The 60,948-nt window shown below is 39.9% G+C and overlaps 1 protein-coding gene across 2 annotated transcripts; it reads left to right on the top strand.

Moving 5' to 3' along the window:
* The first annotated feature begins 17,621 nt into the window (after positions 1–17,621).
* TIPRL (TOR signaling pathway regulator) lies at positions 17,622–43,574 on the top strand. 2 transcript variants are annotated; one of them, XM_060091299.1, is made up of 7 exons: positions 17,622–17,845; positions 23,648–23,827; positions 24,512–24,611; positions 32,006–32,137; positions 37,859–37,954; positions 40,328–40,390; positions 41,276–43,574. In XM_060091299.1, the coding sequence occupies exons 1-7, from the start codon at positions 17,742–17,744 to the stop codon at positions 41,417–41,419; spliced, it is 819 nt and encodes a 272-aa protein (XP_059947282.1). In that variant the 5' UTR covers positions 17,622–17,741; the 3' UTR covers positions 41,420–43,574. The 2 variants fall into 2 exon arrangements, with proteins under 2 accessions (XP_059947282.1, XP_059947283.1); XM_060091300.1 differs by lacking the exon at positions 32,006–32,137.
* The last annotated feature ends 17,374 nt before the right edge of the window (positions 43,575–60,948 follow it).

Here is a 60,948-nt window from a genome sequence, read left to right as displayed (position 1 = left end):
TATGTAGGAGAGAGAGGGGAGAATTGCTGGAGAAATGCCCTTGAGTGGCAGGAGGGATGGGATCCAGTGCGTAGGTGGAGGGGTTGGCTTAAGCAGCGGCAGGGGTGGGTCATCTGTGGAAGTGGTGGGAAGTCCCCAGACCTGGCTGTAGTGCGTGTGGTGGTGAGAGTCTGTGGACATTTTCTTCTGAATGATTCAATTTTCTTAAAGAAGAAGGAAGCAAGGTAAAAAGCCAAGATTGAGAATGAGAGTTGGGGCGGGCTAAGAAAAGAAGTCATGAAAATATCATCCAGGAGAGTATGTGAACAAATGGTCTGGTGTATGATTGTGGGTCAGCCTCAAGGGCCCATTAGTTTCATGATATGAGTTTAAAGTGGAACCTATCAGGGTAGCTATTTTTATTCAGGTGTGAATATAAAGTATTTCATCAAATCCAAGATACCACTGATGGTAAAATATGTTATGGTTTCAGAGGTGTTAAAAGGTGGAAAATATTTAAAAACTGATGAAATATATCCATATATCCTAATATATGTGGATACGTTTGTACGTCTATATGTATATACATATGCCAATATACATATACATAGATACATAGCAATACACACACACACACACACACACAATATACATATACATACACATACACCCAATATACATATATCCCAGCTCTATTCCAAGCCAGTTTTCTAGACCCTTTTACTAAGGATACCCTGTGTCCCCCTTGAATGCCCTGATTTAAGGCTTACTGAAGTCTCTCAGTTCATTCAAATGAATTTTCTCCATGTTGCTAAGTGAAAGTGGGTTTTTTTGTTTGTTTTTTTGGTTTTTTTTTTGCCACACAGTTTATTAGCTTTCCCAAGGAACTTCATATTACAATGTTATCGATCATCACTCTGGTTACAAGTAGAGTGGAAACCTGGGTTCCCAGGGCAGTGAGGGGCCTTCAGGTTCCGGCCAGGGAGACTTTGGCAACTGCTCAAGACAGCCAGGATTAACTGCTTCCACCCTCTTCAGCTTGTCCCCCCTTAAATCTGCAGGGTTCTGCTGGACCTGACTCTGATGGTCTACACAGGTATGGGAGGCAGAGGTGGGAGTCAAAAACCCAGGTCTGGGCCTCCCTGGTGGCGCAAGTGGTTGAGAGTCCGCCTGCCGATGCAGGGGATACGGGTTCGTGCCCCGGTCTGGGAGGATCCCATATGCCGCGGAGCGGCTGGGCCCGTGAGCCATGGCCGCTGAGCCTGCGCGTCCGGAGCCTGTGCTCCGCAACGGGGGAGGCCACAACAGTGAGAGGCCCGCATACCGCAAAAAAAAAAAAAAAAACCCAGGTCTCCCAGTCCCCAGATCTGGGTTCCAGCCAGACCCAGATCTCCCATTTACAAAATGCAAACTTTGGCTAATTCGGGTAATGCTTCTTCACTTCAGTTTCTCCAATACACTATGGGGATAGTAATAAAGTACCTCACGGATTCTTTCTGAGAGTTAAACGTGGTCATACACGCAGTGGTTTAAAACCTGAAAACTCTGGAGTTAGACTGCCTACCTTGAAACTCCATCACCAGCACTTGGTGATGGAGTATCTTTGGGCAATTACTCCCTTTTACTCTCCCTCAGCCTTATTTTCCTCCCTTGAAAAATGGGTATGATAATATTAATGGGACCTATTTCATAGAGCTGTGATGAGGATTAAATGCTATAGTGCTTGTAAAATGCCTGGAACGTAGCAAACTCTAGTTATTTAAAGCTCTAGTTAAGTTCAGCTATTGTCATCTATTTTATTATCAAGATTATTACTATATTAGAATCTGTCTTAAACTGTAATGTACTGAAGAGGAATGTAAAATAGTATAATAATTTTCACCGTTATTACGAGTCTCCCCAGAAGGTAGCATATACCAAACCAATAACGTTTTTGCACAGGTGGTGGCTCAAGAGTTTGTGTAAAGTGTAAACCCCAAAAGGATCAGAGCTCTAAATGTCAAAACTGAGACCCAAATAAATTCTGGAAGAAAATAAGGATTAATTCCTTTATAAGTGGGAAAACCTTTCCTATGACATCATATCCAGAAGTAATAATAATAATAAAGATAAATTTGACTACACAGTTGAAAAAACTTTTTTGTGTGAAAAATCACCATAGCAAAGTCAAAGAAAAAATGATAAAATGGGGGGAGAATATTTGCAACTTGTGTCACAAACAAAGCAATAGGTGACAATTAGGATCCTGGCAGGAATGAGAATTCACTCCCAAATGGCTCAAATAAAGATATTTAAATGAAGGGATTACAGGCAGAGCTATAAGCAGGGAACAAACCAGGGGTGTGACCTTCGCAGAGACAAGTAGCATCAGGATGTCCTCAGCTCCCCTAGGGCTGAAGAGACGAGGAGGAAATACTGTTATCAGAGTCTGCTGGGAGCTGCACTATTGAGAAGGAAGTGCTAATGAGAACTTTATCAAGGGGCATGCAGTCATTGCTGAACCAGGAAGACAAAGGGGAAAATAACTCAGCCTCTCTCTCATCCCACCCTCCCTTCCTCTGCCAGTGTCCCCCACTGCCTACACCCAACCAGAAGCCAACGATCAGGGGAGTCAGGGTGATGGAATATGTCAGGGTCAGCCTCCCAGGCATACATCCAGACAGTTGGTTGGGAGGTGGCACACAGATAATAACCAGCACAGGCTAGTATCTCTAATATGTGAAGAGCTGTTAAAAATTCAGAAGCAAAATACCAAACAATTAAAAACGGGCAAATCGTGAAGACAGTTCACAGAAAAAAAAACGTGAAATGCCCCATAAACACAGGGAAAGATGCTCAATTTCACTCCTAATAGCTGAAAAGCAAATTAAAACTGCTCTAGGACCAAGTGTTGACCAGGATGTGGAGCAACCACTACTCAAACACACTGCCGTTGGGAGTGTAAATTGGTACAGCCACGTTGCAAAAATGTGAACCATTATCTACTAAACCTAAACTTACATACCTTATGCTTTGGCAGTTCCACTTCTAGCAGAAATGTGTACATATGTTCACAAAAGCCATGTATCAGAATGTTCATAACAGCACTGTTTACAATAGCCCCAAAGTAGAAACTACCTAGAGGCCCATCAGTAACAGAATGTATAACTAAATAGTAAAATATTTCCACAATGGAATACTATGCAGTGATGAGAATGAATGACTTACAACCTCATACAACTAAAAGATGCACAACATGAGAGCTGTGAGTTTCAGTCGTATTTGGAAACCTTACTGAGGACTATAGCCCAGAAAAGAGCCTCTCAGAGAGCTCTGAGGAACTGGGAAGGAGCCAGGATTTATGAATTTTTTGGCTGGGAAATACATGTAGTCAAGCATACATCTTGGTAAAAGATGACTGCTCATCACAAGAAACAGACATCTCAAGTTAATGATTTTAGTGCTCATCTATGTATGGGAAGATGCAAGAATCTGGGGTCATTGAAATTCTTCCTTAGATGTGCATGTTAACTATCTAGGGGCCCACATATCTACAACACAGATGCTTCATCCTGTTTTTCATCCTGAACTCCTTCCAGGGTGGATAGCAGGTCAATGACTGACTGCAGCGGTTAATGACCTGATCCTTGTGGGCAACATTCTTTGTTTTACACAACTATATGGGTGAATCTCACAAGCAGAATGATACGTGGTTTTTTTTTTTTTTTTTTTTTTTTTTTTTGCGGTACGCGTGCCTCCCACTGTTGTGGCCTCTCCCGTTGCGGAGCACAGGCTCCGGTCGCGCAGGCTCAGCGGCCATGGCTCATGGGCCCAGCCGCTCCGCGGCATGTGGGATCTTCCCGGACCAGGGCACGAACCCGTGTCCCCTGCCTCGGCAGGCGGACTCTCAACCACTGCGCCACCAGGGAAGCCCAGAATGATATGTTTTTTAAAGAAGACCCTAAGGAGCTATATTATACGATTCCGTTTATAAAAAGTACAAAAAGAGGTAAAACTAATCTCTGCGTTTAGAATCTGGGCTCCTGGGTGCAGCGAGGCGGGCAGTGACTGGAAGGGAATGTGTGGGTAGTAGTGGTGGGTAGTGCGGGTCACTTGCTGTTTTGTAAGCTGGATGTTGGTTGTACAATGGTGTTCACGGTGAAAATTTAGTGAGCTGTATACTTCTGGTATGTGCACTTTTTTTACGTGTATTACACTTCAGTAAATAGTTTTTAAAAACGACACTAACATACTGTATTTCTCCTATCAGATTGACAAGAATTCAAAAGTTTGACACCATACTTCATGGGAAGGCTTTAGGGGGCCAGGCACTCTCACACACAGCTGGAGGGGGCACTGAAGCTCTCCGCCACCCACCTCCATATTTTGCCCTATCCTTCTCTTCCATCTGGCTGTTCCTGAGTGTATCCTTTGTAATAATAAGAAAGCAGTATCCAGTAATAGTAAGAAAGTACTTTCCTGAGCTCTGTGAGTCATTATAACAAATTATTAAAGTTGTCGGGGAGCCATGGGAACCCCTGAATTTGTAGTCCCCGGAGAGAACTGTGAGTAGCCTGGGCACCTCACTTATGGCTGGTATCTGAAGTGCAGGGAGTCTTGTGGGACTGAGCCCTTGACTGCCAGGATCTGAACTAAATCCAGGAGCCTGTGTCAGCCTTGAACTGAATTGTCAGACACCCAGATTGGAGTCAGAGATTCAGAGAATTGTTGGTGTGCTGGAAAAGACACCACGCATTTGGAATTGGGGAGAGAGAGACCCTCAGTTACATACACGTTTACCCTTTGATCTATAACAGTAACACTTCAAGGAATCTATCCAAAATATAAAATGTTGCCTTTAAAAGGCGGAATTATTTGTAATTAAGCAAGACTGAAAACATCAAAATGTTCCAGATGTCTGTCCATAGGGGATTGATTGAATAAGTTGTGATTCAGTAGTACAAAAGAATGAAGAAAATCTCTGTAAACCATTATGGAGTGGCCACCAAGATATATTGTTAAATGAAACGTGTAGGAATGTTTATGATATGTTATCTTTAGTGTGAGAAAGGGAAAGAATATGAATATATGGGTATTTGCTTATATTTTTTAAATTATTAAAAAATGGAAGAACAAACCAAAAGCTAATAAAAGGGTGGTTTCCAATAAAGAAAAGAGAGAAATAGGTAAAGGCAACAGAGAAGAAAGCAAGATTTCTGGAAATATTACGGTTGTGCAATTTTGACTTAGAAACTAACTATATCTTACAAAATTGAAAAAAGTTAGCTCAAAAAGAAATTAACCCATAAAAACTAAAGAAAAACTTAAAAAAACTTCAAGTTGGTGGTAGAAGACCTTTATTTGTTTTCTAGCACTGCATAACAGGTTACCACACGTTTAGCAAATTAAAACAACTATTTATTATCTCACAGTTTAGGGAGACGTCCAGGTGGGCTCAGCTGGATTCTCTGCTCATAGGCTCACAATGTCAAATCAAGGTGTTGGTTAGGGGACTTCCCCGGTGGTCCAGTGGCAAAGAATCTGCCTTCCAATGCAGGGGCCGGGGGTTCAATCCCTGGTCGGGGAACTAAGATAAGCCCACGCGCCACAACCCCTGAGCTTGCGTGCCTCAATGAGAGAGCCTGAGTGCTGCAAACTACAGAGTCCACGCACCCTGGAGCCTGCACGCCACAACTGGAGAGAAGCCCGCGCGCTGCAACAAAAGAACCTATACGCCTCAAAGAAGACCCTGCGTGCTGCAACTAAGACCTGACACAGCCAAAAAAATAGTAAAATAAAATAAGTAAATAAAATATTTTTTTAAAAAGTGTTGGCTAGGTTGGTCTCTTATTAGAGGCTCTAGGAGAGAATCTGCTTCCAAGCTCATTCAAGTTGTGAGCAGAATTCAGTTCTTTATGGTTTGGGTATTGGGGTCCCCACTTCCTCGCCAGCTGTCAACCAAGGGCGACTCTCTGTTCCTAGAGGCTGCCTGCATCCTTGTCATAACGTTTCCTCCATCTTCAGAGTCAGCCAAGGAATGTCAAGTCCTCCTCACACTCTGAATCTCTCTGGCTTCCCCTTAAGTCCCCGATCAGCTACACAGACCTCATTGTTTTCAGGGCACATGTGATTAGGTCAGACTACCTGGATAATATCCCTATTTTGAAGTCAATTGTGCCATATAACATAATCACAGGCGTGATATCATATTCACAGGTTCAGGGATTATGGCGGGACACCTTTGTGAAGCCATCTTCCTTCAAATTCTGCCACAACAAAGTAGAGAAAGAATTTAAAATGAGTTTGGAATATAGTATTTTGACTGTACTTCCCTAGTGAGATATGTTCTAAGGATAAAAAGAACCTTATAAAATTTTTAATCTAATTTAGTCATTTTATGTCAGTGGTAATTTGGTATTGTTTGAAATAATTATACCTGTAATGTAGGAAAAAGCAAATAAGTAATTATGCTTATGCTGTGGGACCTGAGATTTTTAATGATGAAAAAGAAAAGAGATCAAGTAAAAAACTGAGAAGGTTAAGCAAAAGCCTTAAAAGAGTAAGTTGAATTGGAACTGTTAGCATGAATTCATGATTGTTTCCTCTTAAAAAGTCTATTTTCTAACTCTATCCACTCAAAAGGCAAAAAGAAAAAACAATCCGGAAGTAATGAGCACTTTTGCAGCAACGAATACCCGTAGCAACCAGATGTGGTCTCAAAATACCATTTCTCATTAAGAAGTACTAAGGCTCTTTGCAGAAATGGCATATTACTGTTCTGGACTAGAAAATGTACAAAATGGGTCCGGAACATCTTCTTGAACAGAAAAAGAAAAGAGATTTCAAAGATTGATAAAGTAGTTTCACAAAGATACAAGAGTCAATCTAAAGGGACAATTTGAGCATCAGGAAGAATAATAATCGCAACGGAGTGGAACATATCCAATATATAACAGTCTTTGTGTTTGTAGTTGTTTTTTTTTAATCTGTTGGTCACCATTGGTGATTGCTAGGTAACCAACTCATTCCTCTGAAAAATTAATAAATAAAAGGAAGAAATCAAACATTCATTCTACCTTTTCTGTAAGAATTGCATTTCAATGTAACCTAAGGGTAGGTAAGGGAAAGTTCTTCTTGATAGTAAAATTCCAGCAAATAAATGCACAAGAAAGAATAGAATTTTATTTTTAATTTATATTTATTTATATGTTTTGCATAGTCTGCATGTTTAATCACTTTAAAACCTCTAACATTATCTCGTGTCCATCAAATAAAACCAATAATGCTGGGCCTGTTTAAATTACAAGAAACAAAAATCACTGTATACCAACCCAGTATGTTACAAAACCAGCTGGGCTGGCCACAAGGGTGGGGAGGATGGGAGAGGAGGGGCACCCCTGGGGAGGTGGCTGGGTGCCAGGAGACAGAAAGAAAAGGGGGCTCCCAAATGGGAGGGGACTGATTATCCTAATGGGAGGGGTGCAAAAGACATGTCAGAAGAGGGGGACTGGGGGGCAGGATAGGTCAGTGCTTTCTCCACCAGGGCACAGTGTTGGAGGGGGTTCGGTGCCACCACCTGCCCATCCCTGGCACTTGGAGAACCAGTGACCCCTGAGCCCTTGGCATGACGAGCCCCATCTGAAATGGATGACAACTTGTCCCTTCCACTGTAATCCTCCAGAAAGAATAGAATTTTAAAATCACCATTCTTCATCCTTTCATGAAATAATAGTTGTAGGCAACAATCATCAATGGATACTAAAATCATTAGGGGAATGGTTGATGGACAAGTGATTAATCTTCGTATCACGCAAAAAAAATGGCATGCAATATGCAATAAAAAGTGCAGGGCACCATCTAGAAAGTATTCTTGCATAAATGTTACAATGGGGGATGGATGCTGAGCAAGGGGGAAGTAAAAGACAAAAAATTGGCTATGCTAAACTTGAAGCAATAATTACTGATTTAACTGACTGTCAGTTGAGGAAAAAGACCCAGAGGAATAGGAGGCAAAGTCAAGAACATTACCAACACTTTTCCACCTGCCTTATGATTTTTACCCTGAGTAGGTTTTCTCTCCACTGTTTATTGTCAGTTTGCTGCAGCGCTAATTTCGAGTTGCCTCTTAGCAATTGGCTTTGGCCAGCAATGGAATGTAAATCCAGAGTACATTGAAAGTATCCTGTCAGATTAAAATGTGAGTCTTTGAAAACCAGTACACTGCAGGGTGGAGAAAATCATTTTTTTTTTCCAATGAAAATCTGAACCAGCTGAAAAGGCATAGATGTATTTTATTTTGCACACTTAATTTGTTCAGTTTTAGAGCTCAACACCCATTAGTGTTGCTAGTATGTTAAATGCATACCTTTCTGTTCTTATTGTCACTGTCATATATATATGCGTATTTATATATATCACCTCTACATATGGCCCTTTGAAGGAGAGATTATAGTGTACATGGCAGTCCACAGGTTGGGAGTCAAAAGACCTGAATTCTGCTCCTGACTCTGCCCCCAGCTTGCTGATAGTGGTGACTCCACAGTGAGATGGGGATTAAAAGGGTCAAGTCAGAAACTAGCAAGGGAAGAAGTTGAAGGGACCAAGACTGCCAATGCTGACAGTCATAAAGACCTCTGAGAGGGCTAAAGAAACACCTGTGAGGCTGGTGCTGGAGGACCAGAGATCTTCCCTCTGGGCCAGTGGAGGGATCGTCAGAGACCAGGATGGCTCCAGAGGAAAATCTCCCCCAAGAGGAGAGGCAGGAGCTGGGAGAATCCTCCCAAGGTCATATCAAGAGAGATGACTTAGAGAGAAGAGCTGGGAGGCAGTAAGCTTCCTGCTAACCTTCATATCATGGCCAATTTAATTATCTTTTGTCTGTTTCCGCAGATAGGGAAGGAGAGGAACAAAGGCTGTGCCCAGTCAGGTGTCTCAATCAAGACAGCTAAGAGTAGGTTTTAGTCAGCTTAAACGCGGAAACCACATTTACTGTTTGGAGCATCTTTTCTTTATTTCTTTTTATTTTCCCTTGGTTTGTTTGGGGATAGTCTTTTGAAAATACCCGTGAGACTATTTCTATTAAGAAAGTTGGAAAAGAGAAAAGGCATGTTTCTCTTCCTTCAGGCCAGGAGAGCAGAGGACCCCTAGTGGCCAATGTTGGAGCTGCAGTAACCCCAGCCTAAGACCTGGTGGGCCTGGGAGGTGGATCTGGTGCGCGTAAATGAGAGAGGGGCGTTGGGAGAGGCAGGGGAAGAGGGAAGGGGCAGAAAGCAGAGGGAGAGAGGGAAGGAGGGAAGGAGGAAAGCAGGGAGAGAGGAAAAAGCTGCGAGGGAAAGACTGGGAGGGAGGGAGAGTGTAAAGAATAGAAAAAGAGAAGAAAAGAAAAGAATGAAGAAATGCCAGTACAAGCTTATAAAACATATGGTATATTCAGTAGTTATTTTTAGTAAATAAATAGTTTTAATAATCTTCTCCAAAATGATGCAATAATTTGTTTCTCTACCCAGAAAAATTAGAACCCTTCTGTCAATAACTCTGAAATTCCTGGGTGCTGTGATCCATATCACTGGTCCCTATTCCCAATCCAGCACAAACCAAGCCGGTACATGTTGGAATACACAGAAATACAATCTTTGCAAGACAGCTGACTGAGGATTGTGGTGTAATAGGTGACACTGTTGGGCTGCACCCCACAGGCCTGCAAGACCTGTACTTGCCCATACTCAAGACTGAAGAAAGAGCCCTGAGTCAGTGACACAGACATCAAGGGTTTAATGGATGGGGGATCATACATGTCTGAAGCAAGGTCCTGGAATAATGCCCCACTGACTGTGGCAGATGGAGGGCAGGACATAGAGGCAGTCTTCACTCCCAGGGGGAGGGGGAAGTTACCATTTATAGGGGGAATTGGTGTCAGGTTGGCTCATTGATTCCCAGGGAAACTACCAGAGGGGCATGCCTCTCACCACCCCTTTGATAAGCTATCATGGTGGACGTGTTCTGATCTAAAGGTTAGAACAATCACTAGCTGGGGCCAAGGGCAAGTATGTAGGAAGGTCAGTCAGGTGAGTAGGGTGTAGGTGGAGCAGGCACTGGCTGAGCAGCAGGAGAACAGCCATCTTGGGTGGCCTGATCATATAGGCATGGACCTGAACAAAGTGGACATCGAGAATTCTGGGAAGAAGCTCCTACCAGGGACCCATTCTTTACCTGCTTTGTCACCTGAGCTGGCTTCAGACTCTTAGACTTCTAGGAGAACAAAGAACTAAAATCATTGGAGATTTCTAGACCTCTGTGTTAGGGGTCAAGTAATAGTCCCCTGTAGCTTTCCACATTTGTCTCACCATCAAGAAAACAGAGCTGTATGCTTGAACAATTTAACCGTTATAATAATTGATGTTTGCACAGCAATGAATGGTTTGTGAAGAGCCATGACATTTGTGAGTAAGCTAAGGGAAGTGACATACTATCATTCTTATTGTTATTACTCTTATTACTATTATATTACAGAAACAAAGACTCAAAAACATTATCTAAAGCTGTTGTCAAACAGCAAGGACATAGCAGATCCAGGAAACTAACAGTTCTACTGATTCTAAATCCTGTGTTCTTTACATTACACCACACAGATTTTTTACATAACTTTTGCAGAACTCCACCTCATCTACCTCTCAAGCATTTTATTATTGTTAAGGAGCAAAAAGGCTTATACACTCAGCCATTCCTTTTTTCTTTTCTTTTTTTTTTAACATCTTTATTGGAGTATAATTGCTTTACAATGGTGTATTAGTTTCTGCTTTATATCAGCCATTTCTTGACAAACCTAGTTTATGACCAAGCTTAAGTAAACAGCCTTGGTTTCAAACACCCTGCCATTTACTTAGGGAACAACCACTGGAACTCCCAGAAGGTTTCACACCAGATGTGCTTTTCAGGAGAAAAAAAGAAAGACATTTCTAAGGGGGGTAATTAATAGGAAAGAGATCGGGAGACTTAATGTGACATTGTAATTGAGTTGATTTGTTCATTGTGCCTTGATTAGAAAATATTTATTAAACTGAGTTATGGTTATGCAGAAATCAATTAGCTCCAGCTCTGTTAGTAAAAGATAATCATTTCCCTCTTGATGTAATAAGAAAGCCCAATATAATGTGGGTGTCTTTATCTGCTCTGCAACTTAAGTCAGCTAATATATTTCTCTGAAACCCTCTGAGTATTTGCAATGGCTGGCTTTTATTTCTCCTTTACTAATGAGTTGGTCTTATTTCTAAGTCATGCCACAGTGAAAGTAGGCAAAGTTTCTTTTTTAAAAATACATTTGGAGGGACTTCCCTGGTGGCACAGTGGGTAAGACTCCACACTCACAATGCAGGGGGCCCGGGTTTGATCCCTGGTCAGGGAACTAGATCCCACATGCATGCTGCAACTAAGAGTTCACATGCTACAACTGAGGCCATAACTAAGGAGCCCGCCTGCCACAACCAGGACCCAGTGCAACCAAATAAATAATTAAGGGTTTAAAAAAATACATTTGGATGCAATCACCTCTGCTCTTCTCTCATCTCCTCAGATCCCATGGGTTTTCTACATCCTCTCTTGCTACCCCCTTACCCTGGTGAAATATTTATATTCTCATCCCTAGCATGCCCCCTTCCCTCCTTTTTGAGCTCCCCAAGGTCTGGATGCTCTCATTCTACTCCTTTTTCTCTGCAGAAGCTGGCCTCCCTTATATATTGAATGTGAATATTTTGGGATGAAGAGCTGTGGAGAGGGGAACTCAAGGGGATGTGAAAAGTAACTTCTTATTTCCATTGAGCTCTTTAGTTGTAAGGAACAGAGACTCCCCCGACTTTTTTCAATCTCCAAGGAACTTGATGTAATGGTACACATGAGACTAAAGAAAGAGCACTCTCAGCTTGGGGGCTAAGTGCTTCCCTTGTTTCTCCATGACTGAGCCTCTGCCTTAAGTGGTGGAGCCCTCTTTTCTTCCTCTATGCCTGATGCTTTGATGCAATTCCCTGTTTGGCAGAATACCTTTGTGTGCATGGGGTTCTGCCTTCCTCTCTTATTGCTGGGGAACTAGAGTCCTGCTCTTAGTCCTTAGATCTGTGGCTGAATCTTCAGCCTGAATTGTCTCTTCCTTCTCTTCAAGGCATATGGCCCCTCTGAACAGGAGTATCTCTGCTTGCCTATGGTTGGACTTCTCCTGAGGGGGCCTACCTGTCTTCCTGGGCTTCTTCCCACCAACTCGCTCTGGAATCCATCCCAATTCCTGTCTTGACTCTGTTGGTCCATCCAACTCCCTGTCTGGCCCTTCTTACCATTGACCAAGCCCTGGATCATCTGTCTATTTCCTGGAGTGGTTTGTTGAATGACAGTCCTAGTCAGGCTCTGAGGACATAAACATGAGTAAGACAGAGGTCCCTGCCCTTGAAGAGCTCAAAATTGAGGAATTTTAACAATAACTTCAACTTAATGGATAAATAAATGGGGAATTGGGAGTTATTTGGAACTAGGAAAAAGAGGACTAGGAGGGCAACAAATGGACTTAAGGAAGTAGAGAGTTTGTGACATCAAGTTGACAAAAGTTGTATAAAGACAGCCCTGTACAGCTATGGTTTGTTTCAGTGTGGTTCATTTGGAAGGTAGAATTATACCACTAAGATACAAAAGCAATTATTTTATTTCTCATCCTTCTGATTGTGAGGAAATTGGACAGAATAGAGTATTTTCAGCTCTGGGTTATATTATCTGTATTTATGTAGCCCCAGCCCAGTTCTCCCATACGTGAGTTACAGGTTCTCTTTATCTGCACATAGGTGATTTACCATGGAGATTCTGGAAGAAAGGTTGAGTTCTAAGTTGGCTTTTCCTGACACTTTGAAGTTTCCTGGGTCCCATTCCTCTTATCAGAGTTTGCTCAGGGAAAATAAAACCAATTTTAAAAGGCCTTGCAAATTATTTTATTTTACTAGAAATATGGTTTCACTGTTGAGATCTTAGAATAATTGGGTTGTCAGAAATCTCTCTTTTAAAATATGTTATAAAATTATTTATCCTAACAAGATTAAACTTTCATTAACTGCTTATCTATAGCATGGCCAAAACAAACAAAAAAAACCCTAATGGTTTTTGAATAAGAATAAGGTATGTTGATCACTAATTATTAGAGAAATGCAAATCAAAACTACAATGAGGTATCACCTCACACCAGTCAGAATGGCCATCATTTAAAAGTCTACAAATAATAGATGCTGGAGATGGTGTGGAGGAAAGGGAACCCTCCTACACTGATGGTGGGAATGTAAATTGGTGAATGTAAAATGGAGAACAACATGGAGGTTCCTTGAAAAACTAAAAATAGAGTTGTCACCAATAAAGATGTTAAAAAAAAAATAGAGTTGCCATATGATCCAGCAATTCCACTTCCAGGCATATATCTGGAGAAAACTCTAATTCAAAAAGATATATGTTCCCCAGTGTTCATTGAAGCACTGTTTACAATAGCCAGGACATGGAAGCAACCTAAATGTCCATTGACAGATGAATGGTAAAGATGTGGTACTTATACACAATGGAATATTACTCAGCCATAAAAAGAATGAAATAATGCCATTTGCAGCAACACGGATGGACCTAGAGATTACCATGCTAAGTGAAGTAAATCGAAAAGAGACAAATACCATATAATATCACTTCTATGTGAAATCTAAAATATGACACAGATGAACTTATTTATGAAACAGAAACAGACTCACAGACATAGAAAACAAACTTATGGTTACCAAGGTAGAAAGAGGGGTGGGGGGAGGGATAAATTAGCTTCAGTGACGGTCTTGCAGGTGGTGGCTGACTATAAACACAGATTCAATTTGCCCGTGTGCAGGTTGCCTATGTGACTTTAGGACATTTATTAGACCAGAAGTGGGAAATTTAGAGTTGGACTATTCAGATTATGGAAAACTACAAGTACTCTGATCCTGCAATCCCCAGCCCCTCTTCCTCTCTCAGATGAGATAGTGCTGCCTTGCTTGAAAACTCTAGGATGACCTCATCCGAGGCAGGTAATTTGCAAAAGGGTTCCAGTTCTTTCTGTGCCCCACACCTACCACTTCTCATTCCCTGTAGATCCTTAACTATACTCATTCTCAGCATATCCAGAGAACAAGTTGCAAAGTCAAATCCAGAATTCATAAACAGCAAGAAAATTGCAATATTTTGCTAATTTATAGTGGCAAAGTCCCAGGAAACAAGTGTAGGAATAAAATCCGAGGATGCTGATCCAGCGAGGGAGGAATGTAATTATAGAGTGAGCTGAACACCTTGATATGTCCATTCAGGGCTGGTGTGAACAGCTGGGACTCGTTTGCTCAGTAGGCTGACTGAAACCTGAACTCAGCCATGACCGGTGATGACAGCACTAGAGAGACAGATTTTCCTTGGCTTAATGTAGAAGTAAAGCAAAAGCGTGGGGTGATAAGAATGTTGGAGTGAATTTCTCACATGTTACCTGCTCATCCGCCTCCTGATTATGTTCCCTGGGGGGATTAGAGGACATGTTCTTCACCAAGAAATGCAATGGTGAAAGGGGCACCACCGTCCTTGGAAAGTGCTTTGATGGCTGACCTCTGTAATGCAGGGATAGAGGTGGGAGATGTTCCATTGGAAGAGACTCCTTGATTTCCATAGAGATGTTGGAATGTCCAATATGGCAAAAGCCTAATAGGAGCATTTAATTGACCAGAGTCAATGGGAATACGGTAAGTAGCAAGGACAAAGTGATCATCAGAATGAATTGACCCACAGAGATCTTGGGCAGGGGCAATTGTTGAGGGGTCCCTAGGTCAGAAATAGATGGGCAGATCATTAAGGTTTCACTTGATCGATATTACAAACACAACCCTGAGTATAGTTAAAAAACGAAACCGAAAAGAACCCCAACTTGGATTGTGTCACCATGGGAGCCAGAGCCCTCCCCTAACTCTCACATCTGAGTCAGTTCACAGATCCTGAGCTCCTTTTTTTTTTTTTTTTTTTTTTTTTTTGCGGTATGCAGGCCTCTCACTGTTGTGGCCTCTCCCGTTGCGGAGCACAGGCTCCGGACGCGCAGGCTCAGCGGCCATGGCTCACGGGCCCAGCCGCTCCGCGGCATGTGGGATCTTCCCAGACCGGGGCACGAACCCGTGTCCCCTGCATCAGCAGGTGGACTCTCAACCACTGTGCCACCAGGGAAGCCCGATCCTGAACTCCTTGAAGGAAGGAGAAGCTGGGTAGCCTTGAGGATGGGCAATTTGGCCAAATTATTAGCAATTTCAAGATCAGTCTTTCTGCATGCCATTCTATAGTGCAGAAAGAAATCATTCTGAGATAGAAGAGACAGTTAAATCGATTTATAACTGATGCAGTATACAAATGTGAACAATACTGATTCTCTTTAATAATCATGACCATTCATTCAGAAGTGACCCCACATGCATATATTAGCATTCACTGCCAATGTGCATCATATGAACTGTCACATGTGGGGGAACAAAGGGAGTTCAGACAAATCTGAAACTTCCTTTCCACAGGCTCTTCTTCAGAAAATCCTGTTTTCTTCTCTCTTTTCATATGGCCGTGTGTTTTCTCTGGGTGGTCCCTGTTCCTCCTCGTCATTACAGAATACACAGACCAGTTGAACAATACCCTGATTATGGCTTTGTGATCTCCAGACCACAGATTGGATATTTCTCCCCTTACATTCAGTCAGTCCCCTACTCCTCTCCCATATATGTCCCCTCTAACCCCTCTACTACTCCCTTCAATTAGACCAATGGTCCACAAAGTCTTTTGATCACTTGCCATTAATACCTGTAAAAAACCGAGCATGTATTCCAATATTTGTTTATAAATAAAAGCCATGTGAATATATGATTCATTATGTACATTATGAAACATACACAGAAATAGAATTCAAAAAAGATGAGATAAATATAAATATTTTCTTCCTCCATTCCAGTGCATTTGGTACATACCCTGGTGTATGTGTGTGTACCTGGCTTTGAAGATACAAGTTTAGGCCATCAAGATTGCTCATCTAGGCAATGACCCCTAATTATCCATTGGAAGAAATCCCAAGTTCTTTAGCACAGCATTAAGTTCCCTCCTGATTTGGCCCACACCTACCTCATCCCCTACATCCTCCTACATACATAAAAGTTTATGTTCCAGTTGTTCTCAATGACTTCTTACTCCTTACTTATTCCGTGCTGCTCTATGCTTCCATGCCTATGCACCTGCTGTTCCTTGTCAATGAAGTGGACTATCTCCTCCTGGTGAAACCGTTTATCTTCTCTTTAAAATCTTGCTCTGGCATCATCTTCTTTGTGAATCATTCCTAACCTACACAGAGAGAGTTAATTACTCTTTCCTCCTGTACCATGTCCATGTACACACACCATTTTATTGCCCAGATGTCATATGGTATTGTTTGTATTTACTTTGTTTCTTATACTTGAGTGCAATTGATCTTGTACTTGATATTATAGACAATGTCTTATGCATCTACATATGCTTAGCATGTGGCACAGATGAACAAAGTTGCATGAGGCTGGGGAATGTCATAGCTTATTCATATTTTTCATTGTAATGCTTTTCTCCAAGTACTGTGCTTCAGACCTTAGAAATGTAAATATTCATTGACTAAATAAGCAGACAGGTGAATGGATGGATAGGTAGATATATAAGTAAATGGATGAATTAAAAGACAAGGGAAAGGTGTAAAAGTTGTTTTAAAATAAGAACAAGAACAGTCATGAAGAAGAGGGAATATGCCTGTTCCATGATGCCCCAGAGGGCAAGACCAAGTTCAAATAATGTAAATAACAAGGAAGCAGGTTTTAACTCAACCTAAGCTCTAATCATTAGAGCTTCATAAAGGGCACAGGGTATTTAGAGATAGTAAGCTTCTATCTTTTTTTGTTTTAATTTTGTTTTTATTTTTGCGGTACGCGGGCCTCTCACTGTTATGGCCTCTCCCGTTGCGGAGCGTAGGCTACAGACGCGCAGGCTCAGTGGCCATGGCTCACGGGCCCAGCCGCTCCGCGGCATGTGGGATCTTCGCGGACCGGGGCACGAACCCGTGTCCCCTGCATCGGCAGGCGGACTCTCAACCACTGCGCCACCAGGGAAGCCCTGAAGGATGAAATTTTTGATAAGTCTTAGTCCATAGTAGCTAGATGTCCACTTGTCATGCAGCACTTGATGCTGAACCTCCTAAATTCTAAGTGATTTTAAAATTTTGTCCTCAACGCAAAAATGTAGGGCATTTCCTCTCTACAGCAATTCGCCAACACGACAGGTAATTCCCTGCTTTGCAAAGTCGTCTAGCATCACGTTGTATTCGCCTTTTCCAACACTGACCTTCCTTGAAATGCCCCAAGACGACGTCGTCCAGGGAGTTCAGGGGGCGGTGCGCCCCTGACCACACCCCCTGCTGCCTGAGCCTCGCCCCTCAGCAGTTTCTCCCCTCCTTTTTTCAGGTGCGTCGTGACGTAAGACGTGGGTCACACAACCTTGGCAACTGGTCCCGGAAGCAAAAAGCCGAGGGGCGGAGAAGAAGGCGGAAAGGAGGGCCTGCGTCCGGGTAGGCCGGCAGGGGGCGGGGTGGGGCCGGGCATGGTAACGGCTCGGAAGCCGAGGGGGCTGGGTTGGGGGGAGGCGGAGGGACCGGTGTCGGCCGCCGCCGCCGCTGCCGCCGCTGCTCCAGCCTGTTCCGTGTGGCCCACGCGAGCCCCGCTGCGGCCATGATGATCCACGGCTTCCAGAGCAGCCACCAGGACTTCTCCTTTGGGCCCTGGAAGCTGACGGCGTCCAAGACCCACATCATGAAGTCAGCGGATGTGGAGAAGTGAGGCTCCGGGGCTGGGATTCGGGCGCGAGCCGGGGAGCTGGGCCTGGGCGGGAGGCAGGGCGAGCTCGGCGGAGCCCCAGCCCTTCTCTGGGGGGCGGAGGCTCGGGTCCCTCCGGACGGGACCTTTGAATTGACAACACCAGGAAATATTCCTGTCGCCACCTCCTGTCCTTCGGTTCGGGCCGCCAGGCGCTGCCTTCGTGAAATTGTCACTCCGCCTGGGTTTGAGCAGAGCATGATTGTTACGGTGGACTTTCCCCTCCCGTAGGTCTCTACCTGCCGCAGCCTGCGCCACCTTTAGACTATTTCTTTCTGGGTGGCTATGACCTGTTTTCTCAGGGGTTGATAACGGGGATGATATATATGCTTGGTTTTTAGCATGTCAGGTGCCGTGCCAGGCACGTGAGATACAGAAGATGAAAGACAGTCTCTGCCTCGAGGAATTCACAGTCTTGTGAGAGAGACAGACAATTATAATACAGTGTGAATTGATATAGGTGTATATGCAGGGTTATTTGAGATTGTTTAAGGGAACAAGGTATCCGGGAAATTGGGATGCCTGAACTGAATCTTGATAAAGTCTGTGGGATGGGGTGGGGCTGGGGGGCATGTGTAAAGCCGGAAGGCCAGGGAGAGTGACAGCTGTGATGCGTTTGTGCTGCCTGAACTGAATCTTGACAAAATCGGGGGGGGGGCGGGGTCCGGGGGCACGTGGCAAGCCGGTGGGCCAGAGAGAGTGGGAGCCATGAAGGACTGTTTCTGTGTGATTGGAGTGTGAGGTATCAAAGGGGGAGTACTGTAGTGAGAAGCCAGAGGCAGGTAGGCCCCTGGGCAGTGGAGATACCACTGAGAGAACTTTTATGCCAGGCTCAGGAGTTTTGAATTTTATCTGACTACCACCGGGTGCCATTTTATACAAAGGATAGACATTATCAGATGTACACTCTGAAAGATTTCTCTGGAGGTGATGTGGAGGATGGATTGGTGGGCTGCAGGACTGGGTAAGGAAACCAGTTAGAAGGGGAGAGAGGAGAGGTTTTAGAAGATTAAGTGCCTGAATTTGATGGCCACTTGATAGGAGGAGGAAGGAAGAAGGAGGAATCTATACCCTTGGCAAGATTTCATTGCCGTTGGACAAGGTGAGAAACCCAGGAGGAGGAGCAGATTGGGGGCAGGTGTTGGATAGAGGATGAGTTTAGTTTTGCTGAAATATGAGTTGTGTGTGGGTTATAAAGTGGAGGTGTCTTAGGCGTTTATTTTGGAGCTTAAAAAAGATGACTTGTCCATGGATTTAGGTTTGGGAATCATCAGCTTATAGTTGATACCTGGAGGCTTGGGAATGAATTAAGATCATCTAGAAGTTATCCAGAAGACAAGGAAGAGATGGAACCCTAGGGAGCACTGACATTTTAAGATTTAGGCAGAGGGAAGTGACCAGGGAAGAGAGGAGAGTCATGAAAGGATGTTTAGCTTCCTAATTGAAAAAAAAAAAAAAAAGTAACATTCTTGCAGAGTCACTAAGAAAAATTGAGAAAATACAGAAAAGAAAGGGAAAAAATTCCCTTCATCCCACCACAGACTGAGTTACTCTCTGAGTTTTCCTCTCCATATAACTTTCTCTGTTACATATTGCACCATATATATAATTGTGGTATATAAAGCAGTCAGCTTCAAATTGTACCCATATAATTTCCTTACAGACTCCCTAAGAGGTGCTGGATGCATGGAGAGTTCTAAGGGAATCAAATTCCAGATCTTTAATCTCCTTGTTTATTATTTCTAAAACAGCTCTGCCTGAGTATACTTGGTCCTTTTTCCTTATGACAAAAGAAAGGTTTATCTGCTCCTATCCTAAATTTTTCTGTGATGCCTTGCCCTAGGGTATAGAAATCTCTTGGGTGCTATATAAATGAATTAGGGGAAACTTTGGATTAAGGATACTTCCTTTAATGAATTAAGGCATCTTAATCCCATAGAGGCTTCCTGTCTTCCTTGCCTTATAAATGGTCCTACCTATTTGTTAATGGTGAAGCTTGACATTAGAAATGGGGTTAAGATACTCTGTATTTGGCCTGTGTTTAAGATACTCGGAATTTAGGACATTTGAAGAAGTGTAAGTTAGTGGCAGTGATTCTTTTACATATATGACTGGAATATTTCATAGGACTACCAGATTTTTCCAGATGTGTTGGAAAAAATCCAAAGAATCACATCTTATATTAGTTCGTATTTGGTATGCGTTATCCAGTAAGGTAGTTAAAACTTTACTACTTGACTGGTTTATTTTACTTAGCATAATGTCCTCAGGTTTCATCCATGTTGTCACAAACTGCAGAATTTCCTTCTTTTTAAAGGCTGCATAGTATTCCATTGTACGTATAAAACACATTTTCTTTTCGTATTTTTTTGTTTTCTGTTTCTTTTTTTTTTTGCGGTACGCGGGCCTGTCATTGTTGTGGCCTCTCCCGTTGTGGGGCACAGGCTCCGGATGCGCAGGCTCAGCGGCCATGGCTCACAGGCCCAGCCGCTCCGCGGCAAGTGGGATCTTCCCGGACCGGGGCCCGAACCTGTGTCCCCTGCATCGGCAGGCAGACTCTCAACCACTGCGCCACCAGGGAAGCCCTGTTTCTTTTTTTTAAACCACATTTTCTCTCTCCATTCATATGTCTATGGACATTTGCAGGGGAGTGTTGATCTCTCTAGTATTTAATATTTTCTATTTCCTAATAACAAAAGAATAAATTTCACTTAAATTTATGATGAAAAATTAATGTTATTAGATATCATACTAAAGATGTGCAACTTAAAAGTTTAGATCACTGATATGTGCACATATACATAAACACAGAGATAAAATAAACATGCAGTGTGCCTGTTTTTTTTCTTTACAATTGTATCATAAGCATTTTTCTCCATTATATTCTCCCTTTAAGTATTTTTAATGATTCCATAATATTTCATCATATGGATATACTATAGTTTACATAACCATTTATTTCTTTATAATTAGAGTATTTCTTTTTCTATTAAAAATAAGATGATTATGAGTATTAATGTGTATAATTTTTTTTTCCTACATTGGGGATTATTTCTATATTACAGATTTCCCAAAGCTGATATTTTGGGTCAAAGAATATAAATTTGATTAAGTTCTTGGTTCTTTTTTCTTAATTTTTGCCCCAGGGTGGAATGTAAATTGATATAGTTCTTCTGAAAATCAAGTGAGCAAGTGCTTGTTTCCCTCAGTGGGTGCTTTTGTTTTTTTTTAAAGCTTGCAACAAGTAGAGAATTTTTGCTGGTGAAGGTGTTTTCCTACAAGAAACAGGATCTTTAATTGCTATCTTTTCTTCATAGCCAAAATTAATATAATTGCTGTGTAAGAACAAAAAGTTCACCAGAGATAGGAAGCTTATGGAAACATGGGACTGTGGTGCATTAAGTCCTCTCCTGGGCAGTCATGGTGGAATTAGAACCCATCTTTATTCTTGAAAGTGGTGGGGCTTTGATGATCCAGGAATGAAGTAGATGTTTATAATAAGAATCAATATTTTTTCCATTTAAGGCTTAAGTATTTTAATTTGTTTATGCAGGGGTTTTTGCTTGTTTGTTTTTAATATATATACAAGACTTGATTGGTGTGTCTGATTGGAAATTTAAAGCAGTTGGAAAGAGAGTAATTGTGGTCTTGGGATATGCATAGATCCTTTGTTAGTTTTATGTAAGAATATATTCGTTAATATAGCATTATTTTACTTTACCTAACAAGTATAACTATGTAGCTGTTCAAAAATCCAGAAGTCTTAAAAAAGAAAAAAGAAAAGAAAGCCTTCGGTTCTGCTAAAGTAGCTATCATAGAACACTTGCACTAAAAGTCTGTGCTTTGTTCAGGATCCGTTAGAACTTCATTCAGAGCATATTTACACTTTTGACCCTATTGCATACTTTATAATTGTAACCATATTGGAAATGTAAGGAAGGAAAAGAGTTCCATATAGTCACTTTGCCCTAATAAATGAATTGTTAGCATTTTTCATGTTCTCTTTTTATTCATTATGCAATTTTAAGGAGTATGATTGTTTGCTTTTCCATCCTTTGATAGATAAGAAACCAAATAAAAAGGGATGAGGGTGCTTCAGGGGCAGATACCTACAATCTAGAGTAGCGAGAGGTATACACACTCGATTGAACTTGAGGACCTTGTCTTACAAGATTGTTAAATATGATGATCTCTGGTCAGCAAGAAAAGGTAAAATAACATTTTATATGTTTTGTTTAAAAACAAAGAGAAGTGTACAATACATTTTGAAAATTTTCCAAAATCAATATTAACGGAAAAAAATTGGTACATAAGATAACCAGAAAATCACTTCCATGGAACCTCTGTGTTAGTTGTGCTTTCAGGTTGCAAGGAACGGAGACTCCCGTCCACTCCCCACCCCCGTGTTGCCTCAAGTGATGAGAATTTAATAATACATGAGGAAATAACTAAACATAGGAATTAGCTCAGAAAATGAACAGCAGTTCTTGTGGCCCCAACTATGGATGTCTCTAATCTTCTTGTCACCCTTATTTCTCAGTCTCTACTTTGCTCTATCTGCTTCTCTTGCTATTACTTAAAAATTTCACTCTCCCCTCTTCTCTACCACATGGTTCTGTGTCATGCCATGTCTCTTGGTCTGTGCTTCATTTAACTGTCATTCAGACTTATAAAAAGGGGGATCAGAGTAAGTTTAATTGGCCGTTATTCAATTCAGTATGAGTGTATCGGGCAGAGTTCTCAGGCTAAAATTCAGGGGTTCCTGCCAGCCCATAGATAATTGCCTTTGGTTAAGAAGCCAAACTTTCATCCCTAAATTGACAGTCCTGGTTGTAACTCAGGGGTTGGAGTCATAAGGCATGGTAACCTATACATTGACCTACTTTTTTCAGAAGTAATGAGTAGCCACTTAAAAGTCTTTATAACAGGGGTCACAGACTCAGCTTTTAAAGGGCCAAGGAGACCAGTGAACCAGAGAGTCTATGCCCCACTTGAAGGGGGCAACCTCCACTCAGCTCCAGCCAGTTGGTGTCACGTGGAAATACAGGTCCAATGTTGCCAAGTGTTTTTTTTTTTTTTTAAGAGAAACTAGAAGTCCAGATTTCTCAAAAATCTCTCAATTTTTATTGGCACCTCAATAATTTTGCCAGTTATTTCAAATATTAAAAAATATATTGTGTAGGCTAATCAAAACACATCTGTGGGTTAATAATTTGTGATCCTGGTCTTATAGTATGTCTAATAAAACTTCCTTATATAATGAGGCTGGCTAGATGAGGTCCAGGTCTTTATAAAGCAGTCTAATATAATGGAAATAGGCCTGGTGTTACCACTTAACTGGCTCTGTGATTTGAGTTAGCTGCTTAAACTCTCTGAGCCTTTCTTAGCTCACAGGGTAGTTTTGAGGCTCAAATTCAACTGTCTCAGATGTGATCTGTGATCATCCTACCTAAAACAGTGCTTCCCCCATCACCTTGCTTTAATTTTTATATATCACTTGTTACTAGCTGACATTATATTGTGTATTTATTTGTATATTTGTTTATTATCTAATTTAGCCCACTACCTAATACAGTGCCAAAAAGATATACACAGAGAGAATGGATGATGAAACCATTTATAGACTTTACAAATATATCATTTTATTAAATCATGTATTATTTAACTTGTTTAGGAGTAGAAGGTATTCTGTGGGGATCAGAAGGCAGCAAAAGTGGCAACAGTGATATAAAATAATCCTGCTGACTTTTGGTTATACATAGGTTAGCTGATGAATTGCATATGCCATCTCTCCCTGAAATGATGTTTGGAGACAACGTTTTAAGAATCCAGCATGGCTCTGGCTTTGGGATCGAGTTCAATGCTACAGATGCATTAAGATGTGTGAACAACTACCAAGGAATGCTTAAAGTAGCCTGCGCTGAAGAGTGGCAGGAAAGCAGGTGGGAATCTGGGTAGTTATGGGTTAAACAAAAAAGAAAAGAGTTGAAAAAATATTCAGTTGTGATATGTGTATTTTATTAGAATGGCTAGTACTATTATTAAATCTGATAGTTGAATCATTCTAGAGTTCATTTTTCTCATCCATAAAATGGAGATTAATTACCCCACTCTTGAATACTTCTTGAATTAAATTGAATTACAATTGAGCTGAGCTATGTAGGGTTTACTTTTTTGAGCTTTCAGTGTTCTTTAGTGAAGAAGCATTACACTGTGTACTTTAATGTTCCTATTTTTGAAGAACAATGTTTACTTATGATTTGCGTTGAAAATGTGAGGAGCATTGAAATTAGGAAAAATGTATTTTCTTTCATAATCAAATCAGCAGTTATTTACTTTGTGCCTGTTATGTACTAGGTTCTTTGAAAAAAGTATAAGCCTTGAAACCATGTCCTCAGGCAGTGTACAGATTAATTGGAGAGACTACATTATCAGTACATGACAAGTTAAATAACAATAAATGTGCAGAAAAACTAAGACAGATCTTGTATTAGTGAATTATGACAAGTATATGTATTCAGTAGGGTATTTTATATTATCTGTAGAATGTAATTTGGTGTGATAAATGAAGACGGATGATCTATATTCTACATCACTGACTGACCCTTCTCGTTTTGGTGTTTGAGGACGGAGGGTGAGCACTCTAAGGAGGTTATCAAGCCGTATGACTGGACCTATACAACAGATTATAAGGGAACGTTACTTGGAGAATCACTTAAGCTAAAGGTAAATCTTATTTTTTGCTTTTATGAGTCATTGATTGCCTTGGACAATTTCAGTGTTAGAACTTTCTAGTAATGGGTTATTTTATGCTGCTACTTTACTTTCTGTTGTGCGAGGCTTCAGAACCTAATGTAAAGGGATTTTGCTTGTTGATTATCAGAACAAAATAAAAGAAAGCCATAGTGGAACAATTTTTGCTAAAAATGTGGTTGGTAGCAATGGCAGACTGCCTTGATGTTACCATTATCGCTCTCAAGAAGCATTAAAATGTGTCTGTTCTTGGTGTAATGTATTAGGTGATTTAGACAGAACCTGCTAGCTAGTAGCTTACAGTTTTACAGATGAACGGATATGTGGGCAGATAGAAATTTTGGTCCGACAGCTTGGATTATTGTTTTGCCTACACTATGTGTGAACCTGGTGTGACTTCGGGCAAGTTATTTAATCTGACTGGTTTTGTTTTATCAGTAAATTGGATAAACAGAAATATCTACCTCACAGCAGATATAAGGTAATCTACGGGAAAGTTCTCAATGAATTCTAAATCTCTATATTAATGTTAAGTTGCATCTGTGTAAGCCCTGCTTAAGAAGAGATTCACTTTGTGGTAAATGACACCAGGAAGGTGGAATTGGTAGGCCTCATATTGGGAGCTTAGCTACATAGAGCCATGGATACTGCAGGGAACAGACAAAAAAATCCTTCCATTACAGTCTAATGGTGGAGGAAGGTTTTTCTAGTCCATTAATACTTCATAGATTAATATTCTCTCTTTTCACTCCTGATTGCAAAACTTGGCAAAGTGTGTAGGCCTTTTGATATCTCATTTCAAGGAGTGAGGAAACGAGAGCTTGTTTTAACCCAATGCAATGATGATGACTTACTTTGTGAGCTGACTTATAAAAGCCTCCTGGAGGAACGGGCCTCCCTGGTGGCGCAGTGGTTGAGAGTCCGCCTGCCGATGCAGGGGACACGGGTTCGTGCCCCGATCCCGGAGGATCCCACATGCCGCGGAGCGGCTGGGCCCGCGAGCCATGGCCGCGGAGCCTGTGTGTCCGGAGCCTGTGCTCCGCAACGGGAGAGGCCACAGCAGTGAGAGGCCCGCGTACAGCAAAAAAAAAAAAAAAAAAAGCCTCCTGGAGGCTATGAAGTAGCATTAGCTGTGATCAAGGAGCAAGATCCACAGCAGTAGAGACAGGGAGTGAGAGAGTAGTAGGAGGTGAAAGACATGTGCTCAGTACCCTTTATTGGCACTTCAGCCTGTCATGTAATTTGTTCTAAGGTGTTGCTGACAAATGCCAATGTGATCAACCACTCCCTAGTGGTAAGGAGCTCAGGCTTTGGCAAACCTGAGTTCAAATCCCAGCACCGTCACTTTACAGCTTGGAAAAGCAATTTAATCTTTGCTAAGCCGTAGTTCTCACTTTGGTAAACTAGGGATAATATCAGTTGTGAGGTAGTAAATAAGATAACATGTATTAGGTGTTTATGGCACAGTGTCTGTTAACACAATAAGATCTTAATAAATGGCAGTTGCTATTATTATGATAATATCATATCTCAGATGTCAAGGCAACTAAGTTAATATTATTGAAATACCAAGAGTAAAAGTAGCTATATTGTCTAAATAGTATTTACCCTTGCTTTATGGTCTAAACAGAGTTGATGAATGTGTTCCTTTATTGCCTTAAAAAATAGAGTGACTATTTTCCAGGTAAAATTGTTAGGACTTTGTTGCTTACTTCTCAAAATAGTCTTGTAGGATAGGCATTTTTATCCTTATTTTGTAGACGAAGAAATGGGTTCAAGATCTTAAAGTATGCGTCTCTTAGTAACATAACACCGATGTTAGAGCTTCTTGTTAAGCACATTTGTTATATGTGGAGGATCACTTTCATAGGAACATTTTTTACTTTTAACTTTGTTTTAATACCTAAGGATTTTTTGACCTGTAATATTATTTGAGATTTTAAATTATTTAATCCTTCAGCTCTTCCTTAAAACTCTATTCAGAAGCCCTGGTATGTATAGGAAGTGTTTGCCTGTGTGGGAGAAGGTATTTTATGTGTACAGTAAGAATATCAGAGAATGAGGCATTAGAATGAAGCCTTTCCTTTGCCCTTAAATTCTTGGTTTTTAGTTGCTGGGGCCTGTTGGTGTGTGTGTGTGTGTGTGTGTGTGTGTGTGTGTGTGTGTTTAATGTTTTCTCACTCTTTAGGTTGTTAAACCTATTACTCTGAGTTGTAGCATGGTGTAAGAGGAGAGAGCCAGTCACAGAGTTGTACTGACCTGGCTGGATTCATATCCAGCCTTGTCATTTGTTGTCTGGGCTACCATAGGCACTTCTCTCAGATTGTGGTATGAGAATGTTATGAGAAAACAGGTCAAATGCCTAATATGTACCTGGCCTATAGTAACCTATCAACGTTTGGCTGTTTTCTTCTTTCTTATTAAATAAATAAATTGAATATGCAGGAAAATATAAGTAGAAGACTGCCCCTTCTATTGATACTGCTTTTTAGGAATAAAACATGCTTAGTGTTCATGCATTTAAAAAAGCTTTTTTTTTTTTTAAAGCACATTGGAACATTTGCCCAACTTAGTGTGATTCAGTATCTTGAGCTTTCTTTTTTCCTTTTTTTTCATTGTGGTAAAAAAATATGTAACATAAAATCTACTATATTAGTTATTTGTAAGTGTATTAAATACTGTTAAGTATATTCATGTTGTTGTGCAACTAATCTCCAGAACTTCTTCCTCTTGAAAAACTGAAACTCTATACCTATTGAACAGCAACTCCCCATTTCTTCCTTCTCCCAGCACCTGGCAGTCACCTTTCTACTTTCTGTTTCTGTGAATTTGACTATTCTAGATGCCTCATATAAGTGGAATCATACATTATTTGTCTTTTTGTGACTGGCTTATATCACTTAGCATAATGTCCTCAGGGTTCATCCATGTTGTGGCATGTGTCAGACTTCCCATCCTTTTTAGGGCTGAGTAATATTCCATTGTATGTATATACCACATTTTGGTTTTCCATTCATTTGTCAGTGAGCATTTGGGTTGCTTCTACCTCTTGGCTATTGTGAATAGTGCTGCTGTGAACATAGGTGTGCAAATATCTCTTCAAAGTTCTGCTTTCATTTTTTGGGGGGGTATATACCCAGAAGTGGAATTGCTGGATCATATGGTAATCCTATTTTTAATTTTTGGAGGAACCCCTGTACTGTCTTCCATAGTGGCTGTACCATTTTACATTCCCACGAGCAGTGTATGAGAGGTTTTGATTTGCATTTCCCTAATGACTGGTGATGTTGAACATCACTATGCTTGTTGGCCATTTGTATATCATCTTTAATATCTTGAGCTTTTAAAAGTAACTTTAGGGCAGGAATGTGTTGACATAAACATTGGAAATGAATGGAGTGTATAAGACAAAAGGCAAAAAGAACTGCATATGCTTGTTGATAGTTGTTTTCCTCAGAGGTATGGGTTAACAATTCTGATACTGTTTTAGTTTTGCAAGATGAAAAAGTTTTAGAGATCCATCTTACAACAATGTGAATATAATTTACACTACTGAACTGTACACTTAAATATGGTTAAAATGGTAGATTTCTTGTTATGCCTTTTTTTTTTTGGCCAGCAATTAGAAAAAAAGTTAAACATGATTGCCACGTAACCCAGCAATTCCACTCCTAGGTATACACTCAAGAGAATTGAAAACTATATATCCACATAAAAACCTATACATGAATATGCATAGCTGCATTACTCATAATAGCTAAAATGTGAAAACCACCCAGATGTTCATCAGTGGATAAACAGAACTGGTATATCTAGACAGTGGAATATTATTTAGTCCTGAAAAAGGAATGAAACACTGATACATGCTACAACCTTGGAAACAGTATGCTAAGTGAAAGAAGCCAGACACAAGGGTACATGTATATGATTCCAGAATGATTTGCTGAACAAACAAATCTATAGAAACAGAAATTAGAGTATTGGCTTCCAGGGGCTGGGGGATGTGGGGAATGGAGAGTGACTACTCTGATGGGTATGGTGGTTTCTTTTTGGGGTGATGATATGTTCTGGATTAGATAATAGTGGTTACTGCATAGTCTTGTGAATATACTAAACACCACTGAATTGTACACTTTAAAAGGGTAAATTGTATAGTATGGGAGTTATATCTCCATTTTTTAAAAAAAGAAAAATCATTGTAAAACATAGCAGTTTCACTGTATGTTCCTAATGGGATGTACACACACACACACACACACACACACACACTACTTTCAGCAGTTTTTAAAAAGGGAATTTAACATAGGGTTCTTAGCATTTGCTGTTAATTAACTTTATATGATAAATTTAAAAATATTTATGTCAAGTAATTTCCTTATTATGAGCCTCCATCTGATGTGAGGGAGGTTCCACTTGAAAGATGTGACCAGGACTTATTTTTCTTGTAATGTATCAAGAATATTTGTAGTGCTCCATATGTTTTTTAAGCTTTTTAAAAATTGTGGAATAACTTAGAAAAGTCCATAAAACATGAAGGTAGAGTTTAATGAATTGTAAAATGTAACCACCCAGGAAAAGAAATAGAACATTGTGAGCACTCCCAAGCAGGACCCTTCCCGATCATAGTTCTTTTAAAAAAATATTTCCTAGTATCTTTTGAAATTTTCAACCTTAGCTTTTATTTCCTTGAAACTAGTGTGCATTGTTGTTTTACAGCTTGGGCCTCATATTTTCAACACCTAGAGTCCCCAGTGTCTTTTATTGTCTTGTTATTTCTGTTGGTTCTGATTTATGGTGTCTAGACTCCTAATATGCCTTCTTATTTTTCTTTGAATCCTGTTTTTCCTCCACAGAGGATTTTTGTTTATTTCTGGTGGGCAGTTGAGGGCATTCATAGTCAAGGGCATAGATTTGCAAACTGTTTCTGTAAAGGACCAGATAGTAAGTATTGCAGGCTTTGAGGACCATAGAGTTTATGTTGCAGTTACGCAGCTGTGCTGCTGTAGTCGAAAGCAAACAGACAATATGCAAACAAATGGGTATAGCTGTTTCTCAGTAAAATTTTATTTATGGACATGGAAATTTGAATTTCATATAATTTTTATGTGACATGAAATATTCTTAAGAAAAAATTTCCCCCAGTCATTTGAAAAATGTAAAAAGGATTCTCAGCTTGCAGTTCATACAAAAATAGGTGGCGGCCCACACTGGCCTGGAAGTCTTAGTTTGCTAACCTTTGGTATGGGGCCAGAGTTTGAGGTTTACTGGGTGTGTAATATAAGAAGCTGTGCAGCCAGTGTAGCACTTTGAGATGTCATCCCAAAATTGGGATCAGGGCAAGGAATTCTCCAAGGCCTCTGCCTTTAGTGAATACTGAGCAATTATGGTGCCAGCAGAGCTCAGCCTCTCCTCTGTCCAGTCATTGCTGATGCCTCAAGGCCAAAGCTGGAAAACTGTAGGCTCACTTTCACTTTTCTGGGCTCCAGTCCTCTTCCAGATATCAGTCCAGTCATTCTTTAGTGCCTTGACCATATAATGCTTTTAAGAAGTTTTTGTTTTTTCATCCAGCTTTTTAAATTGTCTTCAGCAAGAGGGTTTGTCCAGGTTACTTATTTTGACAATACCAGAAGTCAAAAATGTTCCATATGTCTTAAGTGTAGCTGTTTTACCTTTTCTTTTCAGATGCTTGAGTTCAGGGAGGAGATAAGTGGAGTTGAGGAAGAGAAAAGGCAGAGAAATACAAAGTTTTAAACATATTTGTCCTTATGAATGAAGAAGATAGTATATAGATAAGTTAAATATATTGAATTTCTCTAATCCATGTGTTATCTAATTATTTTTTGTCTTTCTTTTTCAAACATTTTATAAGAACAAGTAAATGGCCAAACTGATGGATACATGTTCACCAGTCATTTACTGAAGGCATATATGAAATATTAGTGAAGTAGCCATTTACTAATGAGAAAATTCATGGAATGATTCATTTTTTGGAAGTCCGATGTATCTATAAGGAGGATTTTCAAATGTGTTCCTTTGAACTAAAACTAATTGAAAAGTAAGGAATTTAGAAGTTGTGTTTATTTAATAGTAACTAAAGTTTTATGCTCTTAGGGAATCCTAAAGGCACCAACGTTGGTCTTAAATAGATCACAAACATGCAAGTGATGCAAGGGACTGATTATATGCTGCCCTATCCCTATCCCTCACGTTCCCTCCCCACTCTGAATTTCACCTTCACGTGTGGTCTCATGTCTGCTGTAGACACATATTGGAATAAAATTGCAGAGGGCTAAAATGTTATCTGTAGGTAAACATGGAAGAACTATGGACATTTTTTTCACCTCTTGGGAATCACATACAAACTGCTAGTTTCTTTCATAGCAGCCTTTTCTCCCTCTGCATCACTTAATACTCCCTAAGATCATTTTCCCACAAAATCTATGTAATCTCTTGGACATCTGTATCATATTTTTCTAATTCTTGTCCAGTTTTCTGAAACTGCTCTTCATTTCTTAATTCTATGCATGAGTCAAACAAATGACCTAGTCATAGCTACTAAGTAAAGTAAAATAATAGCTACCATTTACTGAATTCTTATGGTTTGACAGGCATTGTTGTGTTTATTTATGATACAACTATGTCAAAGAATTGAAAAGCTGAACATTTTGAGTGAAATTGAATGTAGTAAAGAATGGTATCACAAATCATACTTTCATGTTACTGTTAGGAGACCCTTGGATTTAGTGAGCTACTGACGTGACCTGCCTTGAGACTGTTGGTGCTTTTGTTGGGTTATGTATGTTTGTGTCCGGGGGCTACAAAATAATACTTTGAAAAAATAGCCGGTATCCTCTAAAGCCCTTTGGAATGCTATGAGTGTCCCTTAGAATTTCTCTAAAAGTTCTTATTTACCTCAGTATTTAAAACACCTTTGTTTGTAGATTTGGGGATCTAAAATATATACCATCATTCTAATGGGAAAAAATTTTTTTAAGTTCCAAATAAATGTTGTAAAAGTAGACTTTTATGGCACAAAACTGCTTTGAACTTCTATGATAGTAGTAGTTCATCACATTGACTAATTTTCAGATGGTTAATTTTCTCATAGTCACAATAGAGCACTTGATTTTAATGTGTTCTATTTAATGATTTTCATATGAAAGATGATGAATTTTGACTCTCTATGTTGTGAAGCTATAATATCAGATATCTTAGGTTTTTCAGGGACAAGGCATATATCTCGTTTTTCGTGTCTACTGATAACACCCAAATTTAGAACCGGGTGCTCTGGCTATGCAGAAAATACAGGTAGGAAAGCTGTCTAAATTTTTTTTTTTATGTACCCCTTCTTATATTTTTTCTTTTAGGTTGTACCTACAACAGATCATATAGATACAGAGAAATTGAAAGCCAGAGAACAGATTAAGTTTTTTGAAGAAGTTCTCCTGTTTGAGGATGAACTTCATGATCATGGAGTTTCAAGCCTGAGTGTGAAAATTGTGAGTATTGTGAATGTGTTTAAAATTAACTTCTTCCATTTTTACCATTGGTCAGAAATACAAGACTAACTTGAAATCATACCATCTTAGCGTGATGTCATGTAAAGTTTCACTTGGGTCTAGAATACATCTTATTAATATCCATCATAAAATTCATGAAATCTTACATATTTTATATATTGTATTCTGTATATTTTGTATATTGTTAGGACTTTAGCAAATCATTTTTTTGTAGACCTGTCTGGCTACTTTGCTGTTTGTTTATTATTTAATTTAAATGAAAACTGTGACTCAGCTTTCACATTTCTGAATTAAAAATGATAATTGAAAGGATCTGCAGACAGCACAGTGGATGTCATTTTATTTTATTTCTATTTTTTTAGATTATTTTATTTTTTTTATCTTTCGCTGCATTGGGTCTTTGTTGCTGAATGCAGGCTTTCTGTAGTTGCGTCGAGCAGGGGCTACTCTTCGTTGCAGTGCGTGGGCTTCTCATTGCAGTGGCTTCTCTTGTTGCGGAGAACGGGCTCTAGACACGCAGGCTTCAGTAGTTGTGGTGCACAGGCTTAGTTGCTCCGTGGCAGGTGGAATCTTATCAGACCAGGGCTCGAACCCATGTCCCCTGCATTGGCAGGTGCATCCCTAACCACTGCGCCACCAGGGAAGCCCCTGGATGTCACTTTAAAAAGTCACCCACGTGTCAGAATTTCAGTGCCCCATTAAAATACACTTTAGTCTCCAGCATAGAAGTGGAAAACAGAAATGACAAGTGTTAATTCCCTCTTTTTTTTTTTTTTGTATTCTTTTCTACCAGCGGAGGACAGACTACTTCCATTAACAGTGTTATTGGTGGAACATGCAAAAAAAGAATAATAAATAGACCCCCTATTTGTTTACTATTAGGTTATAATTGGGTTTCTAACACTTTCCAGAGAAACTTCAACTGAAACTTTTTATTAAATGCCTTAACCTTAAGATCCAGCTAAAATGTCACCTCCTCTGTAAGGCCTTCCACAGCTCCCCTAGGCAGAGTCAAATATCCCTTTACCATACTCCTATATGGTCCTTTTTTTTTTTTTTTGCGGTACTCGGGCCTCTCACTGTTGTGGCCTCTCCTGTTGTGGAGCACAGGTTCCGGACGTGCAGGCTCAGCGGCCATGGCTCACAGACCCAGCCCTTCCGTGGCATATGGGATCTTCCCGGACTGGGGCACGAACCCGTGTCCCCTGCGTCGGCAGGCAGAGTCTCAACCACTGCGCCACCAGGGAAGCCCTTTTTACTTTTTTTTTTAACCCCTCTATTATAGCACTTATCATAACGACTGCCAAAGACAAGGGCCCCAACATCAAACATTGTTCTTGGAGCATGATTATGGATACTGTGATTTAAATAATAATAAAGAATGAAAACAATAAGTCAAAAGCAGCAATAAGTGTGTTTTAAGCTGAGTTTTTCTGTAGAATCATAGGATTTTGGAATTGTAATGAATTTTTAGAGAATCATTTAGTCTAGCCTCTATAGATGAGGCCCAGAAAGTTAGTTTATCTAAGATTGTGACACTAATTAGTGACAGAGTTTTCTTTATACCATGTAACATATATCATTATTCTAGCATTAGATGATTGTTCCTTGTTCACCTATAACTTTCCCCCAGTTTATCTCTTGTCATTTAGATTTGTTCCTTCTCCAGGTCATCCAGTCATGTACCTTTCACTTGTCTACCTACCTACGGAATTGACTATGTTGAATGTTCATTATGAGTTTGCATATCTGGATGTGCATTTGTATCCAAGTGGGTAGATAGTCTACAGGGTATACAAGTGGGTCGGTATGTAGGGAGCATGTGTCTTTTTCAGCTGAAGGAGTTGGAAAGGGTATGGGCATAAATGTATTATGTGTGTATCAGAGTAAATAGTAAGTCTCAAACTGAAACGTAACATCATCTTAAAATGCTTTCTTCTTACCTAGTGTAACTTTTAAAAAGTTATGTGATAGGGTTCCATTTTAAGAATGCCTGGAAGCATTTCATTAGAATAGTGAACTTCCTTTCTGGTTTGGTTTCTTTCTCAGAATGTAACAGATATTGCTGTAAATAAAATAAATGCCATAATTTCTGGCTTAGAGGCAATAGGTTATGGAAAAATGAAGTTCTTTCCTATAGAAGCAAAGATTAGGCTGGTAAATATGGATGTAGGTGAGAAACCAGGAATGTGGTGCCTGGGAATCGAGCTGAGGCGATGATGCTAGCGCTGGGGAGAGGCTGCAAATACAGATTATCATTAGCAGAGAGGTCTGACTGCCCAGAGACCATAATAAATCAATTGCTTGCAGACTCAAATCAAAACCCTACCAGGGGGTGGCAAGTGAGAACAAGCTCAGGGCTCCCACTGATCCTGCATTATGGTGAGCTGTATAATTATTTAATTATCTATTACAATGTAATGATAATAGAAATAAAGTGCATTATAAATGTAATGCACTTGAACCATCCCCAAACCATCCCCCCCTGCACCAGTCCATGGAAGAATTGTCTTCCACGAAACTGGTCCCTGGTGCCAAAAGGTTGGGGACTGCTGTGTTAAAGAATACGGATGAAGAGATACATAGGGTGAAGTCTGGGAAGGTCCTAAGCCTAGGAGCATCTGTCCCTGTGGAGTAGGGGTGCATGGTCCTTCCAGTATGTGGGTGTGCTCACCAGCCTGGAAGCTCTTTGAATCGCATGCCATTGGAATTTTATGGAGGCTTTTTCACATAGGCATGATCAATCAGTAATTCCATTTCTAGCCCCTCTCCCTTCTCTGGAGAGTGGAGGTGGGCCTGGAAATTCCAAGCTTATAATCATGGCTTGGCCTTTCTGGGTACCAGCTCCCATCCAGGAGCCCACCCAGAGTCACCTCATTGGAACAAAAGATGCTTGCTTCTAGTGCTCTTATCAGATAGGGTTGTGTTCTGGTTGCTCTATATTTCTATTGTTTTTCCCTGTGTTTCTGTTTGCCATTTTGTTTTGGTGATTTTCTGTACCTTTCTCAATATCCTCTTCTTTTTGTTCCGTATCTCTGCTCTATGTTTATGTTTTGTGGTTACCCTGAGGCTTTTATTAAACCTCTCCTAGAGAAAATAGTCCTTTTCCTGCCGATAGCGTCTCACCTTCTTTTACGTGTATAAATTCTGTCATTTTCCTCTTCTCTTTTTATGTTTTTGTTGTCTCAAATTATCCTTTTTCATATTGTGAGTTTGTTACCAAACTGAGATAGCGATAGTTATTTTTCTGCTTTCTTTAAAACCTATTCTGATAAACAGTTGCAATTCTCTGGTTCTGTCTATTTATCACCTTGCTCAAAGCTTTGTGTATTTTTGCTGTTTTGTTTCTAGTAAAAGAGCTCCTTTTAACATCTCTTATAAGGCAGGTCTAGTGTTGATGAACTTGCTCATCATTTGTTTGTCTGGGAAAGTATTTCTCCTTTATATCTGAATGACAACTTTGCTGGATAGAGTATTCTTGGGTGACAATTTTTGTCTTTCAATATTTTGAGAATGTCATTCCACTCCCTATTGGCATGTAGGGTCTCTGCTGAGAGATCTGCTGATAGCCTAATGGGAGATCCTTTGTAGTTACTATCCTTTTTTCCATGGCTGTCTTTAAAATCCTTTCTTTATCATTGACTTTCAACAGTTTTAATATTATGTCTTGGAGAAGGTCTTTTGCATTGAGATGGTTAGGTGTTCTCTGAGCTTCATGGACTTGTATGTCCAGTTCCTTCTCCAGGTTTGGGAAGTTCTCTGCTGTTCTTTCTTTAAATAATCTCTCTGCTCCCTTCTCCCTCTCTTCTTTTAAGATACCCATTATCCTAATGTTGCCCTTCCTAAAAGAATCACAGAGCTCTTGTAGAATTTTCTCATTTTTAAAATATCTTATTTCTCTTTCCTTTTCTACTTGTATTATCTCTAGATTTCTACCATTGAGCTCACTAATACTCTCTTCCATATGCTGTGCTCTATTTCCAATGTCTTCTAATGGCATTCTTCATATTGTTTATTGAATTCTTCAGCTCCAGAATTTCTGTTTGGTCCTTTAGAGTTTCAGTCTTCTTGGTAAAGTATTCCTTCTGCTCATTACTTTTATTTCTGAGCTCATTAAAGTGCCTTTCTGAGTTTTCTTGTATCTCGTTCAGTTTCTTCATGATAGCTACTTTGAATTCTCTATCAGTTAGATTGAAATATTCTGTGACTTTTAAGTTTGGTTTCTGGAGATTTGTCATTTTCTTTTTGTTGTATAGTATTACTGTGGTTCTTCATGGTGCTCGATGAAATGTTCCTCTGCTTGTGCATTTGAAGTTAAATGACAGGTTAGAAGTGAGAGTGCTTTCTTCTGTTTTTTGGTAGGTGGTGCTGTAACACAAGTTTCTGGTTTCTCTTATCTGTGCTACCTCTGGTTATTTTTGAGAATTGGCACTTTCCAGCCTCCACTGTCTTTGTAAGAGGTGTGGCTCCATGCCTTCTTTGTCACTTCTTGTGCCTCTGGGGTAGTTGCTGCTTTGCTTCTGCCGGAGCTGCTATGTCATGAGGATGGTAGGCTCTTCCCTTGTGTCTGGGATCCCCTGAGACACAGGCTCTGCTGTGGGAAGAGGAGGATAATTGGAGGGGAGCAGGGTTGTGCAGGCTCCTCCACCATGTTGAGTGTCATAAGGGTTCTGCTACTGTGGATGGGGGGCCAGGGCTGTGGGAGGGTCAGGGTCCCAGGCCCCACTGCCACTGCTTCCCAGTTACCTGTGGCCACGGACGCTCCCACAGTTGGGAGACCAAAGTCATGTGTGCTGGTTCTCCTGCTGCTACTGGATTTTCTGAAGCTGTGGGCTCATCCGTCTCGGTCATAGGGCTGGGATTGCAGGCACTGACTTCACTGTTCCCTTGGTTCCGCCTCCTCCATGTGTTCCAGTCCACCCACCTTTAGATGTACAGATGTGTGGAATTCTCCAGTGTCCTGTTGCGTTGGGCAGAGGTATACCCTTGTTGAGTTGTGGATGTTTTGCTGGCTGTAGATTGAAGGGGAGAGACAAAGGTAGCCATGTTTCTGATAGCACTCCATGAGGTATATTCTTTTGAAAGACCTGAAGACCCCACACCTCATCCACCCCCTCCCTCCCTGCCACCAGTACCCACTCTCCACTAACTCTGACTTTCTTCAGTGGTAATACTTGGAAAATAGAAATACATGGATGTGACACAGATCATAGATGTTAAGAACGTGTTATAATGATCTCATAAACCAGACTTTGGCAGTATGAAGTAGTACTTAATCGGTTGCACTGAATTAGAGCATACCATTAAAGCCCTCTTGTCTTTATGTAAAGTTAATAAAAGATGAGTAACAGCAAAGAATTAGGTTGTTCTTTCATTTTGATATTACTGGTATTGACATTTACTATAAGTACAATTATTTTTTTCACATTATTTAGGTGAGTTTTAAATCTTTTTAACCTCATTATCTTTTGACCTAGAAAAAATATTTTTCTATTGTAGGAAACTGAAACCAGTATGTTACATAGTATAAACAAGGTTTTGAGCCTTGGTTGGCGCTAGGGCAAAGAACCTCTAGTTCAGAGAGTTTTATATAGGGCTCATTCAGCCTTCCTTCAATGCCTTAAAAATGTTTTTTTCTTTCAGCAAAGTAATAAAATATTTAATTTTCATTAAAATACTTTTTACGTTTTTCTTTTCCAGAGAGTAATGCCTTCTAGCTTTTTCTTGCTGTTGCGGTTTTTCTTGAGAATTGATGGGGTGCTTATTAGGATGAATGACACAAGACTTTACCATGAGGTATCTATTCTCATTTAATGAAAGTACTAATTGACATTGGGCTTGTTCGTGTTGTTACATCGTCAGTCTGACACTTCGAAATTCAGTAATGCTTTATATTATATGGCTATTTGTCTAACCTTTAAGATTGGGTGTGTCATATTCACTATTGACTGCACAGTTATCGAAACATTAAATCTTCTTTTCCAAAAGTTCTACAAGTTGAACATGTTTTCCAAAAGACACTCCCTGGTAAAGGGGAGTCTGATGCTTTTTAAAAACCTCTTAAACTTAATCTGTTTAAGAAAACTGTCCCTTAACTCTTACTTTTTTTGTAGTGTTTATGTAATGTGTTGTTTATGTAATGTCCTGATATTAGAAATACCAATTTCATGGCCTCCAGAAATTTGTATTATACAATTATTTTGATAGTTGTTTTAATATTTGAAAGCTCTGTGCTCCATTTCAAGGAACTGTTAACATACAAAGTTTTTAAAAAAATAAGTGAAGAATGTAGGGGGGAGGCTTAAATTGAGTCATGAAAATTCTTCTTGTAGCTTTATAGCAGCCTATCCTTTTTGAATGAATTTTTAACGTCATATTTGTGATCATATAGAATGACGAATGAGAGAAGAAACCAGCAGTATCAGTCAGGGTAATCGTAGTAATTGTTAACTCTCCTAACAACCCTATGAAATAGATGCTATTATTATCTCTGTTTTACAGCTGAGGCAACTAAGGCAAAGAGAGATTAAGTAACTTGCCCGAGTTATACAGTTAATAGGTGGCAGAACTGGAATTTAAGCCCAGTAAGATGTGATTGGATTGGTATTTTCCTAAATCTTGCACTTTCTTTTTCTTTTGAAATAATATGGTCACTGTGATGGATCTTTTTCTTTTTAAAAGTGATAGTAAAGTACTAAAAATAAGCTATACTTTACTCCCTCAGAAATCTAAATTTTTAGAAATGCTTATACTTTAACTCAACAATATTGATTTTTTTTCAGAATTTATCCTCAAAAGATTCTTACATACAGTAACCCACAAATATTAATCAGGCAGCTGTATAGAGTTGTATATATATAAATATTCATGGCAATGCTATTGTTTATAATGGCTAAAAGGAAAGAAGGAAGGCGCTATAATGCCCATTGAATGAGCATTGATTAAATGGCCGTTTATATCCTGTTGGCCTACAACAAATAGACTGCCAGATATTTCTCCAGCAAAGTTGGAATTATTCGGGATCAGCAGAAAATTGCAATTCAGGTCTGTAACCATGGTGAGCCATGTGCAAGTCCCCACATGGCAAGGGAAGGAGAAGGCTTTTATAGAGAGGAAAAGGAAAATGGGAGTGCTACAGTAAACAGAGAATCCATGACTTTCCATTGGTTGAGTCCTTGCCAGGAAATAAGAGGAGTCTTTCTTTTTTCTGTTGGGCTCTGCTATGGTTGCTGGGTATGAGAGCTCCCCATTCTAGTCTCCCAAATCTATTTAATTGAGGTTTCTGTTTATTAATTTTTTACAGTCCATATAGTAGAAAAATATGCAACCATTAAAATTAATGGCAGAAAGTTGTTTAACTGATTTGGAAAGATGTGCATATTAATGTTGACTTTTAAGATGCAAGTATGAATCTATATAAGATTTTATGTAGAGATTTCTAAATGTTAAGGATAGTGTTATCTGTAGAGGTTGTGATTGCTGATGATTTATACTCTATACGTTTATAGTATTTGATTTTTTTTAACAATGAGCATTAATCTGTTTTGTTGATATAAAAGATTGAAACTTTAAGGGAGCATAATCTTGTGATTTTTCTTTTATTAAATAATGTTTTACCAAAAAAACAAATTGTAATAAATTGCTTTCTAAAACCTCACTTTAAAAAGTCTTAAATGGGAAAACTGAAGTACCAAAAAAGTGGCTGTAAATAAACAACTTGATAAGAATTTTTTAGAAACGGGAAAGAATAAAACTTGTTTAAACTTTTTTGGGGGGAACATAAGAGTAGCAACAGTTATGTAGGTAGATGGTAATATAGCTTAAGGAAAAGATGTAGTTCCAAACTTGAAGTAAATTAAAATCTCTTGCATATCTCATTTACAAACATACACATTTTCTTTCAAAGTAAAACCTTTGCTTGTGTTTTTCTTACATGATAATTAAATCTGTTTACATATGTGTATCAGATATTAATGTGATTTATAGAGATTGGAATTAATAATTCAGAATTCTTGAATTGGTTATCTCACTGTAGAAGTAGATGTTCTTATCAGACTTAATGGTACTTTCACAACCTGTTCTAAAATGTGGGCAGTTCTGTTTAATAGAAAGGATTTTGTTAATCAATATAAATAAATTTATTGCAATTTTTTTGATTTTTAAACATAGGCTGACAAGACCTACATGTTACGAGAATATACATCACGAGAGAGCAAAATTGCTAATTTAATGGTACAGTATTTAAATATCAGTTCTTAGAAGTTAAATTTTAATGTTTTATTTTAAGTATGGTATTCCCCCATGCCCCACCCATCCACCAAATCTACATCCCTAAATCCATTCATTTACCTAATAGGGCTCTATAGGAGAAATGCTATTGGAGCGTATTTTTTCTGGAACTTATCTCAACTACAGTTAGAGTTGTTAGGTACCTTAACCATCATCCAATCCAATTTCCACATTTTATTTTGGAAAAACTGAGACCCAGAGGTGTGACTCCAAGTCGCACAGCTAGTTGGTGGTGGAGCTGCAATAGGATGTTCTTTCCATGACTTACTTTTGGGGACGTAATTTCCCCTGCTTTTTTTTGCTCCCCTGGAACTTGTAAAGGTCTTCTACAAGTCTATAGCATTCGATAATGGGTTGTTTAAAAAGTGATACCTTCCTGCTAACTTGATATTTTTTATTCACTCTTAGTGCTTATTTCTGTCTATATATAGAATATACATAGGTTAGAAAAGTTATATAGAGTCTCTTGTAGACCACATATTGGCATCTAACTGAAGGCTAGTGCTTTCAAGGTACAAAAATAACAGGAAAAAGGGATTGGATTAAGATGTATTAAATTCTTAGGACATTTATGGGAGCATTATAAATGATATATTCCTATGATCTTTGAGGAAACCATCTAGTAACAGAGCTGAGTCAGTAACAAGAGACACCTGGTATTATTAGGAACACCTGATGATGCTCCTTATATATATATATATATATATGTGTATATATATGGCATCTCATTTTAAAATTGGCATGCTTTAGGAATGCATGTATAATGCATTTTCAAAACTATCAGTGCAGTAACTTAATATATGCTAATATGATTTATGTATTTCCTAGCATGTTTCACCTTCCCTCTTCACGGAACCTAATGAAATATCACAGTATTTGCCGATAAAGGAGGCAGTTTGTGAAAAGCTAATATTTCCAGAAAGAATTGATCCTAACCCTGCAGACTCAAAAGAATGTACACCTGTGGAATAGAATTTATTACAACATATACTGACCGTGGAATCTGACTGGAGACCTTGGGGCTATTTTGGAGTGGGTATTTTTATTATGAGAATTAATTGCCTTGTTATGTGCAGATTTTCTGTAGCCTTAAAGGAAAAATAAATAATAAAAGAGTGTCGCAGGCAGTTTCCACTCAACTGCTGTTGTACTCTCTGTCTTCAAATTCATATTCCAGAAATTTATATCTTATATAGATTTCTAAATTGTCACAAAGTGGGGTCTCACCAGTAGGGGGTGATGTGTGTATCTCTCAGAAGCAGTGGCCATAACCTGTATCTATCATGAAACGCTGTCTTCTACCACGAGGAAGTTACTTTCAATCAGTGAATCGTAACACCTTGTGACTTTCATACGATTCCTAACTGTTCACGTTGATGTAGTGGCTCTTTACCTTGGGTTTTTTTATGTTTATTCACACTTCTGGAGAGTCATGACTTGCCTCCTAGGAAATTGATCTCAAATGATCTGTACCCAGAAATTAAAAAAAAAAATTACCCTCCTAAATTTTAATGGGCTTTTGAAGTTTAAAGAAAGTTTCAGCCATAGAAACAAATAAACTAGGTCTTTGGATAACTTAAGGTGTTCTGTCCACGGAAACACACAATCATGGTTTGTGCCACGGACAGGATGTCAGAGCTGTCTCTCCTCCATCTTCAGGTGCTTTTTCTTACGTGTGGTTCTATTTGTACTGACGTTTTTTACTTCCACCTTCCACGCACCCTCAGAGTGAATAAATATTTTGGATATTGAATTTGATGTTGGTCCTAAAAAGTTTGAAGTGTTAATATGGATTGTTTTAAGCAAAAATTACATCAGCCTCTAAAGCAACCAGATTAATTTTCTGCTTCAAATATTTGAAGGGTAGCTGTGGAGGAGGAAGGGGCTTATTTTAAAATCTGAAAGCCAGTTTTTCCTTTTTAAATTCATGTTTTTGGGAATTCCCTGGCAGTCCAATGGTTAGGACTCCACACTTTCACTGCCAAGGGCCTGGGTTCAATCCCTGGTCAGGGACCTAAGATCTAGCAAGCCGTGCAGCATGGCCAAAAAAAAAAAAAAAAAAAGATTCATGTTTTTAACATTACAGGGTATCTAGTAAAGTGTAATTAATTAGTACAAGATCTAGGTAGTACAGAAAGTTTACAAAAGTAAATTTGAAATCCATTTGGTTATTTTGATGGTGAACCTTTAAACATTTTATATTCTTTTCTGCCTTTTAAAATGGTCTCCATAAAGTAGCAAGTGGTTATAAAGCACCAAGTAAGAAATTACTTTAAATGGATTTCAAAAAATATTTTATTTAAAGGGCAGGGGAAAAGAATTACCCCCTTTTTTTCTGGTTTGAAACAGCTATTGTACATATTTCCACTTGATACATAAATCATTAAAGAAGAACATTTAATTGTAAGTATTAGCAAAACTCTTCAGGTATTAGCCTGAAGATAAATTTTAGTGAAACAAATACAGTTGGATATTCATCTTTACTCAGACTCTAGTGTGTTGTTGTGTATATTGTTTTCTTAGCTAATTTTATTAGCTAAATCTGGTCACAAATGATTTGGGTATTTGTTTGCTTTCTGCTACATCACCTTCAAGGTATAGGAAATCAGGATTTTGTTGGCTTTAGGAAAATACATGGCATGTTCACTGTATGTTAAATATACCAGTACTTAATGATTTCTCTTAGGACTGAAAAGTGTATATATTGTACTCTGCTTTCTGTTTATTTTATTTGCCATGCAGCTTTGAACAGAACAGACTCTTTAGTCATACAAATTATAAAAAAATGAAAAACTGTAATAATATTTATTAGTTGAATTAGAGGTTTCTGGGCAGCATCGTATTACACATATATTTTTAACTTGATTCAGATGTCTTAGTCCCTGAGTCAGTCTTAAATTACTTATTTTGAGAATCCATTGTTAAAAATTGTAGAATTGACTGCTTTATAGAAGAAGGTGGGAGGTGGATAGGATGAGTGTACTTTTGAAAACTTCGTTAGTTTATTCCTGTGGAGAATGCCAAGAAAACTTACATTTGCCCATTGCTAAACAAGACATATACCATTTTATATTTATTTGTTCCAAGTGTCTTTTTGTAAGAGGAGAATAAACAATAAGTAATTACCGATCTGTGTTTTGCTATTTCATTTAATTTTGTTTTTCTTGAAGCTTAATTAAAAAATGGTTTGGTATACCTTTCTTGTTTGTGCTTTATGTTTTGAACTTGGTCAACATTATAGCCAGATTCTCCAGACAGATTATAAATGAAAATCTAACAGATAGTCCAGAATATAATCCTCCAGTTTAGCTATTGGGCTCTTGTTCTTCCTCTCCCTCTGTCACCTAGTGTGGGTTGGCCAAAAAGTTCGTTTGAGTTTTTCCGTAACATCTTATGGAAAAACCCAAGCGAAATTTTTGGCCAACCCAATACTTCTGTGGATGTTTTAATTAGCCATTGTTTTCTCTATGATAGGTTGATGCTTTCTGTTTTTGAAAATATACATACTTGTGGTATGTATCATTCCATTTAGTTTTAAGTACTGTCCAATATGGTGCTAGGTACAGGGGTTACAGTAATGAAGAGATTATTCAGTTGGCCCTCCGTATCCTCAGGTTCTGCATCTGGATTCAACCAATCATGGATTGAAATATTGAAAAAAAAATTCCATGGGACTTCCCTGGTGGTCCAGTGGTTAAGACTCCATGCTCCCAGTGCAAGGGGCACAGGTTCAATCCCTGGTCAGGGGAACTAAGATCCTGCATGCCCCGCAGCGTGGCACAAAAAAAAAAAAAAAAAAAAAAAAAATTCCAAAAAGCAAAACTTGAATTTGCAGTGTACCTGGCAGCTATTTACATAGCATTTACATCGTATTTACAACTATCTACATAGCCTTTACATTGTATGAAGTATTATAAGTAATTTAGAGATGATTTAAAGTATATGAGAGGATGTGTGTAGGTTATATGCAAATACACCATTTTATATAAGGGACTTGAGTATCCTCAGATTTTGGTGGGGGGAGGGGACTGGAGTCAATCCTCTGTGGATACTGAGGGATGACTATATTATATGTCTTCATGGAGTTAAAGTCTAATGGAGGAGACAAAGTAAAAATAATTACAAATTTTAGTAATTGCAATGCCAGAAATAATACTGACTTTAAAGAGAATAACAAAATCACCTTTGGTAGAAGTAGTCACAGTTCTACCTGGAAAAGCATGTAGAAAGCCTCAAGAGAATGTCACTCCTAACTTACCCAGGAGAAAAATCTGGGTAATCTATACAATTACAGTTTTTCTTGAGCATATCAGACAGCTGAGGTTGCAAAGCAAAGTAAACTAAATCCCAAAGAGTGATAAACCCTCCAACAAGAGGTGGAAACTACCAATCATTTCATCTTAGAGCATGAGAGAAACAGGTGGCCACTGTACGTACAAGCAGGTAAGAAAAAAATTAACTAAACTTTTAATAAATTCTGAAAGGCTTAGTATTGGCTAGTTTGTCAGTTTGGAATTGCTGAGAGTCTCAAATAAGAGGACTTCATACACTCACACAGGTTCTTTCCCAGGGGTCTACCCCAGTGCTCACCAGAAACACTGGGGCAGGGCAGGGGACCAGAAAGTCCCTGTCAGTGGTTCAAGCATGCAGGAGGTAATTGGCTGCTGCTGAGGGATAGGTATGAAACCCTGCCCACTTATCCTAGACCCCTCTTTTGAAGGATACAAAAGACTTAAGCTGCTGGGGGAAGAGCAACAAATCATATCACCCCCTCAGGACCCCAGCAAAATCCATTATTTCTGGGGGAGGAATAAAAGCAAAACCCATCTGCTTCTGGGAGGAGGAATAGGAAATGCTCTGCCTTCAGGCCACGAAGAACCATTACTGCTGGAGAAGGAGTATAAGCAAGTAACCTCTGACCTTGGAGGAGGAACAGAAAAACCTGGGCCCAGGATACTACATGGATAGCAAAAAGAGAAGTCTACCACTGGGAGATGGGCATGAAATTCACACAACAGTGGAATGCACATTGTTTTCAAGTGCATCTAGAATGTTCACCAAGATAGAGAATATTCTAGGCCATAAAATCTCAACAAATAAAACACTTGAAATCTTGTGAATTATGTTCTCTGACCATAACAGAATTAAACTAGTAAAAACCAGTAACAGAAAGATATCTGGAAAATACGCAAATAGCCTCTGATGAGAGAAAGAAGTAAAGGGAGATAAATACCATGATCATAGAATGAAAGACTCAAGATGTTAATATACTGGTTCTCCCCAGATTGGCCTACAGAATCAATGTAATCCCATTCAAAATCCTAGGCGGATTTTTCATTAGACATTTATAAGATGATTCTAATATGTGTGGAAATCCAAAGAATCTAGAACAGCCAAAACAATTTTGAAAAAGAATAAAGTTGGAGGACTCAAATTACCTGATTTCAACATTTAGAGCTACAGTAGTCAAGACCACATGACAATTGTTTTAGGATAGACATACAGATGAATGGAACAGAATAGTAAATCAAGAAAGAGACCTAAAGATCTACCTTGAACAAAAATGCCAAGGTAATTCAGTGGAGAAATGTTAGTCTTTTTTTTTTAACATTTAAAAATATTTTTATTGAAGCATAGTTGGTTTACTATGTTGTGTTAGTTCAAGGTGTACAGCAAAGTGATTCAGTCATATATATATGTATATATATACACATACATAACATATATACTTTTTCAGATTTTTTACCCTTATAGGTTATTACAAAATATTGAGTATAGTTCCCTGTGCTATACAGTAGGTCCTTGTTTATTTTATATGAAATGATAGTCTTTTCAACAAATGCACTGGAACAATTAGACATCCACATGCAAAAAAAAAATTTTTTTTTGAACCTTATTTCACACCATGTACAAAAATTAAATCATAGACCTCAATGTAAAACCTAAAATTATGAAAGTTGTGGAGGTAAACAAAGATATTAGTGACTTTAGGTTTCTTCAATAAAACACAAAAAGCATTGAACATAAAGAGAAAAAAAATGATAAAATGGCCTTCATTAAAATGAAAAACTACTCTTTGAAAGATACTGTTAAGGATATCAATGGATAACCCACATACTGGAAGAAAATACTTGTAAGATATATATCTGATAAAGGACTTATATCCAGAATATATAAAGAACTCAACTCAATAATAAGACAAATAATCCAATTTTAAAATTTGTGGATGGTAAATAAGCATATGAAAAGATGCTAAAAAAGATGCAAAAATTCATCAGGCAAATACAAATGAAAACTTCAATGAGATATCACTACACCTATTATAATAGCTAAAATTTTAAAATCTGACAATACCAATTGGCAGTGAAGATGTGAAACAGCTGCAGTCTCACACACATTGCCAGGGAGAATGTGAAATGGTTCAACCACTTTGGAAAACAGTTTGTCAGTTTCATAGAAACTTTCACTTACCATTCAACCCAATAATCCTACTCCTAGAGAAATAAAATGTGTCAACACAAAGGCCTATGTACAAATGTTTGTAACAACTTTATTCATAATTGCTAAAAACTGGAAACAATTCAAATGTCCAGATAAACAAATTATGGTGCATCTTTACTACTCAGCAATAAAATGGAACTAACTACTAATACATGCAACTACATGGGTGAATCTCAAAACAATTATGCTAAGTGAAAGCAGCCAGGCATGAAAGACTAGGAACTGTATGATTTCATTTATATAGCTGTATTAGGGCTCTCCAGATAAATAGAACCAATAGGAGATATATACATGTATAAAAGATTTATTATATGAAATTGGCTCATGTGATAATAGAGGCTGAAAACCAAGATCTATAGTCAGCAAGCTAGAGACCAAGGAGACCCAATGGGGTAAATTTCAGTCAACCCCAATTCAAGCCAACCCCAAGAAGAGCACATGTTTCAGTTCAAGTCCAAAGGTTGGAAAAGACCTTTGTCCCAGCTCAAGGTAGCCAGGCAGGAGGAGTGCATTTTTATTCAGCCTTTTTGTTCTATTTAGGTCTTCAACTGATTGGATATGGCCCACCAACATTAGGGGGGACAATTGGCTTTACTCAGTCTATATATTCAAATGTTAATCTCTTCCAGAAACATCCTCACAGACACACCCAGGGTAATGTCTGAACAAATGTCTGGGCACCCTTCTGGCCCATACAAGTCGGCGTATAGAATTAACCATCACAACGGCATTCTGGAAAAGGCAAACGTATTGGGCAGTAATCAGATCAGTGGTTGCAAGAGAAAGGGAGATTATTGAACACAAAGGGATATGAGGGAAGTTTGGGGGAGGTGATGGAATATGCCATATTTTTATGTGGTGGTAGTTACATGACCATATAGGTCTCTCAGAACTCATTGAATTGTACACATAAAATGGGTGAATTTCCTTATATGTAATTATACCTCAATAAACATGAATTTAAAAACAAAAAGAATTTGAGGAGCAATTTAAAAAACAAGAAGAGTTGGTCTGGGAACTATTCTGAGGACATGGCATTTAAATTAAAACCTGAAGGGTGAAAATAATTTAGCCGTGTGATTTGTTTGGGAGTGGAAAGAGCTTTCTAAGAGAGGAACAGTATGAGACAAGCCTTCGAGGTAGGAAAGACTGGCAAATTCATGGAAGTGGACACAGCTGGGTTGCTTGGACACAAAGTGAGGTTAAAGAAACTGGTTAAGGCCGGATCATTTAAGGGTTTACAGTCCCTGTTTAAGGAGGATAGGTTTTGATGCAATGAGAAACGATGAGAAGTTAAGTATGGAGGCAAGTGATCTGATATTTTCCATTCACTTTAGCTGTGATGTGGGGAAGGGTTGAAGGTGTGAAGAGGCAAAGCAGAGAATCAATTAAGGAGGCTGTAGCAGTCGGCCAGGTGAGGGGTGATGCCATTTGAACTAGGATTGCAGCAGTGCTTATTAAGAAAACTGGACTCAAAATATACTTTTGGGGCTTCCCTGGTGGCGCGGTGGTTGAGAGTCCGCCTGCCGATGCAGGGGACACGGGTTCTTGCCCCGGTCCGGGAAGATCCCACGTGCCGCGGAGCCGCTGGGCCCGTGAGCCATGGCCGCTGAGCCTGCGCGTCCGGAGCCTGTGCTCCGCAACGGGAGAGGCCACGACAGTGAGAGGCCCGGGTACCGCAAAAAAAAAAAAAAAAAAATATATATATATATATATATATACACTTTTAAAGTTGAATTCACTGGGTTTTCTGATAAATTCAACATGAGGAATGGAGGAAATGGAGGAGTGAAGGGGGATGTTTAAGGGGTTTTTTTTACCAACTCGGGAGATACTGGTGTTATGCAATGTGATGGGGACAGAAAGGAGAGACAAACTTAGAACAATGAAAGTTCTGTTTGAACATGTGAGGTCTGGAATGCCTTTGAGATGTCCAAGTGGAAATGTTTAATGTGTAGGTTAATAGGTAATGAAAGCTGTAGTTCAATGGGGACTTCCCTGGTGGTCGAGTGGTTAAGAATCCACCTACCAATGCAGGGGACACGGGTTCAATCCCTGGTCTGGGAACTAAGATCCCACGTGCCGTGAGAAAGCCCGCGCCACAGCGAAAGACCCCGCTTGCTGCAACAAAGATCCCATGCACCGCAACCGAGACCCAACTCAGCCAAATAAGTATTTTTTAAAAAGAGAGAAAATTTATCGCTAATATAGATAACATTTAAAGTCATAGCAATGAATGAGATCGCTTTGAGAATTTTTTAAGGAAATGAAGAAGGCCTGGCAGGGATCCCTGAGCAACCCTTGGACATCAGAGATGGGAGAAAGAACAGCCAGTGAGTAGGTAGAAACCAGGGGAGAGCAGTAGAAGTCGAGGGAAGAGCAGAATATTTAAAGGTAGGAGTTGTCATTTGTGGGGAATGCTGTCAAGGCAACTAGTAAGGGGACAGGGGTTTCTAATGGCAGCATGGAGGTATAGCTGGTTTTGATACAGTTTTGGGGGAGTAGTGACGGCAGAGGCCAGACTGGACTGTGAAAAGCAAATGTAGAAATGATAGAGCTTTCAGCAAAGCTGCCTTCACAGCAACGGGCTGGTAGCTGTGGTGTTGCTGGGACAGTCACATCTATGGGAATAGTCCAGTAATCAGACTGGTGATTCAGGAGAGGGTATAACCAGTGGAACAATTGGTATTATTGTAAGTGAAGCAATTGAAAGCCTCATGTTTTATACTCGTTTATCAGCCATTTTCACAATAACTTTGTAAAGAATTATTATTAAGTCTATCAAAATAAGGTTCCAGATAACACTGGTTCCAAAAACCAGAAATCATCTAGTTTCTTTCCTTACATGCTTTTAACCACATAGCCTCCCTCAGGCATGTACAGAACATCAAAGACTTTCCCTAATCTTTCCTAGGGGCATACACTTAGTTGTCCCTAGGATGTAATACTGTAATACTCCTGTAAATGTGAGCCCTGTTCTTGCTTTGGGGCTTCACTGAGTTGCACTGTAACTATTAGGTCAGGCGGTGCTTATGGGAAATCTGCCTGCACTGGTATCATCTCCAGGAAACATGTTTAGCTGTGTGGGTTTTCCTACTCAGGATGTATTTAGGGCACTGGCAGAGAAACACCCGTGTGGCTTTGAAGGCTGGACTAGTGTTAGAGTGACAGGCCTCTGTGTGAGCATGAGACCTGATTCTGTCAGAGACAGAAATAAAAGCTCATTACAGCAAATATCACCCCTGTCTGGTTTGGGTTTTCTGCAAAGCATAGCCTGAGACCAGCACTAAGATGCAGGTAGTTGGGATGTGATCTCAGGAAGAACAAACAAGTGAGAACGAGGAGAAAGGGAGATAGGGAGGCAAGGCAAAATGGGGTGTAAGGAATGAGCAGGTTACCTCTTGCTGGAGACTTCTGAGATGCTTTGTCCCAAGGAACGAGCCTTGGATTGTCCCAGCAGAGGAGGGGGGCCTGGGGCATTTATAACCCCACCCCACTGGACCTGGCTCCAGGGGATAGCTCCCCCCTTAACTGCCCCACCCCAGCACACACACACACACACACACACACACACACACACACGAGAGCCCGCGTGCAAGAAAGGGCTTGGGAAGAGATGCTATCTGCATGCCAGGATGTCTGCCACAGGTGCAGGTGGATTCAGGTGGGCGAAGGAATATGAAGGGGGGCGTCAACAGCCCTCACTAAAAACCCCAAATTCATGTATTGCAAACTTACTCCCCTGCAGTGATGACGAGAAGCGTCTTGTTTTTCTTATCCCCAATTCTGTGCACTCCTGAACTGAAAGGGTTTCTCTGGCCCCAGTCCACTTAACTGTTCCTTTATCAGCCAGCTGTGTTGTAATTGATCAAGGGGCTACCAGATGGTGAGATCCCTGAAGAGTGATGATAGGACATCAAACCATTTCTCTTCAGTTCTCTTTCCTTCTTTAAATGATCATGCCTCTCTCCAAAGGGACTTTGAAAAAATATATCTAAACTCTCACACTGCCATTAAAATCAAGTGAACACGCAAAACAATCTAGGGCTTGTAGCAAAAGAAAGCTGGTGTCTGTTTCCCTGCTAAACCTGGGTTCTCAACCAGGCACCCATAAGCAATGGCTGAACTTTTGCTCTACATTAACTCTCCTGGAACTGGAGGCAACCTGTCTTCACATGGGCGAGGGAGAGAGGCTCTATACAATTATATTCTCAAAAAGGTCTATGACACCAAAAGAGAATAAGAACCACTATCCTCATTGGCTCACCAAGGCTCCTTTCCTACTTCACTTATTTACTTTATGTGGAGGATTCAAGAAAAGGCAAGAATACGCATTGGATGGAGAGAGGAAGTCTGGCTGCCCGGACAAATCCCCACAGGGTGCCATAACCCTGAGGAGGTCTCCCTAGTCCAGCCTTTTGGCTTCACATGTTCAAGGTCTGACTTGCGACCGCTCGGAGGGCTGATATCTTCCTGGGAGTGGCAGGTTATAATGGAGAAAGCTGCTTGGTAAGCAAGAAACCAGGGCAAAAGAATAAAGTTCAGGATTTGCACAGTCAGTGGCCCCAGCTTCTCACAAGTGTGATGGGGATGCACCTGGTTTAGGCAGAATTCATGCACCGGAACCACATCTTACCTGCTCTGTGGTTAAATGAGCTTTGCCAACATTGCCTTAGACTCTTCTTTAGCCTCTAGGATGAATCAGTCTGAGGAACCGGCTTTCCTTCCCTCTCTCCCCCTTTTTCCTCTCCAGATACATTAAGCCATTCAACCTTGATATCTTAACATCTCTTAGGCCTTTTTCTTTAAAATCACCAGGAATGTGATTTTAAAGAAAATCCATTGGATAAATCCAACAGCTTCTGTCTTAATTTCATGCATTAAGGATCAGAGGTCTGTCTTGTTTTCTCTTCCCTCGGGGCTACCTCCGTAAAGTGCCCTGAATATAGATTTCTTAGAGACTCTCTCTCTAAAAGCTGTTTTCCTTTTAGCTCTTGCTGAGGATGCAATTTGACAAGGCACACATGAAATTTCAACTAAAAGCTGCCTGCTTGTCCGCCCTGGCAAGACAGACATACAGAGAGGCTCTGCAGGAGTGCATCACACAGCCTGGAGGAGCTGGTTGCCTCTGCATTGCACAGTGGGGAGTGAGAAGAATGGCTAATAGCAATGATGCGGTAGGTTACTTAACACCTACTATGGTGCTAAACTTATTCATTCATTGAGCACTTACTACGTGTTCCTGTGCTGGCTGGGCTGGTGCTGGAGATGCAAAGGCAAATAAGACAGGGTCCATGCCATGTAGGGACCTTTATGTGAATGGAAGAAACAGCATACGAACAACTAGAGCATTTTGTGCCAAGTGTTAAAATAGAGGTAAGGATCAGGTGACTTGGGAGTACTGTGTGCTGGGTGAGAGAAGGGGACAAGGATGGGAAGAGAGCAGGTGTTTTCCCGGAGGACAAGGTAGGGAACGTAATGAGTTCAGGAACTGCTCTCTCTTATGTTTGGGGCCCAGGCATGTCAGAGAAAGGGGAGAAATGAGTTCACAAAGAAAAGTAGGTGCTGCTGAGTCAGCCACAGTTTATCTGTAGGTAGTGGGGACTCATGTGCATTAGTTTCCTGGGAATGCTGTAACAAATTACTACAAATCTGATGGCTTAAAACACCAGAAATTTGTTCTCTCACACTTCTGGAGGCCAGAAAGGCACCAGTCGAGGTGTTGGCAGGGCTGCGTCCCTCTGGATGCTCTAGGGGAGAATCCCTTCTTTTCCTCTTCCAGCTTCTGGTGGCCTCTGGCATTCCTTGGCTTGTGGCTGTGTCCCTCCAATCTCTGGTCATGCCACCTTCTCCTCTTCTGTCTGTGTCAAATCTTCTGCCTCCTTCTTCTAGGGACACATATGATTGCACTTAGGGCCCACCTGGATAAACCAGGATAATCTATCTCAAGATTCTTAAAGGAATCACATCTGCATCCCCCATGCCCTGCCACACACACGTTTTTTTGCCATATAAGATAACATCCCCAGATTCCAGTGATTCGGACATGGATATCTTGTAGGGGACATTTTTCAATTTACCACATTGTGGGAGATTTTAAGCAGGACAACGTTTAGGTTTACAAAGATCCTACAGGGAGTGGTGTGACCCAGTCAGAAAGAACCCTCTGAAGACGTTTATTAAACCTAACATGAAACAGCATGGTGGAACAGTGGACTGAAGGAAGTTACAGCAAATTCACTGTACCTACCCTGGGTAGCAGCCTTGGTTAGAAGAGGGGCTTAGGAGTTAGACTGATTAATGTGGAACTCAGAAACCCAGAGCAAGTTAATTAACCTTTCTAAGCCTCAATTTCCTCATCTGTGAAAGCTGGATTATGATAATAGTATCTACCTTTTGGGGTCATTGAGAGGAGTAAACTACATATGATACATTGATTGGCACATGAGTAGGACTCAACAAAGCACATTCTGGTGATGACTCATGTTCTGGAATCAGGTTCCTGAGCAGAGGTGGCTGGAAAACCATGAGATGGAGCACATTTCACCCAGTGGCCTCTGATCAACTTGTTGAACCAGTCCACTAAAAGATAGATATTGTTTATGTGCAGCACTGAAAGAATTCCTGGTTCTTAGTGGGATGGTTTAGCTATATTTAAATGCAGAAATCCCCTGCAAGTAATATTGTTCTCTTAGACTATCAGAGCCTGCTCATGACTTGACACCCTACGTTTGGTAAATGCTTAGCAGGAATAGTGCATTTTTAATTTTAATGTGTAGTGTTTAAGGTCAATCCGTAGATATTGTGCAGAGCATGATGCTTAAATCATCATGTTTGGGGAACAAAATGATTTGGGGAACAGAATATTATGCTTGGGGACCAGACTGGAAAGTCAGTTTGGGGACGATTAAAGGGGCCTTGAGTGGCAGGTAAGACCTTCAGACTTGATGGTGAAGACGGGGAAGCAGGTGCAGGCTTTGGAGTCAGAGGCATGACCTGATGAAAACGGTACCTGAAGGTGATAAAACGTGCATTGGTGGCAGGAGGGATCTGAGGTAGAAGCAAGGAAAAGACAGGGAGGCCACTTAGGAAGCTAGTGCAGTTTCCTGCATGTGAGGTGACTGGGACCCGACTGCGAGGGAAGCAGGGGGAATGGAGGGGAGAAGAAAACTTGAAGGAAATCTTCCTTCAAATAAATTAGAGCTGATAAGGGTAGGTTCAAACGACAGGTGGTAGAGTAGTAACAATACAAGGGTAGGATCAGGAGAGATTGGTAGGCAGGCAGAGTGACAACCGTGAAGTGGGATTTTTTTGCTTGCCCTCGTGGGGAGGTCTCGGAGCTGCCTTGCTCACCTTGGGAAGGGTGGATCACCGCTGATGATGACAAAATGAGGTTTGTGCAGAGGGGAAGTTCTGGGAGGCCCTGGAGAGGATCAGGCTCTACCCCTACTCTCCTGGGAGAATCAGCCGTTTGTGTTAAATTTTTTTTTTTGCGGTACGCAGGCCTCTCACTGTTGTGGCCTCTCCCGTTGCAGAGCACAGGCTCTGGAAGCGCAGGCCCAGCGGCCACGGCCCACGGGCCCACGGACCCAGCCGCTCCGCGGCATGTGGGATCTTCCCGGACCTGGGCACGAACCCGCGTCCCCTGCCTCGGCAGGCGGACCCTCAACCACTGCGCCACCAGGGAAGCCCCGTTTGTGTTAAATTTTAAAAGCAGGAGTTGCCTGGCCATGATGGGGGCCACAGCCACCTAGGCAACCGAATGGGAGTGGCCCTAGTGCAGAGGGGCCGGGGGAGGGTGGTTCTCAGGAGGGGGTGGGAAGAAGGAGTGTGGAGTGTTCTGAGTCCTCACGAGGCTGGCAGGTCGAGGCCACAGCCGATTCCAGCTGCTGTGCCGGTAGTTAAAGGACACTCCCTGAACATCACAGCGGAGGGCCCAGGGCCCGCAGACAGAAGGAAGCATGCGTCGCTGTGCTCTGGCGCCAATCCCGGTGCCTGGTCCTCTCACCGGTACCTCCCTGGTCGCTGTGTCGATTGTTTCCGCCCTCGCCCTCGTATCTTTTCTTAGCAACAGGCTACTCCATGAGAGGCTGTTTGCTCAAAACCCCTCCAAGCCAGCTGCCTCAGATGGAAATTCTGCATATTCCCCTTCCTCCCTCCTTCCTTTTTTATCTCTCTTTCGCTCTTTTCCCTACCTCTCCATTTTTCTTTCTTTTTTAAAAAAAGTTATTGAGGTGAAACTTGCATAACATAAAATTAACAATTTCAAGGTGAACAATTCAGTTGCATTGAGTACATTCACAGTATTGTGCAACCACTTCCGCTATTGAGTTTCCAAACATTTTCATCACTCCAAAGTAAAGCCCCTTACCCAGGAACCAGTTTCTCTCCATCCTGCCTCCCCCCAGTTCCTAGCAACCAACAATCTGCTTTCTGTTTCTATGGTTCTATCTATTCTGGATATTTCATATAAATGGAATCATACAATATGTGACCTTTTGCGTCTATATTTATTATTGAGTAGCAAGCACATTCACAAGTTTCATAATTGAAAAGTCAGTGAAAGATAGTGATACGTTCTCTGCCCCGTGGTCGCTTAATTCCTTCCCTGGAGGTAAGGAATAACCTCAGTATTTTTTGTTTATTATTGTTTTTGTTTTTCTGCCCTTCCAGATATATTTCATGCATATAAAAGCAAATATGCATATATAAATATATATCTTCTTTAATCTACTATTCTTCATTATGTTATAAGTATGATGGAATGCCATCACTTGAGTTAAGATGAATATTTTCACCAGGTCTATGTAGGAATTCTGTTATCTGACTCTAAACCCACCATCTTTCCTTAAAATTAAAATTTATTGTGTTTTGTCGGATTATACATTTATTGTAGAGTTAATTAAAACTAAGACAAAGAAAAAAAGCAAATATACATATATATACACACATATGTCTATCATCTATCTATGTATTCATCATCTATCTATCTTCTCCTACATTGTTTGGACCTGATTTTTTTCTCCTAACAGTATATCTTGGAAAGAGTTTCATTATCAGTATATTAAGACTCCCTCATTCTTCTTTTAATAGTCTTTTAATGACTAGTCTGTATTCTTGTGACTGAGTATATCATAATTTATTTAACTATTCCCCCCACTGATGGACTTTTAGGTTGTTTCCAATCTTCTGCTATTATAGACAATGCCAGGATGAATTGCCTTGTACACAGGCCAGTTTGCGCATGTGCACATGTATCCGCAGATAAATTAGGAGTCCAATACTCAGGGTTCAAACTTGGACACATTTAGGGTGAGATAAGGGTGGACACCTGCTACATTGTACAATAAATAACATTCATGGATTGGGAAACGTACTAGGCACTGTACTAAGCATTTTTTAAGCAGCTTTATTGCAATATAATTCATATCCCATAAAATTCACTCAGAGTACACTTCAATAGCTTTTAAAATTTAGTATATTCACAGTTTGTGCAACCATCACCACAACTGATTTTAGAACATTTTCACCCTCAAAAGACCTATTAGCTGTCACTCTTTATTCCCTTTTGCCCCAACTCCTGGCAACCACTAATCTACTTTCTGTCTCTTTGGATTTGCCCATTCTGGACATTTCATATGAATGAGATCATATAATATGTGATCTTTTAAAAAAATATTTTATTTTGTTTATCCATTTTTTATACAGCAAGTTCTTATTAGTTATCTATTTTATACATATTAGTGTATACATGTCAATCCAAATCTTCCAATTCATCCCACCACCACCACCACACCCCATCCACTTTCCCCGCTTGGTGTCCATACATTTGTTCTCTACATCTATGTCTCTATTTCTGCCTTGTAAACCGGTTCATTTGTACCATCTTTCTAGATTCCACATATATGCTTTAATAGACGATATTTATTTTTCTCTTTCTGACTGACTTCACTCTGTATGACAGTCTCTAGGTCCACCCACGTTTCTACAAATGATCCAATTTCGTTTCTTTTTATGGCTGAGTAATATGCCATTGTATATATAGACCACATCTTTATCCATTCGTCTGTCGATGGACACTTAGTTTGCTTCCATGACCTGGCTATTGTAAATAGTGCTGCAATGAACATTGGGGTGCATCTGTCTTTTTGAATTGTGGTTTTCTCTGGGTATATGCCCAGTAGTGGGATTGCTGGGTCATATGGTAATTTTACTTTTAGTTCTTTAGGGAACCTCCATACTGTTCTCCATAGTGGCTGTATCAATTTACATTCCCACCAACAGAGCAAGAGGGTTCCCTTTTCTCCACACCCTCTCCAGCATTTGTTGTTTGTAGATTTTCTGATGATGCCCATTCTAACTGGTGTGAGGTGATACCTCATTTTAGTTTTGATTTGCATTTCTCTAATGATTAGTGATGTTGAGCAGTTTTTCATGTGCCTCTTGGCCATCTGTATGTCTTCTTTGGAGAAATGTTTATTTAGGTCTTCTGCCCATTGTTTGATTGGGGTTTTTTTTTGTTTTTTCGGTACGCGGGCCTCTCACTGTTGTGGTCTCTCCGCAAGGACGTGCAGGTTCAGTGGCCATGGCTCAAGGGCCCAGCTGCTCTGTGGCATGTGGGATCTTCCCGGACCGGGGCACGCACCTGTGTCCCCTGCATCGGCAGGTGGACTCTCAACCACTGCGCCACCAGGGAAGCCCCGGGTTTTTTGTTTTTTTAATATTGAGCTGCATGAGCTGTTTATATATTTTGGAGATTAATCCTTTGTCTGCTGATTTGTTTGCAAATATTTTCTCGCATTCCGAGGATTGTCTTTTCGTAATATGTGATCTTATATGTCTGGCTTCTTTCACTTAGCATGTTTTCAAGGTTCATCCATTTTGTAGCATGTATCATTATTTCATTCCTTTTTTATTGCAGAATAATATTCCATTGTATGGATATATCACATTTTATTTATTTATTTATTTAGGTTGTTTCCACTTTTTGGTAACTATGAATAATGCTGCTGTGGACATTTGTGTACAAGTTTCTGTGTAAGCATATGGTTTCACTTTTCTTGGGGACATGCCTGGGAGTAGAATTGCTAGGTCATGTGGTAACTCTATTTTTAAACTTTTGAGGAATTGCCAAATTGTTTTCCAAGGTGGCTGCCTTATTTTATATTCCTACCAGCTGTGTATGAGGGTTCCAATTTGTCCACATCTTCAACGACACTTGTTATTATTATCCGTCTTTCTCATCATACCTATCGTAGTGGGTGTGAAATTTTATCTCATTGTGGTTTTGATTTGCATTTCTCTGATGACTAATGATGTTGAGCATCTTTTCATGTGCTCATTGGCCATTTGTGTATCTTTTTGGGAGAAACGTCTATACAGAGCCTTTGTCCATTTAAAAAATTGGGTTGTCCTTTTATTGTTGAGTTGTAATAGTTCTTTACACCTCTTAGATAAAAGTCCCTTGTTAGATAGATGATTTGAAAATCCTTTCTCCCATTCTGTGGCTTGTTTTTTCCCACTTCCTTGGTGTCCATTGAGCACAAAGGCTATTAATTCTGATCAAGTCCAATTTTTCTATTTTTTTCTTTTGTCATTTGTGCTTTTGATGTCAAATCTAAAAAAGGTTTTGCCTAACCCAAGGTCATGAAGATTTATTCCTATAGTTTCTTCCAAGAGTTGTATACTTTTGTTGTCAAATGCAAGTTCATGTGCCCGATGCACAGTGAGGCCAAATGAACTAAAACAGAGGAGTTTGGAGCAGAGAGAGGTTTACTGTAGGGTCAAGCAAGGATAATGGGTGGCTTGTGCTCAAGAAACCTGAACTCCCTGGTGGGTTTCAGGGAAGAGTTTTATAGGCAAAATTGGGTTGAGGGCTTACAGTTTTAACTCTTAAATTTAAGCTTATGATTCATTTTCACTTAATTTTTGTATATGGCTTGAGGAAAGGGTCCAAACTCATTCTTTTGTATGTCAATATCTAGTAGTCCTGGCACCTTTTGTTGAAAAGATATGGTGAGTATTTTATACTGATGATCTCATTCACATCCCATAAAACCCTGGGAGCAGGTATTATTGTTATCTCTTTTTACAGATGAAGAAACCAAGTCTTAGAAAGATGAAATAACTTGACCATGTGAAACCAAGCAGGACTCTGTGGGGCTGTCCTGGGTACAAATCCTTTCCGTGTCCTCCCATTTCTTGTTTGTAGGAAAAAGACTTCAGCCTCCTAGACCTTCCCTGAATTCCAAAGGGCAGATTCAAATAGTTGTTGATCAGAAAAGTGAGGGAATGCAGAAACAAAAGAGGAGCAATCAAGAAACAATAATGCAGTGATAAAGAAGGATCCTAGTTCCTCCTCAAGGAATACACATAAAATATACCTCTGAGTTCTTCTGCAGGAACTAAGGCCCCCACCCAGGTGGATGATGATAACTTCAGGCTGAGCACCAGATTCCTGGAGCACTGCCCTCTTACTTCACCACCAACCAATCAGAAGAAAGTCTGCACACAGTGGAAGATAATGAAGATGCTGACCCCCTCCCCAAATGATTAACTGCGATTAACTTCCACTTTCTCCCTTTAAAAACTTTCATGGTTGAGCAGAATCTTTGAAGTTGGTTTTTGGACATGAGTCCACCTTCTCCCCAGGTTGTCAGCCTCCTGAATAAAGCAAACTTTTCTTTCCAACCAACACTTTTCTCTTGAGTATTGGCTTTCATGTGACAAACAGCCAAACCTGAGTTTGGTAACACATGATCACGAAACTAATAAATGGAGGAACTAGATTTAAACCCATATCCTTCTGACACTAGGGACTACTTTATGCTGTAAAAGAACTTTATAAATTGTAAATCACTGTAGAAATGTGTTGTTGAAACCCTGAAAGGAATAAACTTTCCAAAGGTGAATGTGTAAAGAGAGGAAACAGAGCAGGCAACACCTATTTTATGGTTGGGAAGAAGAAATGAAGGTAGAGAAGAACTAGTTATAGATGGGGATCCATGAGACCAGTGGTTCTCAGTCATACAGATTTCATAGACATGGTTTTCACAGTATGACAACTGATATCTTGACCACTTTACCATAACATCATGTATATAACTCACATAAGCGTTAGGTCAAGGCACTATGAACAGAGTTGTGGAAGACCACAAATATTTAATCCTGCTAAGAATATTTAAAAACACCTAACTTTTTCTATCATTACCACTTCAGAAAATCAACAGTAATTACAGAAAAAAGACCAATTCTTCCCAAGAAGTATGGAGATTATACCACCACATACACATGACACATAGTCATATACTGCATAGTAAATATTTCATAAGTGCTGACATATGTCCTGTGGGTACTGTTTTGTCTTTTTTCATTTCTCTGCTAAAATTTCCCTGCTAAAATGGTCAAAACCTCATTTCCTTCCTAAAATGGTCAAAAAGTCATCATTTGTAACTTTATCCTCTTTGAAAATAGGAACTGCATATTTCTTCATTGGCACATAGCACTCAATAAATGTTTTTTAAGTGAATAACAGACCAATTAAAAAAATGAATCAGCAACCTTGTGAAGAAGGAGGGGGGAGGAAGTTAGTTTTAAGATATTTTAAGATACCTTATATTTTAAGATAATGTTCCTCAAGCATTACATAACTACTTGCATAGTGATATAACTAGTTATATTGGGCTCCAGGGCAGATTCTAATATTCTGCCTCCTTCCCTCTTTCTTATGGGTCCTGCAATTAACTCAAAGTGCTTCCTTCCTCTTTCCAGCAGGAGAGGAGGTTGGTCTCTAGAGTTCTTTGAAGTCAGGGATAATGTCTCTTTAGTTTTGTATTTGTACATCAAGCACCTGGCCTTGTGTATGGTATGTAGTAGGTGCTCAATAAATGTGAAAGGACTGAAGGACTCTGTGAGGCTAAGTCAATGGGGGACAGGGAGGCTGCCTTGGAGAAAGTAGAGAGACCTTGGAGGGAAAGGAGACTGACCAGGTTTTCCCTGGG

The sequence above is a fragment of the Mesoplodon densirostris genome, chromosome 2 (assembly GCF_025265405.1).
Source record: "Mesoplodon densirostris isolate mMesDen1 chromosome 2, mMesDen1 primary haplotype, whole genome shotgun sequence".
In the NCBI taxonomy this organism is placed as follows: Eukaryota; Metazoa; Chordata; class Mammalia; order Artiodactyla; family Ziphiidae; genus Mesoplodon; species Mesoplodon densirostris.
This window is presented reverse-complemented; position numbering and strand designations above follow the sequence as displayed.

Coding starts and splice junctions, on each gene's coding strand:
- TIPRL (XM_060091299.1), top strand. CDS start 17,742: ATGATGATCCACGGCTTCCAGAGCAGCCACCAGGACTTCTCCTTTGGG. Junction 17,846..23,647: donor AAGTCAGCGGATGTGGAGAA/GTGAGGCTCCGG, acceptor GGTTATACATAG/GTTAGCTGATGAATTGCATA. Junction 32,138..37,858: donor CAAGCCTGAGTGTGAAAATT/GTGAGTATTGTG, acceptor TTTCTTTTCCAG/AGAGTAATGCCTTCTAGCTT.